We start from the raw sequence: 72,089 nt of genomic DNA on the forward strand, positions 1-72,089 counted from the left end.
CTGCTCCTCAAATGGAAATTTCTTAGGACTGTGTCCCTGAGGACCCCATTCAGTCCTTAGTACTTCCTCCTCTGGTATCCAAATAGAAGGTATCTTTGAGCCCGCCTTGGAGTATTCTGTGTGAAACAAACACTGTGCTTTAAGGTTCTTGCACGGTGCTAGGCAGATAGGGGATCTAGAGATGCCAACTTTTCTTTTATGCTCTTTTTGTCCCTAGAACTGTCTTTCATTTTAGATACTCACTGCTAAAGTATCCTCCTTCCAAGTCATGCCGGAGGTGAAAAAAAAAAAAATAGAAGAGACTATCATCAAGGCAATGGCACATGGTACATGTTAAATAAGTGTTGGGTACATTCCCTTCCTTCCCTTTAATTAGCCTTGTCTCATGATCATTTATGTGATTTGAACTTTCGTAAGGTACAGCAGAAGTTGTGTAGTTGTTCAGTTCTCATGGACATTATCAATCACCATAAAGACTAAGATCCAAATGGATTTGGAGTTATAACCATTTGGGGGGAATGTATTTGCAGAAAATAGCCAAATTTTATCTTTTTAAAAACCTTTCCTTTATCTCTGATTCTTTAAAACACATGACACTATCACCCAGTTTGGTACTTAAGTATCTAAAAAATTTTCTTTATTTTTTTAAAACAGTCTTAAGGGTAACTTTGTATTGTATCCCTTGACCATCCAATGCCTTCTCCCTAGTCCTTAGTTAACTGTCAGAAGCAAAGAAAGTGCTTAATTAATACTTGTTATCTTGATCAAGTAGATTAGTGGGCAAATTAAGACATCCATTGAAAATAATCCCTTAGAAAAGAAACCACATGAGGAATTCCTTCTAAAATTTTGTGCCAGAAATTTAGCAATAACTAGTAATATTTTAAATGCTCACGTCTTTTTGCCTAATGATTATGCTTCTATGACTGTATCCTTAAAAAGATGGAACCAATCCCTATGTCCATTAAAATAATTAAATCATCACATTCAAAAGCCATTAAGCAAGAATGAGATAAATGTATGTACTGATGACAAAAGTCCAAGGTGCAAGTAAAAGAAACAGTTACATATATATTTTTATGTATACATATATATGATATATATAGAAAATTTTTGTATTGAGCTGTGAGGTAGAGATTAAAAAATTAAACTTTGTTTTCTTTTAGCTGGGTCAGCAATCCAGCAGTCTATTTGTTAAATAGATGAAATTTTCCCAACTAAATTGAAAATACTAATTTTGCCATATATTGCCTTATATCTAAGTTAGCATAGATAACTGGATCTTTTTCTGGATGCTATTGGTTTGTCTTTTCAGTGATATCACCGTAACCTGGTCACAGTACCTTTTTAGATTATCTTAATAGTTATGTAGCAAGTGTCCCACCCTGTCTGGTTCAATTTTCTTCTTTATAAAAACTTATGGGTAATCTTCCTCACCTACTTTTGTATTAACTTACAACTTTTATCTGGTTTTTAAAAAGCTAAAATATTTTAGTGGGATTGAAATTGCATTAAGATGAATTTGGAAAGAATTGATAACTTTATAAAAATGTCTTTCCGTTCATTGTCCCTCAGTATAATCTAACAGGTTTCTTATTTGGGGAAGGGGGGAATAGGCTATTTCTCCTTTTATTTTCTGACTAGTTAATGCCACTATAAAGAAAAGGTATTGATTTTCATTTATTTTACATCAAGTCACTTAAACTTGTATTCTGATTTTTTTTTTAAGTATTGATTCTTCTTCAGCTTTTTGGAAAAATGTTTGTGGTTTCTTTTAACCCTGTCAGATACAGAAAGGATACAGTAAATGAAAAACCTTCCTACAATCAAGTTCAAATTAGTTTCACTCTTATTCTTTATTAATCACCATTCCTAAAGCACCTTTCCACCCTCTGAGGGAAGAAGAGAGGAAAGCAACATATAAGCACTGTGTGATCAGGTCCTCCTGCCCTCACTCTGTCTAGGACAGGGTGACCACCAAACTCCTGAACTGGAAACTCCCATGGTCAGTGGAGGAAAAATCCAGCAGCTGATACATGAGGACCCACAGTCTGCAAGTTCCCTGTGTATCCTATCAGGTGGATAGAAGCCAAGGAAGGTAGGTTCATTTCAATTTTATAGGACTGATTTGCCTGGTCAGATTTGGTACCCAGAGGCTAGCCTCAACCATCCCCATTCTCCTTTCTCCTGGGTTAAAAAATGAGGATTATAGTGGCCTGGTCCTGATGATGGTTCTACATTTTACAAAACAGCTTCACAAGATAATAGTTTCTAAATAGGTCTTGCAGAAAGAGAAATGTAAATTTATTCACTGTAGCTGGTTCAACAATTTTATGAACTAATTTTGAAAGAAGGGCCTTGACTTTCTTACATGTTTTATACAAGGTAGAAGGACAAGGGGGAAACTCAGTAAATGGTTTCTGGCTCGAGGAATGAATGAGCATGTGGAGATTTCTGTGATCCTTCATGACACTTCTCTCCCTCTAACCTCTGTGTTGAACTTCTTGGCCCTTTGTCCCATCAGCACATTGTAGTTCCCATCTATTGTTCTATTCATTCATCACACGGATTTCGGTGAGCTGTCAAGAATCACCCTCACGACACACCTCTACAACTGCTACTAGCACCACCAACAAATAGTGTTGAGGTGGAGTGATTTTATAAGTATTTAAAACTATATTGAAATAAACTCAGATGCTTCCATCAACGTTGGGGTTTTTTTTGTTTTGTTTTGTTTTAAGAAAAGAGAAATAGGTGATAAAATTTTTGAAGCACTTACACAAATGAGCCCTCTCTAGGCAAAGTTCCTAGTGATTCAGTCACACTGTTCACAGCCTGGGACTCTAGCATATATCTCTGCTGGATACACAAGTTTTAGTTATTTGTATGTTGTTTTCTAAAAGTAAATAAATAAATAAATTTTAAAAATTCTGGCTTTGACTCATAATGGCTCTATAGAAACACTTACTCTGTTATTAAACACTTGGAACAGATAGACTACTGGTATTTCTCTACTGTGCTGCCTCAGCATATGCAGGCAGATGAAATCACCCTTCCTTACTGAGAGACCTGTTGCTGTCCAGTAGACAGTGGGAATTCTGAATGTATAGGATTATGTTTTAGCAATTTGGATAAGATCTTTTTCTTAATTATTATAGACATGTGCTACTTTTTATTTTTTATTATAAAAGTAATAAGACATTTTTAAAAAATCAAGAAGATAAAAGTAGTGACAGTGCCCTTACGAAGCATCAGGATTCTCCACTGTACCATCTCTGCATCTGTCTTAAATATGATTAGTTACAAAAAATACTATTGAATAATATCAGCAAAACAGTGATATCTGTGCTGTTTTATTTTGTTGCTATTATGAATGATGAATATAAGTTGTATACATTTATTGATTAGTTATAATTAAATAATATAATTGTTTTCAATTTCCCTTTCATTTTTACTTAATTTTGCATTTATTTGTATCTCCCTCCCCCTTTTACTTCTGTGGAGTTTTTGGTCAAGTAATATTAGCTCCTGATACATTTACATTTATTTGTATCTCCCTCCTCCCTTTACTTCTGTGGAGTTTTTGGTCCAGTAATATAAGCTCCTGATACAGTAAGATATTAATGTTTTAATATTTTTCAGCAGACGTTCCCATAATTTGATCCTAATCTCGTGATTTTTCTGTTTCTGTATTGAAGTTTTATACTTTCATATAGTGTGATCTTTCATTTTTCCCCTTACGTCTTTAATCATTTCTAAACTTAGTAAATCCTTTTTTGCTTCCAGACATTTGATATTCATTTTACTTTTTTCCAACTAATTTCTGTTGTTTGATTTTTCATGTTTACTTAATTTATCTAAAATTTGTTGTGGTGTGTGAGATGAAATGAGGTTCTAAACAGATTTTTCCCCCCAAATTGCTAACTGATCACTCAGACAGCACTATTGACTAAAGCTTCACTTGCTCATTGGTTAATGGTGTCTCCTTTATCAAATACCATGGTGCTATATATAATAGGTTCTAGTTCGGAGCCATACATTCTGCTTACACTTAACCCAGTAATGCATATTTATTTCAGAGGCTATACTACATATTGTAATAAGTTATATCTGACAAGATTAGTCCAATCTTAGTTTTTGTACTAGTTTTATTATCTCATTTCTATTACTTTCCAGATTTATTTTAGTATAATTTAGTTGTGTGTGTGTGCATGTATTATCGGAATTTTGACAGAAATTATTTAGAATATGCAGATTTATTTTGGAAGGGCTAGTATCTTTATAATAGTCAAAGAAGAAAAGTTTTAATCTTTCAGACTCAACAAATAACCATAATCTATGTTAGTACTTATCAGAGTATAATGAAAGGTTTAGAAATGGAAAATGCAAGCAGGTTGATTACTATGGTAAGTAATTGGTTAGCACAACCACGTGGACACTTTGGTTGGGCTCCATAGCAAGATCTTATTTTGTCATTATTAGTATTATCATCACTATCATGATTTCATAATAAGCATAAAATGAACACATCATTTTCAGCCACAGCCACAAGGTCTACAGGTTACAATTAATTACTGGTTAGGTGCTAGATACTGAGGGAACCAAAAGGTAGAAGACCTCTTCAAGGTGGCAGAAGGCTTACTGTGATCTTAAATACCTCCAGGCTTTGTCCCTTCTGTTGCTCTTTCTGTTTCTCCCTTTCATAAAATCTTTCCAATCCATCAAGATCCAGGTCATTAGGTAACTCTATGTAGGTCTTCTAAGACCCTGGCAGTTAGTCACTTCCTTCTCTTTAACCTTAAGCTACTCGTTTATATTTCTCTGATCAGCTTGTCTCTTTGAGTTGTAGCTACTTGCATACTCTTCTGTCCTTCACTAAACCGAAGTCCATGAGTGCAGGAACCTTTGCTTTTCATCATTATAAACGGAGTGCTAACTCTTGAGGATGGACTTCAATGTGTGTTTATTGAGTGAGTATATAAATGAATAAAAGAAAAACATTTGTCGGAGAAATATTGAAATAAAGATTTCTCAGAAATTTTTGATAAGTTTCAAACATTCCAAGCCATTTAATAGAACTTGGTGAAACTCAAATATTAAAAACGGTTGTGTGTCTATGTATGTGTCTTGTAGGCAGAATTTCCTCCTGAGATTTCAATATGACATATGTGGGTTAGTTGGCTCATCACTTTTGTTTTCCAAATAATTCTTAGCTTTAGAAAACATCGCTATAAAGCACACAGCAGCCAATAGGTAAACTTTGTGAGCTGGACCGAAATGTCATCGCCAAGCTGGACTTCCCCAGGTGGAAGGCCCATGTGCTAAATAGAAACTGCAGTGTCTACCTGTGAAAAACATTTATGTGTCAGCAGAATTGACTTTATATGTGAATGGGGTTGGTAATTCTCTACAGGGTACTTATTTTCCTCCCAAAAAATCATCCCTGTCCACCCACCAAGGAGCCAGATACTCTTGTCATTGCATTGTCTTTTAAGAGTGTTAAATTAAATCATTATGTTGTAGAGCACTAAATTAGGCATGTATTGGATTATATACATTTTTTAACCACTTGGTACAAATGACCCTCCCACCCTCAAACCTATTCCAGATTCTTTGTAAAAGAAACTGTTGCATATTCCATATTCACAACCTTACCCATGAACACAATCCTGGTTCCAACTTCTCCTCGACATGAGCTTGTTACCCACTGGTGCTTCAGGTCTTGAACTTGATCTTTGGTTCCATTTACCTGGTCTTAGCCTTGGCTCTATTTTCTCAGTCTTTCTGGTTCTCTCCTTCCTGAAAGGTTTAAATTATCTCAGGCCATTGTAGATAAATATCATATCTAGTATCTTTAGGCCCTGGGAGCTTTTGTGCCTAGTAGTAGATGGAGCTTCTTTTAGATTATTCTGGCACAAGTAGGAATTAAATCCTACAAGGGGTCTCTGATCATCAGTCAGAGGAACAATGACTGTAGGTAGGTGGTTTAAGGGAGACCAGCTCTTTGGAATAATGTTAAATATTGTGTATTTCTGGCATCACAAGCCAAGACCAAGCACCTCACTTTAAAAAAATGCCAATTTATTCTAGGGTCCTATCAGTAAGCATGACGTTTTGTTTTGATTAACTCCATTGTACTTCAGTACACATCCAAGCAGCATTCCCCACATTTTTCTGAGAGCCCTCCCTGCCAAAGTGTATTTTATCAAAAGACTTATTTGTAAGAGGCCTGTGTAGAGTATCTTATCAGAAATGGCACACTAAGAAAATGACTCTTATTGCAATACTGATTATTAATATTGACTTGTTTATAATTTACAAAATACTTTGCTTTCCATATTATTATTTGGTCTCCCTGATTCTTACCTTATTTTATTAAAATATGTTCTCGACAAAATAGACTGTTAAAACACAGTCAATGATGGTGTATCACTCTTCTGCTCAAAACCCTGCGATGGCCTCTTCTCTCATTGGAATTGAAAATTCACCAGTGAGTTTTCTTTGTGGAAAGGATTTTCATTCAACTTCTTTAACAGATTGCAGTTTAAAAGTAGATTTAATTTCTTAATAGATACAGGAATATTCAAAATCTACCTCTTCCCTTCAGAACGAGCTATGGTAGCTCATGCTATTCAGCACCTTTTTGCATTTTATTAAAGTTGTTGAGTGTATTGGCATAAAGTTATTAATAATCTTTCTTTCTTTCAAGTGTGTGGATGTGTAAGCAGGAGAGGGAAGAGAGAGAGGAAGAGAGGCCATCTTAAGCGGGCTTCACGGCCAGTGAGGAGCCCGATGCTGGACTCCATCTCACGACCCTGAGATCATGACCTGAGCTGAAAGCAAGAGTCAGACACTTAACTGCCTGAGCCACCCAGGCACCCTTATTTTTCTCTTAATATTAGTAGAATTTGTATTGTCACTTCTCTTATTCCTGATGTTGGTAGTTTGTATCTGTACTCTTTTTATTATCTTTCTTATGAGGGGTTTATCAGTTTTATTGATTTTTCTCAAGAGCCATTTTTTTATTATTGATTTTTCTCTATTTTTCTGTTTTCTCTTTCATTACTTTTTGCTCCGATCTTTTTTTTTTTTTTTAAATTTTTATTTATTTATGATAGTCACAGAGAGATAGAGAGAGAGGCAGAGACACAGGCAGAGGGAGAAGCAGGCTCCATGCACCGGGAGCCCGATGTGGGATTCGATCCCGGATCTCCAGGATCGCGCCCTGGGCCAAAGGCAGGCGCCAAATCGCTGCGCCACCCAGGGATCCCTTTGCTCCGATCTTTATCATTTACTTTCTTCTCCTTGTCTTGGGTTTTATTTGCTCTTTGTTTTCCAGTTTCTTAAGATAGAAGCTGAAATTGTTAATTTCAAAACTTTGTTCTTCTCTGATATACATATTTTAGTTCTCTAAACTTAACTGCATCTTACAAATTTTGGTATTTTGTATTTTCAGTTTCATTCCATTTAAAATACTTTCTAAATTCCATTTTGATTTCTTCTTTGATTTATGGGTTGTTTAGAAGTATTAGTTTTCAAATACTTAGGGATTATCCACAGATACTTTCTGTTATTTATCTTTATTAAATTTATTTATTCCCATTATGGTCTAAGAGTATACTTTGTACAATTTGAATCCTTTTAAATTTACTGAGACTTATTTTTATGACCCAGAATATCAGAATATGGCCTTACACACTATAGACGTGCTTTTGCCTCAGGGCCTTTGTACTTGTAACCTCTCACGGAAATGTTCTTCCCCCAGATAGCCACATGGCTTGTTCCCTCAACCCCTCTGAGTCTCTGTTCACATGTCATCGTCTCCATGAGGCTTTGTCTGACTACGAAATACAAGATGTTCATATGAACCAGATACTCTTCACCATCTTTTGTTGATTTAGTTCTCTCAATTGTACTTAGTATGTGTTTCTGTATTTAGTTAAGCGTCTTTAATATAGCATGAGTTCCACGAAGGCTGGAATCATCACTAATGTGTTCCCAGCACATGGGTGCCAAGAACATAGTAATCACTTTATAAATATTAACTTAATTTGATTAAAAATATAAACCTGTAAGATAGGTAGGGCTGATTTTATTGCCACCATTTTATCAACATAGTAACCAACTAGTAAAATCAAGACTTTTTATGCACTCTGATTTATATAGTAATTCCTGCCACTTGATTGCTTTGTAGCCATTTTGTGTCTGGTACCTTGCTGGAGACCAAGGATTCCAAAATAAACAGGCACAACTCTGGCCTTTGAAATTTGTTAAGAGCAGTTGAGAGTAACTAGAAGTGCACCTGAAAGGGCCTTATACACCATGCAGGATACTTGGATTTTACCCAGAAAGCAATAAGAAGTCACTGGAGGGCTTAAGAAAGGAAGTGGCATGACAAAATTTTCAAAGTAGAAAGATTTAAATTGCATAGATTATTATTGCTGAACTAATATTTGCTGAGTGTTCATTTTATGTCTAAGACTCTTCTCAGTGCTGGTGGTATAGCAGAGAACAAGAATCCATCATGAAGCTAGTCTAAGAGAAAAGACTAATAATAAAAAAATAAATAAAAATACAATATAGTTTCAGACTGTTGTAAATGCTTTGAAGAGAAGTAAAAGAGGGTAAGGGAGTCATTAGGATGGAGGTGGGTGTATTTTAAATAAGAAGGTCAGGGAAGATTTTATGAAGGAAGTCATATTTGAGCAGAGACATACATAAAATAAAAAGAGGGAAGACAGTTCTACAGAGTTCCAAGCAGAAGGACTAGTACCACTGTGGATGTTGGTTGTGACACAGAATTGAGCTTTGCCTGGTTTAAGAAAATCAAGGAAGCCACAATGACTGGAGTTAAGTGAATGACAAGGGCATGGTGATCTGCAATAAGGACAGAGAGGTTAGCAGGGGGTGACGATGGTGGGTCATAGTTGGGTTTTGTTCTAAGTATAATGAGAAGCCATTTGGGTGTGTTGAAATCAGGGGGGTAATGATATATAACTTACTTTTAAACCTACTTCTGGTGGATATATGGAAGACAGACTGTAGCAGAGCAAGAAAGGAAGCAATAAAACCAGTTAGAAGACTGTTGCAGTAAAGCAGGCATAAAATGATGGTTGAACCTGACAGTTTGTAGTGGAAGTGGTGGGATGTGGAATTGGTAGAGTTGCCATAACTTGTTAATGAGCTGGATGTAGGGTATGAGGGGAGGAGATATCCTACATGATTCTTTAGGTTTTGGCCAAAGCAACTGGTCAATGGTGGTGCCACTTCCTGAAATGGAAAGCCCTGTGGAAGGATCAGTCATGGGCTGAGTTGTGTCTTTCCTCAACCCCACTTCCTGTGTTGAAACCCAAATCCCAATTTGACTGCGTTTGGAGACAGGGGCTTGAAGGAGGAAGTTAAGGTTAAATTAAGTCAAAAAAGTGGGGCTGGGATACCTGAGTGGCTCAGCGGTTAAGCGCCTGCCTTCGGCCCAGGGCGTGATCCTGAAGTCCCAGGTTGGAGTCCCACATCAGGCTTCTTGTGTGGAGCCTGCTTCTCTCCCTGTGTGTGTCTGTCATGAATAAATAAATAAAATCTTAAAAAAATAAAAATAAGGCTGTAATCCAACAGGCCTTGTGTCCTTATAAGGGGAGGAAGATGAAGGATGTGTGTACATAGAGAAAAAGGTGTGTAAGACAACAGCAAGAAGGTGGTCACTTAAAAGCCAAGAAGGATCTCAGGAGAAACCAACCATACTGGCACCTTGATCTTAGACTGCTAGTCTCCAGAACTGTGAGAAAACAAATTTCTGTTGTTTAAGCCTCCCAGCCTGTGGTATCTCACTGTGGCAGCAACGGTACTCTAGAAAACCTAGCAAACAGTACAGAAATGAGGAAGATAGTGGGGGGAAAAAATCAAATTCTCTACTAGATATGTTGAGTTTGAAATGTCTATTAGACTTCCAAGCAGAGAAGCTGAAGAGGCAGTTGGATATATAAGCTCAGGGGAGAGATGGAAGCTGGAGATATAACAGAAAGGTATTAGCACAAACATATTTATTATAGGAAGAACACATTCCCCAGTGTCTATGTTCCTATGAGGAGCCTCCATCAGTGTTACAGTCCTGACTTCTCACTGTTTTCGGAGTCCCTCTTCCCCAGGAGGAGGGTTGACATAACTGATTGGTGAGTTTGGGAGAAAGAACCAAGTTTCACTAATTTTATTGTATCTGTTTTGGATGTCTGCCTTCAGAGAATATACATTTTCTAATCTTCCATGCTGTGAGTTTTTCAAGATGTAGTTTGCACTGGGAGAGGCCTGTGGTTATCCAAATGTTCCTATGACTGAGTGAGATAGCAAAATATTAGCAAGTCTAGTTACCCTGTGACTCAGGGGAAAAATAGTTCTATGGAGTTCCAGGCAGAAGGACAAGGACTACCATATGCAATGGTTGTTAACACAGAATTGATCTTTCTTTTCCTTTATGTTTTGCAATATAAAATATTTCAAAAACTAATAACAGAGGTGAAATTTTGATCTTTCTTCGACTCTATCTCTACCCTGAAATTGATTGTGAACTTGAAGGTTCACTAGATAAGGTCACTTATCTGATAGATACCAATAGAGAAAATCATAGGGCCAAACACAGAAACTTGGGGGTCTTCCAGAGTAAGATAGTGGGAGAGGAATCATTAAAGGAGATTAAGAAGTTAAGCTAGAAGAAACTAGGAGAGTCCTCTCACACTCTCTCCTCTTGCTTTCACTGGAAACCAAGTGAAGAAAATATTTAAAGAAGGAAGGGACAGTCCTCTGTTTCAAAAGCTGTTGGTTTGTTGATCTAAATGAGGGTTTATGAAATTGGTGGTATGATCATCTCCTGTCTTTCTGGTTAATTTTGTGAAAAGAAGAGAAAAGCTGTGACTCTAGCTGCCTTCACTGGAAACGATGTAAGCAGAGCCTCCTCTATTCAATCACTTAGTTAAACAGCTCCCTCGAGAAGGGTGACCAGTTGTTCTGGTTTGCACACTAGGGAACCAGCAGTTTCCTGAGATGTTGGATTTCCAGTGCTAAAATAGGACAAGTCTGGGGCTAACTGGAATGAGTTGGTTACCCTGTCTTCAAGTAATACCTCCTGCAAACACACAGTTACACATATAATCATACCACTGTGGCTCATTATCTTGCACCTCTCAAGGTAGGCTACCCCTCTGAATGTATATTCTTAGTAGTGATGTAGACATGGATTGGTGGAAAAAAAAAAGGAAAAGGGAGAATGGCTCACCCATCCAATCACAGGTAAGGATGCGAACAACAAGACCATTTGCATTTGTGTAAGATCAAGGCCATGGTCTCTTGGTGGAAGGTGATGATGGTAAGGAGATGGATAAGAGAGCATGATTCCATACAGTGTGGTTTCTTCTCAAAAATGGGGGAGGTTTCTTTGGGCATGTAAGTAAATGGTAATCCCTTATCAAAGTAGGGAATATGAAGAATATGGGGTTTGTGAGAGAAGAGTGATTTTTGTTTTGAACATGTAAAGCTTGGAGTGCCTGGGGGCCACTAGAAAGTGTAGTGCAGCACAGTGTAGATCTTAAGAGCATTGAGTTGGGCCTTCCTACCTGGATTCAAATCTTAGCTCCTTACCTGTAATTAGCTCTGTGTGACTTTGAGGAGACTTAACCTACTGGCCCTCAGCTTTCTCATATATAAAATGAACAGGATAATGATGGCTGTGCCTGGTAATGTGATGGTGAAGAACAGTTTCTGATACATACTATATGATAGCTACTCTTCATAGACTGGAGGATCTGAATCTATGGGAATAGGGCTAATTAAAAAAAACTGAGCTGGCAATACAGAAACCCGGACACTGGGAAATGAAATGCCCAAAAGAGTATATTAACAGGGCAGGTGGGAGATTGAAGTGTGTGTGTGTGTGTGTGTGTGTGTGTGTGTTGTGTGTAGGGGGAGTAATAGTGGGAGGGTAGTTAGACAATATACAAAACTTTAATGGTGATTGTTTAAAAGATAAAAAGATAGTATGCTGTATCATGGTAATATAAGAGGTATTTGTTTCTTGTCTCAATTTTCATTTCGAGTTTTTATCAATTAACCATTCCTTCATAGCAAACGTTGCCAAAACTTATTTTTTCTGCCCATAAATTGCTGTGTTCTAGAAGTTTGGGCAGGGCTCAGTGGGGTGACAATTTTGCTGGTCTGCCTGGGGTCACTGATCTGGCTGCAGACATCTAGCAGCACAAGTGAGGCTGGAAGGCCTCCTTCCCATGCCTTGAGGTTGGGTTTACCTGCTGGCTGGGATTGGTGTCTTCTCATGGAGGCTGGCCCAGGATTCCTTACGTGGTGCTCTTAGGGCAGCAAGGGCCTGAGAGCAAAAGCTGAAAGGCCTTTTAAAGCCTGAAGTCATCTGATGCCCCTTCTGTTTAAGTGAAGTTGTGGGGCTGGCATATAGTCTAGGGGAGGGGAAATAGCCTCTGTGTCTTGATGGGAGTGGTGACAAGATTACATCACAAAGGGGCAGGTGCATAAGAATTGGAAGAATTGTTGTAGCCATCTTTGAAGACTGTCAATGATCTGGTGTGAGATTTTTCATGTCATTACCGAAGGCCTACTGGAGGACGTCAGATGCATAACATTCTTCCGACCCCCAGTCATGCCCAGAATAAGCCTTGCACATGATACATTATGTGATGGGTATGGGAAGGGTAAGAATGAGTTAAAGGTCCAGTTTGTTCCAGGTTTGTAGTCTGATGTGATATTACCTATTGTGAAACTCTCCTTTCATGACAATATGGGTAGCTGGCCAAGTGGACAGCAAGTGATCATAGGAATAGAACTAAAGAAGAGAATATTCTGAGAGTTGGAGAGAAGCCAATATAATATATCTTCAATATTGGAGAAATCAAAGTGGAAACCAACGAGTAGACCCCATAGAAACACAAAGTCTAAAAGAACCAGGACAGAATGGAGACAGTACCAATAGCACTCACAGCTCAGCCCTACTTTCCAGCGGGGTTTACTGTGTGGGCTAATAGGGCCCAAAGGCAGACGAGTACTTACTGCAGTGGTTGACAGGGGCACTTGGTACCAAAGAACAAAGCCAGACTGCTGCTGTTCTCTGCTTTGGAATCTTCTGGGGTCATTGAAGTCATTACTCCTCCCTCTTCTCACTGGCCAATCACAGTTATCAGCTAACTAGAAAGTAAGAGGTCACTGTTTCAGTAAGGAATGGATATGTTTTCTTTTGGGATGCTGCTTTTTTGCCCACTAACACTGTCTCTAATTGATTCACATTTATCTTTAGATCCCAGTAAGTGGCAGCACATGAGGATAGAGGCATCGCCGTGGAGGCAGAGCTCTGAGGAATCATGTTGCCTTTAGTTTTGATGTCAAAGATGACCCTGTATCAGGATGGGCCACAAAATCCTGCATAGAAAGATCATTTCCCACGTTTAAAAAAAGCCAGCCCTTACTTGATCCTCCCGTCTTATCTGTAGTTCCTAGCTAGGACCTCTGATTTTCATTTTTTTTCCTGTTTTCCTTTTTGAATTTGAATTAAAAAAAATATTGTAGGGTACGTTGGAGCACAGTTCTGGTGTCTGACTGCCTGAGATCATACATTTACTGGCTATGGGAGTGCGATAAAGATAATTAACCTTCTCATGCCTCAGGTTTTTCGGGTGTAAATTGGGGGCAGTGACAGTATCTACTTCAGGTACTTGTGATGATTAAGTGAGTTAATACATGAACAGCTCCAGCAACAATGCTGAGCACATGGTTAGCGTTCAACAGGTCTTAGCTATTGTTGCGAATATTGTTCTCTTGTTTGTTTTTACATTCCATGCAAGCCATGATGATAAAATTACTGAAAGCTACCCAAATACTCCCATATTAAAAATGTTTGCAGTTAAATTGATAAAATAAAGTATGCATACATAAAATATTTAAAGAAGGGTTAAAAGGCCATGTTTGAGAAAAAACATTTAGACTAATTACCCACACAAGTAGTGAGGATGATGAATTTGGGGAAAGACATTTAATAGGGAGCCTATCGCTTAAAAAGGGGAGGACCTTGAAGAAATAGTATTTAGTTTGGGATTTTGTGGGAGGACGACTGGCCAGTGTGGACAACCGCATTCGGTGGCCCAGCACCCATCCCCGCATGCCCTTTTCTGCTACTCTCACTCTCACTTGACTCTTCTGAAACATTCTTTCAGTCTACTTTTGTTGGGTGTGTGGGTCAAAAGTTCAGGAACCTGTCGCTCTGACATAGTACCAGGTTGCTCATGTCGAGTTGCAGTTTTCATCGTGATTTCAGAAGTCGAGTTTTCCACAGCACTCTATCAGCTTCTCTTCAAGGCATATGAAAGCTGATTTCAAAGAAAACATTGGCCCTACTTGGTGAAAAATAAAGCACTTCTTGAGCTTTGAACATTTTGTTTACTTCTTTGCTTACTTCACATACTCTGTCCAGGTTCCGTTCTCCTGTGGAAATATGTGCGTAATGGCATGACAATGGCATGTCTTCGCACATCTGCAATTTTATGTGGTAGTTTCTAACAACTACAATTTTTTGGTTTGATCTTCCTTAGTGGCTGTAATGGTGTATTTCTATTTTTAGTCCAGGGGCAAATAACTTTTGGCCCTTCTCTTTTAAAGATTTTACTGTATTGATGTATTTTGGTGTGTATCTTGATTATGTTGGTGAAAAAGAAAACCAAATGTTCCCCTATACTCTCTCCCTCAAAATCGGTCTCCCTGAATATCTAGGCTCTTCACTTTAATCCACACACAGAACAGCACACAAATTGTCTCGCACTAAAGCACAGGTCCCAGGATGTCCTTTCCTTTTAAATGTGACATTCAAGGCCTGCAAAGCTTCTTCCTAGACCGCTTCCCACGCCTCCTTCAGTTGTTCAGAGCCCGCTCCCCTTTAACTAACCCTGTGTGAAGGGAGTTCTCACGCCTCGGTGCCTTTGATCATGCAAATTCCTCTCTTGACATTGGCCTTTCCTCTTCTCTTTCTGGAAATGTTCTGATCATGCTTCAAGGACTTTTCTCAGTGCTCCCCTACCCCCCCCCCCCCCCCCGCCCCCAGCCAATTAATTGTTCTCCTCTGGGCTCATCAAACTTTTGACTTGTACCCCCTGCTGGTTGTTACCTGTTGGTGGGCTTCTGTCAGTAAAAGCCACAGTTCATTTACACATAGTGAGACAGCCCCTGGCTTCAGGGGCTCACTGCCTTTTGAACCAATTTGAGTTTGGGGAAACTCGAATTTTAAGGCCTCCAATCTGTCCATTCCAGCCATTACATTTGGTGTCCATAGGCTCTCTAGATGCTGAATTTTATTAGAATTTTATTAGAATTTTATTAGAATTTACCTAAAATTCTGATACATTATAAACCAGGTAGAAATGAAAGGCACTTGACCTAGTATGGGTGCCCCTTTGGTGTCTAGGGTTCTACTTACCTTGTCTTAGGCCTCACTGAGGTTGGCTCATAGGACCAACTTTTACAGACGAGGAAACTCAGATTCTGAGAGTCAGATGATGTGTGGCCTGAGGCACATGAGGGCAGGTGAAGACAGTGGATATAGGCCTAGGTATCTGGAGCCAGACTCCATGGGTTTAGAGCTACACTGCCTGGGTTTGAATCTTTGGCTCTGCTGTTAACCAGCTTGTACCTGTTAACTGAACCTTTCTGTGCCTCAGTTTCCTTCACTGGAAAATATGATAGTAGTGTCTTCCTCGTGGGTTTTATTTTTCTTAAGATTAAGTCACTGTATATAAAGCACAGAACACCGTGTGTGATGTGGTAAACACATTCAAGTGTCAGTATTAGTCTTAGTATTAACCACTCTACCGAGCACAAAACTAAAAAGTGAATGATTCAGGATTTGGACACAGGTCTGTTTGGCTCCCAGAACTGGCGGCTCATACATGTCAAACTGCCTCCTCCTTTGCCCATTTGCCTTGAGACTGCAAGGTAGAGTGAAACACTCTTTCATCTTTTCCCTTAGGAATTCAAACCCTCCATCAAATTATTGTGGTTTGAAAGGCATGACTAGTACCTCCCGCAGGCTTTCTGGAGATGGAAGGCTTTAGCAAACTTAGCATGAGAGAAACCAGATTCTGAAATTGTTTTGGTTTAAAATGCACAACCAGTATGTCACACCTACTCTCTGGGGCGTGAAGACTCCAGAAGCATTAATGTGAAAGAGCCCAAGCTGTTCTTCCCAACAAGAGCATGGCAAAAACTGCAGATCCTACTCTGAAGGTTGTTCCAGGGTTGTTCACTACTGTACTAATGTTGCTATCTGCCCACTGATGTGTGGATTGTCTACACCAGACCACCTGGGAAGAAAGGACTCAAAGGCCCCTGAGTGCACCTGTTCTGGCGCATACAGTAGCAGCTCGCTCTACCTTCTTTTCCTCATTAAGGGGTGAAGGAAAGTTTTGTCAAGTTGTAGGAGTGTGTCTTCCTCCTCACTCCCCTTCCCCTTTCTTCTGTTCCACAGAAAGGCATGGGCCCCACATAGCTCAGGAAGAACAAAGTGGAGGTGAGAGGTAGATAAGAAAGGTGTTATGTTTGGCATGACTGGTTTAAGCTCAAGATTGGGCCTAAATAGACACTTAGGGTGAATTTTTTTATATCCTTTGGGTGTAACTTGCTGTATCTGCATCCATATGATACCATACAATTAAATAAGAGACTTGGTTTGTGAGATGCATTTCCTAAGACTATCCTGCTTTTTTTTTTTATCCTGCTTTTAATTTAGCTAAAATCATTTAAATCCAGCTAACTCATTCTGGGCTTAAAGCCATGACATCAGACTAATTTCTATGGTTATTAATGTGTGTAAGCTAAGGCCAGCTACTTCCAGGAGTCCTAAGTCTTATTCAGAAGACAAAAAAGTATAACTCTAACATGTGTGTTAAGGTCTACGATCGTGCAAGCAGGAGAAATGGCCTAGATGATCAGCTGGGGTCAGGGGTGATAGGAGGAGGAGTCAAGGGAAACTATCCATTAGGGAGGGATATAGGAAATCATCACATGGAAAAAGAGGTGAATCCATCAAGCAAAGGGCAGGGCAATACATACCTGATTTATTCAACCAATTTAAAAATGGTCGCTCCAAAGTGTTGCAAATGTTTTATAGGATAAGCACTTTTATGACACCTTTGAGGCAGGTTCTATTATTATTTTCATTTTATATGTGAAGAAACCAGCTTTCCCAGCAATATAGCTGGGGAGTGACAAGACTCGAACAAGACAAACCACCTCCAAAGAAAGATATGATTGTGAACCATTACACCTGACTGCCATTCTCTATAGGGCTTCTCTGGGTTGCCTCCTCTCAACAAGGGCTAGCCGTCAGAACCACATGGGAGATTTCTACAAAAGTACAGATCCTGGTGCTTCCCCCAGGGGGTGATTTCATGCCTCTTCTCGGTAAATCATTGGCTCTAAGATTCTGACAGTTGCTCAACCTTGAGCTTCAGAAGAGTGCATGGCGCCTCTTCCTTTTTTATTTTCCACATTCAATCCAGCATCAGATTTTCTGAATTTCCACTGAAAATCTATCTTAAATTCTCCCATTTGTGTGTCTATCTCCACTCTCAGCACCCAAATCCACGCTGTCCAAACCAACTGTTCTTTCATCTTCTCTTCTGTCCCCTATCTAACCCATCCACATAATAGCCTCAGTGATTATATCCTCCTCTGGCTCAAAGTCTTTCAATGGCCTCCAGTTGCCCTGGGGATTCAGCTCACGCCTTCATGATGGTTTACAGGGTGAGCCCATCCCTGTTCGCCTGGTTTACCTCATATTGCCCTTCTTGTCCAGCCACATGGATGTTCTTTTACTTCCTCAGGGTCTTCCCACATGCTGCTGTTCCTTCTGTGAGAATATTTATTTATTTATTTAAATTTTTTTTTTTTTTTTTTTTTAGAAAGAGCATTCAGGAGGGAGGGGCAGAAGGAATGAGAGAAAGAGAATTTTAAGCAGGGTCCCCACCCAGCATGAAGCCAAACATGGGACTCCATTTAGGACCCTAAGATCATGACCTAAGCCTAAATCAAGAGTCAGATACTTAATAGACTGAGCCATCCAGAGCCCTGAGCACTATTATTTTCATACTAGGCTCCTTCTCAGGTTTCAGACCTTCCCTGACCCTCTTTGACAAAATATCCCTTCTGTCATTTTCTTTTAGGACAAGCTGTACTTTTATAGCACCATAGGATTACTTATTGAAGTCAGTGTTTCCAGCACAGGCTTGAAGGGTCTATGAGGGTAGATATGGCACCTGTTATATTCATCGTCGTATACTTTCTACTTGACCCAGTGTCTGGCCCAGAACAGATGTATAGTACAATTTTAATAAATAAATAATGGACAAAATGAATTCAAAGATGCATGAGATTGGAAAAGAGGTCACTGCATTTAGCAAGGGAAGCCACTGGTAATATTTACTTGGCTCATTTCAGTTAAGAGATGGGGAAGAAATCAAAACTAATGAATCCTGAAGTTGAATGAGGAAGCAGAAAATAAATCAAGTTAATGTTATGTGGAGGAAAAATAATTACCATGTTCTAAACCTTAAACTTGACAGGAAGCATTTGTTCATCATCATCATCATTTAACCCCTCCCTCCCACTTTTTAAAAGATTTTGCTTATTTGAGAGAGAGAGAGAGACCGATCAAGAATACAAGCAGGGGTGTGTGTGGTTGGGGCAGAGGGAGAAGGTGAAACAGACTCCCCGCTGAGCAGGGAGCCTGTCACAGAGCTTGATCCCAGGACCCTGGGATCATGACCTGAGCCAAAGACACCCGCTTAACCGACTGAGCCACCCAGGCCCCCCTGATTGCAGTAACTTTATGAACTTCTACTATCTCCATGTTTTGAACGAGGTAAAAAAAAAAAAAATCTCAGAAAGGTTAAGCAATATGCCCAAGGTCACATATCTAGAACAGAGCAAAACCAGGACCAGGCCTAATTTCAGAGTCTGTGCTCCTGACCAACAAACCAATTGCTCTTGAGTGTGCAGGACAATCATGGCAGTGGGTGGCTTATTAAAAACCACTGTCATCAAGAAATTCTGCTACTATCAAGAGAGTGAAATTAAGCAGGTCTCAGGGATGACTCTAGGAACAAACATTTTGAGTGATTCTAAAGCAGGTTGATGTGGGGATCCTACTCTGTAGAGCATCACTCTGTGCTATGCTTCATAAGAGTAGATTTTAGGTCACTTGCAGCTTCTGATCTAAGTTCTAGGATCTCTAAGACTTCATCTTTATACTGGTAAAAATGTTTTTGGGGGCACCTGGGTGGCACAGTCAGTTGAGTGACCAACTCTTGATTTTGGCTCATGTCCTGATCTCAAGGTTGTGAGATCGAGCCCTATATTGGGTTCCATGCTCAGCAGGGAGTCTGCTTGAGATTCTCTCTCCTTCTCCCTCTGCCCCTCCCACATGTGCTCACTGTCAATCAATCACTCCCTCTCTAAAATAAATAAATCTTAAAATGTTTTCTCACAAGCTTTAGTGGTTAAATGAGCTGCCTTGTAGAATACTAGCATATAGTAGGTGCATAATAAATGTTGGCCCTCTCCTCTCTCTCAGACTTTTCTTTCAGGAACTTTTACTAGTTTAGGAATGAAAGAAATAGGCATAATTTGAAGTTGTACTAATTTTTGGGAAAGTTTTATCCTCCTCCCCCCTACTCACTGGTATCTCCATTTTATAGATAGAGATAGAGAAATGGATGACTCCCTGACTATATTTATGAAGAGTTATGGAGAGTTAACAAACCGTGCCCAAAGTCACAGCAGGTAAATGGCAGCCTTCTTAATGTCTGTCCAATTCTGGTGAAGAAATTAGATTTGGAGAGAATCTGCAGTAATTGTTTATTGAATTGAATTTCAAATTTAGTTATTCTTTCTATCGCTTTTCTCTTAGAACATAATCTTCCCTTTTTCCTTTATTTGTTGACTATTGTCTTCCACTCTTTTTTTTTTTTTTAAGTTTGTGTCTTTGTGTTTTTGATATAAACATCAAATTCTTTTTAGGAGACCACATAGTACTGAAATAAAATAAGTCAGTCAGTGTGTCAGGTAATAGGTGGACCATAAGCACAGTTAAGGAGGATTGTGGTGTGGTTACTTAGAAATCGTTAATGAAGCTACAGTAACTCTAGAGCCTTCAAAGTCACATGGGCAAGAATAAGGTGAAACCTTTGCTCAAAAGTGTGGAATGACTTGCTCCTGGCTCTTTGCCTCGTGCTGGGTAAGGTCAGTAAGGACCCTGGGACCTTGTCTTGTGCCTTTTCCACTCAAATCTTACATCAGTTCTATGCCTCGGCTTTTCTTCAGTTTTTCTCTGGCTGTGCTTTTATCATGCAGAAGCTTGTGACCCCACATCTCTCCTTCTGTGGCTTTGCTTTTAGCATGAACACATAAGCCAGACTGAGTTGGTGCCTCTGCCTGCAAGTCAGCTAAAAGCTTTAGGTCTGTCTGGCTTACCTTAGATAAGACCTCAGTAAGAGACCAGGATTTTTTTTTCATTTGATGTTTTGATCTCTTAGTTCTTTTATTGGTGTTTTTGCTTTTAAGATTCATTTTGTTTGTTCTGACATTTTTTGTATTTGGCCTCAGTGCCTGGGTTTTTAGCCACCCTTTATCTCAAAAATCTGTGTGGTGCATCAGAAATATGTTCGTTCCTCTTGCTCTCTCTCTCTCTCTCTCTTTTTAGCATGAATGGCAATTAATCTACTACCTGGAAATAGACTCCACTCTATTTTCCAAATTTACCATAATTTAGCGTGTGAGTCAGGGTTCTCCAGAAAAACAGAGCCAATGGGATATATAGATACAGAAATTAGATACAGATTCATTTTAAGAAATTGGATCATGTGCTTGTGGAGGCTTTGGGAGTTGAAAATCTGAGGGGGAAGGTTGACAAACTGAAGACTTGGAGGGGAAAGGTTGCAGCCAGGGTGCAAAGGAGCCTGCTGGCAAGCCAGGAAGAACCAGTACTGAAGACAGAATCTAAAAGGCATTCTCCTGGCAGTTTGTTCTTGCCTTTTGTCCTATCAACTGATTGGATGAGGCCCACCTACATTATGGAGGCCAATCTGTTTTACTAGAAGTCTACTGATTTAAATGTAAATCTCTTCCACACATCCTCACAAAAACATCCAGAATTATGTTTTTGACTAAATACTTGGGTACTGTGTGGCCAGCCAAGTCCATACATCAAATCAATCAACTTGCTTATTGTTTTTCAAATTGGAGTCAACAAACCCTATCACAGATACTAATAGATTGGCATGAAAATTAAAGGCGTTCAGTGGTTAAATAGACTTGTGACATGTCGCCCACTGACCTTCCTCTTGGAGGACGTGTCGCCTACTGTGACCTCCATCTTGGAGGACGTGTCGCCTACTGTGACCTCTGTCTTGGAGGAAATGTCACATACTGTAACTTCCCTCTTGGAGGCCATGTCTCCTACTGTAACCTCCCTCTTGGAGTGTCCTATTGCACTTTCAACTGTTAAAGACTTTGGGGATTCCTGAGGTCAAGAACATGACTTACTTTCTGTAACTACTGCCCAAGGAAAGCTGGACAGCCCTAACTCTGTGGTACTTTACTTGGCAGCTGCCACCTTCGCCAACACATTTGAAGGACGTTGTCTCCCTAAAAGTCCAGACTTTGAACCCTGGTGCTCAGAACTAAATTGCACAGAAATATTTGTCTAGGTGTTAAAAATATCTGCTACTAACTAGTCCAGTAAAAGAGGACAACCATTTTATGTTCTGCTGTCCATGGGCTTTCCAGTAAATCCCAGGCAAATGCTTACTATGTCTGTGCTGTGGTGAGGCTGAGCTGTCAGGAGCAGCACCTGTTTGTTCCAGTTCTACAGTCGTTTTCTCCTTTGATAGCACCTTTCCGTTTTGTTTGCACTCTTCTGTCCCATGCCATTTCACCTCCCTCTTTTGCCACTGCATGTTTCTGCTTTACACCTGAGGGAGCTCTAACCCAGATGAGCTCAAAAAAAGCAGAACTTCCATCGTTTTTATTTATGTGTGCTGTTTTCCTTCTGTACTTGGTGGCAAAGTCTTTTATATCCTGTACTGCATGCCAGTAATTGTCTTTCCCTAATTAAATCACCCACATGCTGGAATTGTATTGTGCACATGAAATGATAATAATAGGTATTGTTAGTGATGTATAAACATATCATGCTTGAGTTTGATGGGGTTTGTAGAAGTTACACCAACTTAGGGAATCTAGACTTTCTACCTCCTCAAACCATGGGCCTAGGTTAGGTCCATGGCTTTGAGATGACTCACCTTGAAATACTTTCTGGAGGAAGCTAGTTGCACATGTTCTTCTCGTTCCTTCCCTTTCCTTTATTTTAGGGAGAAGTGGAAGCAGCATTTCCTTGGTTTAGCATAGCCTCTTCTACCCCAAATAATCTTTTCTGTTGAGATGGATACATCTACATATACACCTTTCCTCTACCTGTCCAATGGCTGTCATGTACTGAACTCAAGGTGGACCCCTCTGAATGTAGAGCTCCTTGATGTCTGTCTTGTGAATAACCCTCTATCCCAGCTCTGTCCATTGGCCTGGATGCTTCATTATGCATTGAGGATAAGTCACTCAGCCCTGTGGTTCCTGCTGGCTCCCATCTGTACACCATAGCAGCCCGCTCCTGTGATCAGACCCTTTGCAAACTACTTGGAACTCTTCTATCTCAGAAATTTAAAATCCCTCTCACTTATTATAGATTGTTTTTCTTGTATTTATTTTTCTCTTAAGAAGGTAGATACTCCTAAGTGGTTTAAAACCTCAAGCTGTTCCCAGAGGATCATTACTAGTCTTTCATTCTCCCTAATTCCAACCTTCTCCAGAGTAGGTGAAGAACCATTGAAGACTTACAGTGGAGACATTGGAATGAAAATCCTCTATGTGGTGAAAACCATCACTGACAGCAGGCTAAGAAGACCAGACTCATGCCTTCTCTTGCTCTGCCTCATTTCTGTCCCCAGGCTAGAAAGGGGATGGTATAGTTGCAGCTGTTTAGATGATGAGAAGTTAAATAATACATAATAGAAGGGGAAAGTCTCCTGAGGGGTGAAGAGATCCTTTGGGGAACTGGGTTGGGCCAGATCTAGGGCTGGTGCTGGCTGGTGCCAGGGCTAAGACAGAGCAGGACACCCCAATACCAGAGCTTGAGAATATGGCACTAAAGGAGGAAGTAGAGGGCTTGTGGCTTGTTAGGTTTTTGGATCAGGACTTTCAGGGAGAGCTAGAGGCAAAGTATGTTTCCTTCTGGGTCATTCCATATAGCTCACTAGTTGAACAAAAGGCAAGGATTCAAGACTTGATGTCCAACCCTAGAATTGAGAGTATGTTAACTTTGGGAGATTCTGGGGGGCAATATAGCATGTATTATGGTGTGGAGTCTGGAGCCAGACAGTCCTGTGTGACTCTGGGTAAAGCTCTTTGCCTCTCCTGGCCTCAGTTCCCTCCTTTGTAATATTGGAAGACTGAAGATGTGTCAAGTGCCTTGGCCATTGTCACTCTGCATTCTTTTTATTCTCTTATGGTGATGATGAATCCAAAGCAAATAGGTGATATATGCTAAATGAGTCAAGCAAAGTTATTTGATTGAGAAGACTGAAACAGACACAGAAAAGTGTGTGTGTGTTTGAGTGTGTTTGTGTGTGTGTTTAAACAAACATTGGCATACGACATCTAACATTTCCAAAAATACCAACTTCTCTCACCCCTTTAGTGGTCATGCAAACTGCTTTGGGTCCCAGGTAGAGGTAATTGCCAGAAGACATGGCCAGAGTTGAAGCTCAAAGCCTCGTATGCCAGCTGTTCCCAGGATAGTCACTGTAGCTAGGGTCAGAAAAGAGAAGTCTGGGAAGTCTGAGGAGGTGTCAAGCTTTCTCTGAGAGGTAAATAGGTGGCAGTGGATTTAACCCTCTGTGATTAGGGGATGAAAGCCATGGAGGTATGGGACAGCGTTGTCAAACCCACCATTCCAGGAGTATCAGCAAGAGAGCCTCACCCAGGCCCTCTATAAATCCATCTGTCCATCCTGGCAGGAGGCTGATACCAGCTTTCCTTGTTACTTCAAAAACATCACATCTTTAGTTAATGTGACTTAAGACACTTGGCATGAAGAGTAAAACCAATTAGAAAGAAATAAAAAGCAAAACAGCCTGGAAACCACAATCTAGCGACTGGGGCTCAGGAGGCAGAAAAGAAATGTCAGAGTAGGATGTGCTACATTTCCACACTTCACTGCTGAAAGCAGGAGGCTGGCTTTTTTTTTTTCTTTTCTGATAAGTGAACACTCCCACATAAAGGAGCATCGGACCTTTCCAAACTCAAAACAGATCACTTGTTCTAACATTCCAGAATAGCTAAAGGAGGCCTGTGACCCAAACAGGAAACAGGAAAGCAACGGCTCACCCTTGCATTGGAATCTGGTGTGTAATCCGTGTCTATGGTTCAGAACACCTCTTGCCTTGTAGACTGAGCAAGGGGTGTGGCCAGCAGGGCCGGGGTGAATCTTGGCTACCACAAGGTTGGGCCAAGTCCGATCCTCTCACTTCAGCCTCTGATAGTGGGCTGTGGTGGAAGGAACCACAGCCACCGGGTGTCAGCTTGCTGTGGTCGGCCTGTCCCTTTGACACCAGCACTCCTAGTCGAGTTCGCCTTCCTCTCCACTTCAGTCTGTCTACTCCTTCAGTGGGAAGTAAACAATAGAGATTATTATTGAGGAAACTCAAGGCTCTAAAGCTACGGCCAGGATACTAAGGACACTAAATGTAAAGGGCTAATATTTGGGACTTGTCAGTGGAATGTCATCTCAGTATCTGTCCCATGATGCCTCTTTAAATCCATATCTTGACACATGGGGTCCGTGGGGAGGCAGCTCCCTCTGCATTTAGTGTCTGCAGTTACTGGGGAGGAATTACAGGGTATATGTGGCAGTGAGAAATGGCAACCTTAGATTCTGAGAGAGACCGCAAGAGAAAGACTGCATTTATAGTGGTGGTTAGACACTTTAAATTCTTAGTAACCAATTGTCAAATAATCGAACCACAACCCACATTTTGATTAAACTAGGTCAAATTTAAGTTTGTGTTGCTTGACTTTTGGTAAAGTGGGCTGATGTGGCAAAGCATCACCACAGAAGTGCTGCTCAAGTGAGCACACAGTGTGACTATGGTATTTATTGTAAATGTGCCTCTAGTCATAACAGTTTCTGTTGTTACTGTACTTCAGGAAGCAAGTAAAGGAACTGGGTTGATGTCATCTGGAAACCTGAAGGCTCCAAGGACTATTCCGAAATTGATTGAGCTGCTTTACTTTCCTTTGTCTCAATTTCTTTGTCTAAAAATGTGGGCATGATATTAAGAACATACCTCCCAGGGATGGTATAAGGATTAAATGAGATAAAACATTTAACACTTGACAGAGAACCAGGCGCATGGTAAGAACCCAAATCAACGGTGGCTGTTGTCTGAGCCTGGGAAAGTGTTACCATCCCTACTTTGCAGAGGTGGGAGCGGAAGCTGAAATGCTCCAGGAATTTCCTGAGGGCACCAGGGTAAGAAATGATGCTGTGAGGCTTGGTGCATGGACGGTACCCCAGGTGTCCTTCCTCCCTCTTCCCTAATGTATATGTGGTCCAGCCAAGGTCAGCACTCAGAAGCAGAGAAACCTACTGAAGTGAGAACATTGCCTGACATATTGTGAGTGAAGCACATGGGATGGGGGGCGCAGGTTTGGATAGGGTTTTCAGGTCAGCAGGAAGTTCATCAAACTAGAACAAGGCCTAAGGGGTAGAACCAAGCAGGCAGACAAAGGGGATGTGTTCTGAGATGCTTCTTAGAGAGGACGGCACAAAAAAAGTGTGTGATTGTGCAAAAGGGGGACAGGGAGTGGGATTTGAAGTCAGGGAAGTTGGAATATGATGGAGAAACCAAGAAGATGAGGCATGCAGGGCTATATTTTGCTTTTAGTTGTTTTGATTAAGGATGTATTCCCCAAACTGGAATCTGAAGACTAGAAGACTTGGTTTCTGGTTATATTCTTGGGGCCTAGTGAAAATTAGTTTTCTGTAAACAATGTCTGTGCATAACTCAACCTTGAGAAATGCTGTACAAGGGTTGTTCCCTCCTCTCTGTGTTGAGGCAGCATCCTCCCCGTAATCCAGACTTCAGGACCACTCTATAAATTAATCCTTTCAATTATACAGAATTCAGCTTATCAGTGATAGGGTCACTTGCTTCAGATGATAAGCAGTGCATAGCCCAGGTCCAGTTCCAGACTGGTGTTCATGGAGTTCCTTAGGTTTAAATGTGGCAAAAGTTAAATCTAAAAATATCTCAAACAACCTGAATCATAATACGTGATAACCAGATTATTGTGAATCTCAGCCCTAGAGCTACACTACCAACATTTTTCAGTTCCTTAATATTTTAAGATTGCTTTCATTTCATTTTTATTTTTTTAAAAGATTTTATTTATTTATTTATTCATGAGAGACACAGAGGGAGAGGCAGAGACACAGGCAGAGGAAGAAGCAGGCTCCCTGCAGGGGGCCCAATGAGGGACTCTATCCCAGGACCCTGGGATCATGACCTGAGGCAAAGGCAGATGCTTAACTACTGAGCCACCCAGGCATCCCTCATTTTATTTTTATTTTTTTTCCTCATTTTATTTTTAAATTAGAAGAGTTTTCTCTCTGTGAGCTTCAAATATTCTAATACTGAAACCCCTAATTCTTAGCTCAAACTACATCCCATATTGCTTCTGCATTGCATCTCTATACATTGGATAAAATTATGATAAAGCCCTTGGGACTGGGGAAGCCTCCAGATGGACGAAGATTCAGATCTCTGAATGACTGCATGGGAGGTGCTTCCTAACGTGAACACCTGCACAGGAACTTTTATAAGAGCAAGAAATGAATTTCTATTCTGTGAAGATTCTCACTTTTAAAACTTTCTCAGTCCAGTAATTCAGCTGGAATAATATATTCTGATGTAGTGCATTTGATTTCTTAGCTCAAATAGTAGAGCCTCTTGCTTCTTTGTTTTCCCAAACCAACAGTACAGTTAGAATGAAATATTTGTACCTATTGAATAAATGTCAATCATTATTCAAATGAGTTTAGGCATTTTATCTCATTTCAATATCATAAGAATCTTAAACTGTAGGATTTTCAAATCCTCATTTAAAAGATGAAGAACTGATAAGATTAAGGCACAGAGAAGGGAAATATTTCGCTAAGATCAGACAACTGTCAAGTGGCTAAGTTTAGAAACTAGATTTTTTCTTTTTTCTTTTCTTTTTTTTTTTTTAAGAGAGAGAGCGGAGTGGTGCCTGGCTCAGTCAGTTAAGTGCCTGCCTTTGGCTCAGGTCATGATCTCAGGGTCCTGGAATTGAGCCCAGGTAGGACTCTCTGCTCAGTGGGGAGTCTCCTTCTCCTCTCTCTCCCCCTCCTCTCTCCTTATGCGTGCATGCTCTCTCTCTCTCTCTCAAATAAATAAAATATTTTTAAAAAATTCATGTGAGGGTGGGGAGATGGGGGCAGAGGGAGAGAGGGAATCTTAAGCAGGCCCCCTGCTGAGCATGGAGCCTGACAAGGGGCTCAATCGCAGGACCCTGAGATCATGACCTGAACTGAAATCAAGAGTCTGATGCTTTAAGGACTAACCCACCCAGGCTCCTGGAAACTAGATTATCTTGACTCAGAAGTTATGTTTTCTCCTGTAGATTTTCAACCATGTGCCAGTTACACATCCGGACCGCATGTTGTTTATGGCAGAGACTGCTTCCTGTTCACTGAAATCCACTTTGTCCAACTGGCACAAGAGCCACACTGTGTTTCCCTTTCTCCTTTGCAGTTACGTATAGCCATGTGACTGAGTGGTCCTTAATAAAATGAGAGCAAAGGGAAAATTCATTCTACTTTTCAGTCTGGTCCATTACAACTTCCCACATGTGCTCTTCTATGTTATTTCTCCTCTGTCAGGTGGAAGCAAATAGCAATGAAACCATAGGATATAGAGTCGCCTACAAGATGGAAAGAGTCTTGGTTACTGAGTGATTGCATGGAAAGGAATTTCCCTGTGACCTCACTTTAAACCATCTGTGAGCAAGAAATTAATTTCTATTGTGTTAATCTGCTGACACTTTTGATGTTTTCTTTAAAATAAATCAATTTAACCCAGGGAATTCAAGATATATCTTCTCATGATCATGATTTCAAGTAATCTATTTCTTCCCTCCCTCCCTCCCTCCCCCTCCCTCTCTCCCTCCCTTCCATCTACCTACCTACCTTTCATTCTACCTAGCGTAGCTAAATAGCTTTCCCCAAAGTATTTTTGTTCAATTATATTGTATAGATGTGGAATATTTGCATTGTATAATTCCTTGGAAATAACATACAGCAATTATAACACAAGAATTTAGCAGCTGTTCATGTGTTTTAGTGATTACTTTGGAACTGTGACTGATTTCCAAATCTTAGGAGAGCATAAAGAGCTCCAGATATAGTAAGCCACCCCACACACCTATTTTTGTAGTTTAAAATTGAGATCATGTTTTCTTCTGTTATCCTTTATTTAACTTTTTTCTGACTGAAATTGACTATGGAAACTCAACACAGTGATAAGTTTGATCTTTTTATCAGGATGCCTTGAATATTTTTAATAGGGTGATACTCTTATTTATTAAGGGGGGTATATGAAGAAAGCCTTTGATATATCTTGATCCATTGATAATTAGTAGAGAAGCATCATGTAAAGATAGATAACTTTTTATAGTGTGCTTACTGTGTGCCAGGTGCCCTTGTAGGGACTTTGCATAAATTAAATCCTTTAATCCTCAAAATGGTTGTATGAGGTTAAGCCTTATCTTTATCCTTCTTTCATAATGAGGACATCAAGGCATGGAGGCATGGAGATACCCAAATTACATAGCAAGTACGTGGTAGTATTGGAATGTGAACCCATGTAGCCTTTAATCATAACCACGCTGCCTATTTTAATAGGTAAGTATTGATTCTGTATGATTTCCCTTACCATTCTAAAGGCATATTAGTTTTCTATTGTTTTATAAAAAATTTCCAGAAATTTTGGAACTTAAAACACTATATACTTATATCTCACAGTTTCCATGGGTCAGGCTTCCAGACTTAGCTTAGGTGGGTCTTTGTTTAGGATATCACAGATCTCATCTGAGTTTCAAATTCCTTTTCCCAGCTCACATAATTATTGGTGGAATTTATTTCCGTGTAGCTGTAGAACTTATTACAGCAGCTTGCTTCTTCAAAGCCAGGAAGAGAATCTCTTTGTGACCTCCTTAAAGTCTAAAATCTTTTTAAAGGGCTTCCAACTGATTAAGTCAGGTTTAGTCAGGATAACCTCCTTTTTGATGAATTTGTCAACTAATTTGGGATCTTAATTATACCTGCAAAATACTTCGATTCTTGACATGTAAGGTAACCTAATCAAATATGTAACTGAATCATGCATGTAAATCAGGGGCATTGATCATGGGGCCATTTTAGGATTCTCTTTACCACAGTGGTGCAATGTCTGATCCCTTCTTCTGTGGGTGAAGGAGATGGATAAGCACTATCATACAATGAGATTATATGTTCATTAGAACTGACTTATCAGGGATCCCTGGGTGGCTCAGTGGTTTAGCGCCTGCCTTCAGCCCAGGGCGTGATCCTGGAGTCCCGGGATCGAGTCCCACATCGGGCTCCCTGCACGAAGCCTGCTTCTCCCTCCTCCTGTGTCTCTGCCTCTCTCTCTCTCTCTCTGTATCTCTCATGAATAAATAATTAAAATCTTTAAGAAAAAAAAAAGAACTGACTTACCAACTTCAGTTTATAAGAACATCAGAAGTTTGTTAAAAGTTCTTTACATAAAATTTTCCTTCTTTAATCCCCTTCTAGAAGAACTCTATTCACACTGAAGGAAGGTTGATGGTATACATAAATAAGTTTTTTGAGTTTATTATTAATTTCTTTTGACTAATTTTCCAGGGAATTTCTTAAAACCACCTAGTTACTTTTGTACTAGGATCACCCACTGGATAAAAATGAAACTACATAGTGTGGCAAAGTAAGATCTTTCTTACTAACCAAACATACCACATTGCCATCAACTCTTCTCACTGCCATCTCCTCCCATCATTCCACTCCCAAGTCCTTTTTGTGCCTCTGGATCTCCACACATGATGCACCTGCATAAATGCTCAGTTTTATCTGGGGTACTTTTTATATCTTATTCCCACTCCATCCTCTACTACCTGTCAGCTGGTAGATTCTCTGATTCTTCAAGACCTGGCTCAGATGTTATTTCTTCTATAAAGCTTTTCCCAATTTCCAAGCTGAAAGATAAGAGTAAAAGCTGCAGAAAAAGGATTTGAGTTCTAGGTTCAGCTGGAGGGTAGAAATGAGGGATAATACTGATATGAGCCCCTTTTGAAGGGTCCTGTCTCAATCTGGATTTAATTATGTTGTAGAGAAGAAAAATATTTAGGAGAAAATAAAATGGATTTAGGAAATCAAAGCTAAACTAAAAATAAACATGTGGATTCTTAGTATGTTCTCTCACTAAAGAGGTTGAGAAATAAAATGTCAAATGTGCTCTCTAGTGTCTGGAACTTCATTCTTTTCTAACTCTCCACTAAAATGAACCTGAGCTCCTTAAAGATTAGGGGGATCTTTTTCCTCTTGTCTGAATGCAGAGCTGCTTTAAAAATACCTGGAGTAATGCTGACAATGGTCAGCTTTGAGGGATTTCCACTATCCATCTCAAAACCACTTCAGCATAAAAAAATAATTATTCATAAACAAATTGAGTTCTTGATTCGACAAATCTGTGATGATAACTAAATGGGAAAAGATGAAATTCAAAAAAGAACTTTGTGATGCGAAGAAGGTTAAACATAATAGGAATGCTTAATTTGTATTAATTTTAAGAGAAAGGTGGTGTTGACATATGTGAGTGTTCTGTTTCTTTTATTGGTTATATGGCCCTTTATTAAACATAGATACATATTTTTCCTGTATGTAGGTAAGGTGAAGAGAATTATGAGTAATTCCAGGAGTTCTGAAAAAGTAAGAAGCATACCAAGACTAAGAAAGATTGTGACCAGCTGTGTCGGAATACATGTGTAGAAATTGAGGGTTGAAAGAAGATAGATTCACCACATTACCCAGAGTAAGCTCAATCTCTCATCTTCTCAGAAACAAAACCTCTCAGATGATTGGTCTAATTATCAAGAGGTGTTGATGAGGCATCATAAGTTGATCATAATGCTAACAAATCATGCCAAAATTGTTTATAATACTGAAAGGACAACAGTATGTCTTGCCAGTCATACTTTAAGAACGTATCATTTCAGGAAAACATGACAGGTTGCCAGAAATGAAAACTGATCTTGAAAATACCCACTGACATGATAAGTGCCCTGTGACTCTAGAAAGAGGAAGAAGGCAGGCAGGGAGGGCAAACATGGCCACTGGATTAAGTCTGAATCACTCTGGAAATGTCACTCAGGGCTCAGGTCCTGACTAAGGATCATAACATGCAAACTGCAACGTTTGCTGGTCAGAGGCAATATTTCTTCCCCTGTTGGTTAAAGGTTTCTTTAACACTGGAAGATATAAACTAATTGAGAGATATGAATAAGTGAGTCAGTTTTTAATATGCTAAATGAGGGTACAACAATAGCTACTTTAATCATTGTAATAATTTGTGTTCTTTTTCTATTAATCTACTTGTCTGCTCCTAACGTACAATATTATTTATTTATATATATGTGCACTTTAAGTATATTGCTTATTATCTGCCTCCCTTTTTCTCACCTTTTTCTGTTCTTGTCAAATATGAGGGCAAAGGTCATAGTCCTCTTTTTAAACTTCTATATTGATAGATGTTTGACATACAAAAAACCGTAGGTGTTTAGTATATACAACTTGATGTACTTGGAGATAAGTACACACCAATGAAACCATGGCCACAATTGATGCCATAAACTCCTATATCATCTCCAAAAGTTTCCCCCTGCCTCCTATGTTTTGTTGTGAGTTTTGGGGTCTTTTTTGACCACTGATACATCCAAGAACCCGACACAATGCTTGTCACATAGTAGATGCTCAGAAAATACTTATTGAATGAATAAGTAATTGTCTCTTAAAGGCTTCTGTGTTTGTAAATTGTGTTTTTAAGGTTTTTGAATCATTTAAGAAAAGACAACACATTAGACTTGTAACTATATTGGAGTTTTAACAGCCTCTTGCTGTTTGAGCCTAACACAGATTGAAGGACATTTCCAAAGAGAGGGAGGATACGAGTGGAGAATGATTCCATGTGCACATGTGTGTGCATCGCATGCTATTTTATGGCTAATCTGGCAGGATTATATGCTAGCCTAGACTTTCTGAGAGGGCAAACCTTCTATTAAATAGACGTCTATACAATTCCACTTTCTAGAGATTTTATCCAGAAAGATTTCAAGAGAGCTCCTCATCCTGGGAGTTGGGTCCAGGTATTATTTTCTCCATTTTTTGGCTGAGGAAACTGAAATTTATACACAAGTTCGGTGTGTCAGAAAATGTTTTTGGGATCTTTCCAGCTACATTTTTCTTCATGAATGAATTATCTTGTCTCTCTGCAGCCTGTCTACTGCTATGACTTTAGAAAAAGAGACAAATACCATCTCAGAAAGGACATAAAAAGAGAGGGTATGCAAAGAAATTATAAAAAGAAGTTCCTTACAGGTAATGGGATGTTTTCCCTTCCATGCTGTGGAGTGCTGAGGAAGAAAGGAAGGAGAATCAGGGATGTAGTTTTTTCAGTATATGCAACTTTCTTAGAAAGTTCAAAGAAGAGTCCAATTTCTCCCTCATCACTGCTTGAAACTGGAGGAAAGAGCCTTGCAGACATGTGAAGTGATGGAGTAATTGTGGCATTGGCAAATGACTAGATGGATGAGACATAACTGACTGCTGGGGATTCTGGAAGGTCCCTTAGGCCTCAATGAGTAGATGTGTTGGTGCTTAGAAGACCAGAGAATTGGCAGAGAGAGGCCTGAGAATGCACGATCTGCTGCAGTGTGAGAAGACACACCAGAGGCAAATAGGGCCAGAGTATGTGCCAGCAAAACGTTCCAAACGCCAGTGTGGACCCTGTGACACATCAGCTGGGAGGGGACCAGACCATTCACTGGGAATCAGGAGAGCCCTATCATGCCTTGACCTTGCTGCCATGTGAGTATATCAGCCCCATCCTCCCCATCGTTGGAAGGAGCAAAGGAAGAAAGAGAAATGTGGAAAGATTTGACATGTATCCAAAAGAAAATGCATCATAGAAAAATCCATTTAAAAGAGAAGAGACAATAATACCTAATTTTGGTAAGTTTGAAAGAGTGTTTTCCATCCCCTGGTACCCAGTGAAGTGAATGTTTATGAGGAAGAGTAAATCTATGATATCTAATAAATAAGCCATATATTCTTCATATATCTAGGTAGTGTTTGGAGTTTCCATCCCTGCTACCTGAGGAACATATTGAAGCCTACCCAGGTGTGCGGAGTATAATCTCAGTTTCAACCTGGATCCTTAGGACAAGGTTCTCTCCAGTATACTCTAACATCCCATTCTCAGATGTCAGCAAAATCTGGCTGCCCTATAAACAGTCACTATATATAAACTAACTTAGCCTTGGGTATTCCCTAAATCAGTATAATTCTATGAGCATTGGAGCAAAGGAGGCATTCAAGTTTGATAAACGAGAACTCCATCTGACCTAAGTCCAGGAAGGGAAGAATCCCCGAGGGGCCCATGGGCCCACGAAGGAGGGGCTGGGGATGGGAAAGTGAACTCTGTTGAGCTCATGGTATCGTCTCTTTCTCTGTACCCTTTCCAATATGGACTCACAGAGGTTGGTCAGATGCTCAAAGCAAAAGAATAGGATCAATTTCCACGGGCTTCACACTGAGCAGGTCCTGGGTGGGCCAAACTGTGATGAAGGCAAGTTTGCTTCTGAAACCCACTCAACTTCATTAAAAAAAGAATTTGGTTCCCAAAGGTATCAAACCAGAACTGTCAGAATTGGCAGATTCAAAAGATGGTTTTCATATATTAATTAGAGCTAGGGCTCAGCAACACTCCCATCTAAAGAGGAACACTAAATCTTATAATAAAAGACCGATTAAAAAGCCAAAGACGGTAAAGTAGAAATGAATAATGAGCTACATTAGCAAAAAACAGACTTCAATAAATTTTAGGCAGTGCAGAACATTTATGTAATTATATCTGGGACCATTCTGAGAACATAAAAAAGGAAACATTGCAATTAACTCAAACATGATAGAATAATATAAAGCATTCCAAATTATGCCCAACCATCCTTCTAGACCCTTAGCCTTTATATCGCAAATACTTAACATAGTTTTTGGCTAAACTGTCAAAATTAGCTCTTTAGTTTGCTTTTACCTGTTTAGAGAGATTTGGAAGCATCATGGGGGGAAAATGTGGTGGACTGGTATTTCCAGCTGTACAGATGCAGTACTAGTCATGACCGTCCTCAAACCAACATGGACTGTTTTTGATTATAGAAATATCCGACTGATTCCAACTAACATGTACAGTTTTCCTCAGAAATGCTTGTCTGTGAAATGAGCACAAGAGATTTTTATGCAACGTGGAGGAAATGACCCCAGAATAATGAGTGGGTGAGGCGCCATCTCATGCAGAGACCAGTTGGATTCAAGTTCAAGCCTAAGATCAATCACCTGCCCATTCAAACTGTTTCAGTACAACTATTGGCAGAATTGAAGTAAGTTTTAAAACCATTAAAAACAGTAATTCATCACCTTTCCCGTGTTTATACCAATCAAAGAAAAAAATGGGGGAGTTAGGGCTTAGGTGGGAAAGGAAATAGAAATAAAAGAAGCAGGGAGATAGAGCCATGATGGTGGAGGGACAGGGAAATTTAAATTATTTTACTCCAAGTAATTTCTAACTTCAAGTTCAAAATACCATACACGTGTAAGGAGACCTCATCAACCCAACATCAGCAGGATGAGCGCTCATTTTGATTCAGTTCTCCAGTGTGCGGCTGGCCTGGTGCTTGTACGTACGCTCTCTCTCTGCATCCTCTCTGCGACCCACGATGTGCACCTGCTGGTCGCAGTGAGGAGGTGGACCTGATTTACAGAGACGTTCACTGATCCATACACAAATTGAACTCAGAGACCTTGGCCTCATTGATTCTGGACAAGCTCATCCCTCATTTTCTAGATTCGATTGCATCAGCCAGCCAATATTTTTTTTTAAACATCACCAGGAGAGGAAATTTATTACTGCCAACCTTTCTCAGTGTTGAATGGAGTGTTTAACCTAAATCAATAACATAATTAACACATGAATGTAGGTGAGCACTTTTGAGAACAAGGTTGAGGATTACATTCTTGCAAAAAAGTGAGTTTTTCCCTCCGAAGCTCTTCCTGTCCTGCTCTGCACATGCCTCATTTGTCTTCCGAATGAGTTCATTTCTGGAAGTGGCTGACTGCAGATTTCAAACCATAAGAATCAGAGAACCTCACAAGCAAGTGGGCTTTGTTCGCCGTATTTCTTAATGTCTTATGCCCTCTGGTGGTAGAAATTGGGGGACTGGCTGTGTTTTCGTTTGAGTTCTCCAAAGCAAAACATTTCATTAAAATGAAATTGAAAAAGCAGTCATCTTAATTAGCTGCATGTTGTAAATAAATATATTTTAAGAAACTAGAGCGCTTCAACATAACTTAAGGCTAAGAATGTGAAGTAAGCACAGAGTAGTAAAGAGTCTTGTAGTTGGCAAAATTGCTCTCACCTTTCTGGAGCAGGGATTCCAGGCCTTTATCCTGTTCTCCATTTCTCCACCTTTCTTTTTGAAATAGAGAAGAAAACTCCATAATCGCACATGAGTACTTGTTACACGTGAGCCAACTCTTTCTTTACTGCTAAATTACATCTGATAGTTTGGGTAGAAAAGGAACTCCCTGAGATCTGTTGGCTAGAACAATATATACATAAAATTCGACTGTAAGACAAAATGACCATTGAGGTACAATCACTAGGAGTTTATTCATACAAAAATTACATCATTCCTTGGATCATATCCTCTGAAAATATGAGGAGTAGTTGGAAAAGTATAAACTAATGAGTCAGAGGGAACATATTAATCTGGGGGAGAATTTACATATAAAAAATCTTTCCATGTATATTTTTTAGCTTTTCATAAAGCAAAATGTTATTAAAATTTTTATTTTGAGAAGAAAATAAAAACGAGAGGGTGTCAAATTTTCCCTTTAAAAACAAAATTGTATGTAATCAGAGATGGTAGGATTTTAAAATGCTTTTTTTTCTTTTCAGCATATATTTTTAAAATTTTTATTTTCAAATAATTTCAGGTTAATAAAAACTTGTAACAATGGTACAAAATATAGTATAAAATTTCTATATGCCTTTTATTCAATCTCCATAAATATTGATAATTTAAATACAATATAATTTTCAAAATCAGGAAATGAACATTGATATTATAGTATTAACTAATCTACAGACGGTATTCCACTTTTACCAATTATTCCATAAATGCCCATTTTATGGTTCCAGATCTAAATGAAGATTAAATTCATAACGATTAAATTCATATTATACATACATAGTAAGAATACCACAGAAATGACATCATAGTTTTCCTAATTCATTGTATTTGGAGTCTGTGATGTTGATGTAGCTTATTCCTGGTGATGTTAGGTTTGATCACTTGGTTAAGGTAATGTCTGATGGATTTCTCTACTATAAAGTAGCTGTTTTTCCCTTTTTACTTAGTATCTTATAAAGAAATGCTTTAAAACTATCTAAATACCCTGTACCTTATCTTCTCTTAAGCCACTAATTGCCAACTGAATTTTTTATTTCCATAATTTTTTGACATTTATTAATTAAAATTCTGTAAAGAAGAGAAGGTTTTCCTTTTTTTTCTTTTATTGGTTAACTCAATTATGTATATATATTGGCATGGAGTCATAGGTATTTATTTTATTCTATATGTTCTAATCCATTACTATCATCATTTATTTTATTCTCCACATTGGCCTGTATTTGACCATTGGGAGCCTCTTCAAGTTGATTTCTGTGTCCTTTCAACATTGCCTGTTATTTTTTTGAGCACTTCTTTTTCCTGCACCACAAGATGTTCCAGGCTAATTTTATGCTTTCCCTGCTCCAAACCTGGGGTCATTTTTCCAAGGATAACTCTAAAAATTAAAATAGTTACTTATGGTTTTTCTTATTTGCAACTCCTTTCTCTGACAGTAAGAATCTGCTTCTTATATAAGTTTATTTACTTATTTGTACAGTCCTATAAGATACATGAGCTAGTTTCAGAATTACTAACTCATGCCCCTTTCGGAGGTTGGAGGAAGTTACTAACTCATATACAATGGTTGTGTACATTTCCTTTTGTCTTTAGTCTTAAGAGACATAGTCAATATACTGTTTTCAAACTTATTTAGGTTTATTCTTGTCTTTCGCACTCCCTTCAGAGAGGTATAGTTTGTAATTGAGTTAGGCTCATTTGTTATTATTTGTATGAATTTTGGGTTCTCCTCTCATCCTGTTTGATTTGAATCACTTATTTGTATTTTTGGTCTATGACATATTATCATGGTTTCAAAGAGTCAGAACTGTACAAACAATTATACTCAGGGAGCTGTTTCTTCTCCTGTCTCATCATCCTTCCCACCTCCTGCCCCCTCCCTCTTACTTCTCTTTAAGTAAGTAATCTTTAGTTTCAGGTTATACTTTTTTGGGGTGGGGGCAGAAATGGGTAGAAACATGTATATTTTATTTCTCTTTCTTTTATAAAAGATAAAAGATAGCATATCTTTCATGCAAGGTACTCCCTTGCACTTTGTCTTGTTTTTACTTGATGTATCCCGGAAAACAGTCCATATTAGTTCATAGAAATACTCTTTAGTTTTTTCCTCTTACAGCTGTGTAGATGTACATTTGCAATGCCGTGATTAATAACCCACGCAAATGTATTTTTTGTATTACTGGAAGGGTATTTTCTGGATAAATTCTTAAAAGTGGACTTGCTATGGATAAAAAAGTAAGAGTCATCTATATGCTGGCTATAAGAGAATAATTTCAGACCTAAAGACACATGCATGTTGAAAGTGAAGGGATGAAAAAGCATTTATTATACAAATAAAAGTGAAAAGAAAGCCAGGGTAGCAATACTTATGTTGGACAAAATAGACTCTAAAACAAAAACTGTAATGAGACTAAGAAGGACATTATATATTCATAAAGGGAACAATCCAACAAAAAGACATAACAATTGTGAATATGTATAAACTCATGATGGGGGCACCCAATGCATAAAGCAGCTAATAACAAATAAAGTAATTGATACTAAAACAATAGCAGAAGGGCACTTTAATACCCCACTTACATCAATGGAGAGATCATCCCAACAGAAAATCAATAAACAGTGGCTTTCAGGGTATCTTCAGTTCAGGTCATGACCCCAGGGTCCTGGGATTGAGCTCCCCATTGGGCTCCCTGCTCAGCGGGGAGTCCGCTTCTCCCTCTGCCCCTTCCCTTGCTTATGTGTATGTGTGTTCCCTCCCTCTCTCTTTCTCTCAAGTATATAAATAAAATCTTAAAAAAAGAAACAGTGGCTTTCAATGGCACATTGGGCCAGATGGCTCTAACGGATATATTCAGAACATTCCATCTTAACACAGCAGTATACACAGGTGCACATGGAACATTCTCCAGAATAGATCACATATTAGTCCACAACACAATTCTCACCAAAATCAGAAAGATTGAAGTCATCCCGTGTATCTTTTTCAACCACAATAGTTTGAAACTAGAAATCAACCACAAGAAAAAAAATCTGGGAAAACATAAATACATGGAGGTTAAATAAATAACATGCTACTAAACAATGAAAGGGTCAAACAAGAAATAAACGTGGAAATTTAAAAATACATAAAGACAAATGAAAAAGAAAGAACAATGACCTAAAATCTTAGGGATGCAGCAAAAGGTGTTCTAAGAGGGAAGCTTATAGCAATATAGGCCTACCTCAGGAAGCAAGAAGAATCTCAAATAACTTAAACTTACATCTAAAGAAGGTAGGAAAAGAAGAACAAACAAAACCCCAAATGAGCAGAAGGAAGGAAATAAAAAATTTTAGAGCAGACATAAATGGTATAGGAAAAAAATAAAATAAAATAAAATAAAAATAGAACAGATGAAACCAGGAGCTGGTTCTTTGAAAAGATCAACAAAATTGATAAACAATTAGCCAGACTCATGAGAGACAGATAGAGAGAGAGAGAACTCAAAATCAGAAATCAAAGAGGAGCCAAACTGTGGAAGGAGCCTCGGTGTCCATCGAAAGATGAATGGATAAAGAAGATGTGGTTTATGTATACAATGGAATATTACTCAGCAATTAGAAATGACAAATACCCACCATTTGCTTCAACGTGGATGGAACTGGAGGGTATTATGCTGAGTGAAGTAAGTCAATCGGAGAAGGACAAACAGTGTATGTTCTCATTCATTTGGGGAATATAAATAATAGTGAAAGGGAATATAAAGGAAGGGAGAAGAAACGTTGGGAAATATCAGGAAGGGAGACAGAACATAAAGACTCCTAACTCGGGGAAACGAACTAGGGGTGGTGGAAGGGGGGAGGAGGGCGGGTGTTGGAGGTGAATGGGTGATGGGCACTGAGGTGGACACTTGATGGGATGAGCACTGGGTGTTTTTCTGTATGTTGGTAAATTGAACACCAATAAAAATTAATTTAAAAAAATAATAATAACTGGCATCACAGAAATACAAAGGATTAAAAGAGAATACTCTGAAAAATTATATGCCAACAAATTGGATAACCTAGAAGAAATGAATAATTTCTTAGAAACCTATAGCCTCCCAAAACTGAATCAGGAAGAAATAGAAAATTTGAACAGACTAATTACCAGCAATGAAACTGAAATAGGAATCAAAAAACTTCCAACAAATAAAAGTCTAGGACCAGATGTTTTCACGGGTAAATTCTACCAAACTATAAAGAGTTAATACCTATTCTTTTCAAACTATCCCAAAGAATAGAAAGGGGAAGAAACTTCTACATTCATTCCGTAAGGACAGCATTATCCTGATACCAAAGCCAGATAAAGACACTACAAAAAAAAAAAAAAAAAAAGAGAGAGAGAGAACTCTAGGCCAAATCCCTGATTAACATAGATGCAAATACCCTCAAGAAAATAGTAGCAAACTGAATCCAACAATACATTAAAAAAAATCATTCGCCATGATCAAGTGGGATTTATTCCTAGGATGCAAGAGAGTGGTTCAATATTCGCAAATCAATCGATGTGATACATCAACAAGAGAAAGGTTAAAAACCTTATGATCATCTCAGTAGATGCAGAAAATGCATTTGACAAAGTGCAACATCCATTCATGATAAAAACCCTCAACACAATGGTTTTAGAGGGAACATACTTCAATATAACAAAGGCCACTTATGAAAAATACACAGCAAATATCATAATGGTGAAAAACTAAGAGGTTTCCCCCTAAGGTCTAGAATAAGACAAGGATATCCACTCATCACCTTTATTCTACATAGTACTGGAAGTCCTAGACACAGCAATCAGACACAAAAAGAGATAAAAGACATCCAAATTGGTAAGGAAAAAGTAAAACTTTGACTATTTCCAAATGACATGATGCTATATATAGAAAACGCTGAAGAAGAAAAAAAAAAAAAGAAAACGCTGAAGACTCCACCAAAAAACTTCTAGAACTGATAAATGAATTCAGTAAAGTCACAGAATATAAAATCAATATGTAGAAATCTGCATTTCTATATATTAATAATGAAGCCAATAATATGGCCAATCTTCAACAAAGGAGGCAAGAATATGCAATGGAAGGAAGACAGTCTATCTTCAACACATAGTGTCGGGGAAATTGGACAGCCACATGCACAGAATTAAACTGGACCACTTTCTTACACCACATGAAAAAATAAACACGAGGGGACTCCTGGGTGGCTCAGTGGTTTAGCACCGGCCTTCGACCCAGGACGTGATTCTGAAGACCCGGAATCGAGTCCCGCGTTGGACTCCCTGCGTGGAGCCTGCTTCTCCCTCTGCCTGTGTCTCTGCCTCTTTCTCTCTCTGTGTTTCTCATGAATAAATAAATAAAATCTTAAAAAAAAAATAAACTCAAAATGGGCTAAGGACCTGTATGTGAGACCTAAAACCATAAAAATCCTAGAAGAGTGGACAAGCAGTAATTTTTCTGACTTCAGCCATATGAACAGTTTTCTAGATATGTCTCCTGAGGCAAGGGAAACAAATACAAAAACTACTGGAACTACCTCAAAAAGCTTCTGCAGAGCAAAGGAAACAATCAACAAAACTAAAAGACAACCTATAAATGGGAGAAGTTATTTGTAAGTGACAATTCCAGTTAAGGGTTAGATTTCAAAATATATAAAGAACTTATAAAGCCAACATTGGAAACACAAAGAAGCTAATGAAAAAAAAAATGAGAAGACATGAACAGACATTTCTCCAAAGAAGACAATACAGATCACCAACAGACATATGAGAAGGTGCTCAACAGGGAATCATCAGGGAAATACAAATCTAACCACAATATGATATCACCTCATGCCTATCAGAATGGCTAAGATAAAATAAAAAAAAAAAAACATAAGAAACAACAAGGGTTTGCAAAAATGTGGAGAAAAAAGAACCCTTGTGCACACTGGTGCAGCCGCTATGGAAAACAGTATGGAGTTTCCTCAAAAAAATTAAGAACTACACTATGATTCAGTAATTCCCCTGAGTATTTACCAGAAGAATACAAAAACACTAATTGAAAAAGTCATCCTTATGTTTATTATAGCATTCTAATATGCTGTGTTTATTAAAGCCAAATTATGGAAGCAGCCCAAGTGTCCACCAATAGATGAATGGATAAAGAAGATGTGGTGTATATGCAAACAGCGGAACATAACTCAGCCATAAAAAAAAAAAAAGAATGAAATCTTCCATTTGCAACAACGCATATGGATCTAAAGCATATTATGCTAAGTGAAGTGAGAGAAAGATGAATACCATATGAATTCATTCGTATGTGGAATTTAAGAAACAAAAGAAATAGAGACCAACCCAAACCAGATTCTTAACTCTAGAGAAGAAACTGATGTTTATCAGAGGAGAGGAGGCCGGGGAGATGGGGAAAATAGGTGAAGGAGATTATTTTTTATTTTTTAAAGATTTTGTTTATTTATTCATGAGAGACACAGAGAAAGAGAGGGAGGCAGAGACATAGAGGAAGAAGCAGGCTCCATGCAGGAAGCCCGACGTGGGATTTGATCCCAGGTCTCCAGAATCATGCCTGGGGGGAAGGCAGGCACTCAACAACTGAGCCACCCAGGGATCCCGGTGAAGGAGATTATTAACAGAACACTTACCATGATGAGCACTGAGTAATGTACAGAATTGTTGAATCACTATATTGCACACCGGCTAATATAACATTGTAAGTTAACTATATGGGAATTAAATTAAAAAGTGGCCTTGCTGAGTCAGAGGGTAAGTGCAGATGTAGTTTCTTAGGTTATTGCCAAATTTCCTTCTAAAAAACTTGTACCACTTTGCATTCCTACTAGTAATGTATGAGCCTGCCTATTTCTCTGCAGGACATGTTGTCATATATTTTTTGTTGTTGTTGTTGTTGTTGTTGTTGTTGTTGTCATATTTTTAAATTGTTGCCAATCTGATCATTATATACCGGGATAGTTTTAATTAATATTTCTCTAATTATGAGTGAGGTTAAATACCGTTTCGTATATTCAAAGGTAATTTTTACAAGTTGTTAATTGCCTTCTCTTGCCTTTTCTCCATTTTAATGAGTTTATATAAATTCTTTCCCCCTCAATTTTTAACAGTTCTTGATATATTAGCAGTATTAGTATTCTATCTGTAGTTAGAGCTACGCTGTAAACACTTTTTCAAAGTCTTTGATGTCTTTGACTTCATGATTTCTTTTGTCATACGGAAAATTTTTTATTTTTATATAGCCAGTTTCCAATTTAAAAAAAATTGCCCCTGGGTTTGAGTCCTAGTTAGGAAATCTTACCAAGGTTAAGCAGGAATTCACCTGTTCATCTGTGTTTTCTTCTAGTACATTATAGTTTTTTTTAATATTTAGATCCCTGTTACAATTGGAATTTTTGCTCATGTATGGTGTGAAGAGTGGATCTAATTTTATTTTATTCCAAATGGCCATCCTGCTGTCTCAGAAGAATCTATTAAAATTATAGCATTTTTCTTAGTAATTTGTGATGCCACCTATATCATATACTCAATTTCCATATGTACTTGGGTCCATGTCTGGACTTTCTTAACCTATTATCTTTGTCTGTTGGTCTACTCATGCACCAGAATCTCACCATTTTATTTTTTTTTTTAATTTTTATTTATTTATGATAGTCACAGAGAGACAGAGAGAGGCAGAGGGAGAAGCAGGCTCCATGCACCAGAAGCCCGACGTGGGATTCGATCCCAGGTCTCCAGGATCGCGCCCTGGGCCAAAGGCAGGCGCCAAACCACTGCGCCACCCAGGGATCCCGAATCTCACCATTTTAATTATGAAGATCATATAGCATATTTTATGTTGATTAGAGCTATTCTTTCTTCCCAGCCTTTCCTTTTCAGTGTATTCTTGGATTTTCTTGTATGTTTGTCTTTCCACATGGTTTTTTAATATCAACTTATCTACCTCCATAAGAAAGCTTATTTGTGTCTTTTTTGGGATGGTGTTACATTTTACATTAACTTGGAGAGAACTGACAATTTATGATTCAGAATCATGCTATCCAAACACTGGGGGTGTCAGGGTGCCTGGGTGGCTGAGTTGGTTAAGCGTCCAACTTCTGATTTTGGCTCAGATTATGATCACAGGGTCATGAGACTGGGCGCCCTGTATTGGGCTCTGCACTGGGCGTGGAGCCTCCTTAAGATTCTTTTTTCCCCTCTTCCTCTGCCCCTCCTCCCCCAGCTTGCACACTCTCTCTCTTAAAAAAACAAAAACAGACTGTCTTTCCATTTGTCCAGCTTTCCTTCTATAGCTTTCAGGGGTGTTTTCCTTGCAGCTTTCCTTTTATATTTATTCCAAAGTACTTAATCTTTGTTAATGTAAATGAAGTTTTTCAATGACGATATCTTTTAATTGGTTATTCTATGTATATATGAAAAGTAATTTCTATATCCATCGCTTTTATCCTGCTACCTTTAACTTATTTTATCATCTAAGTTCATGCCTTTTTCTTGACTGCAGCCAGAAATAAAATTCTATTGTGATAAGCCTTTGAGATTTGATTTATTTCTTCTAGTAGTTAGCCAGTTTTTAATACAAGGCAGGAATGATTTTAGTCCTATTTTGTAATGGAGAAGCTGGGACCAGAGATATTGACAAATTTGCCCAAGTTCACAGAAAGAGCAAGGGGCAGAACTGGCCTTTTAATCAAGATCCTGTACTATTAACCACTGCGTGATACTCTCTCCTCAAGTTATGGCTCCCCGAGTGTCTGCTGATTTCCATTTGAAAAAGAGAAAAAGCAAGTTCATACCTCATCCTCCTCTTCTTCACCTACTGTGGCAACTGTATTATTAATTATTGGGAACTGAGTGGGAGTGTGAGGAGGATTGATGAATGGGTAATAGCTCTGGCCTGCATCAGCAAGCCACACAGATTTAAGAGAAAGTGAGTTTCATTGCACTTTACAGACTTCATGTAGATAGAAAACTATACAGGATTTTTGGTTATAAAATTCATGAAAGCTCAGTCTTGGTCCTCTTTCCAATTTGTTTCCACTGTGCAACCAGTGTGATCTTACAAAAATGAAAATAGTTGAATATCATTTCCATTCCTTAAGTCTTTCAATGGATTCACTTTGGTCTCAGAATGAAGGCAGAACTTCACATGACTCCTACTTCCGTCTCCAGGCTCAGCTATGTGCCTTACTTTACCACCCTGGTACTCTGGCCATAGTGAAGTCCTTACAGTACTTCATTCTTCTGCATGCATCCAGACAGCATCTTCTCCAGGGGGCCTTTCCTGATCCCTGCCTTCTGTCTCCCTTGCATGCCTTCTGTAGGGACTTGTTCTAAGCTTTGTCACATTGCATTGTACCACTTAATTGTCTATCACAAACTCTTGAGGGTACAGGCTATTTTAATTTTAGATTCTAGATCCTAGTACCGTGTATTATGTAGTAGGCACTTAATATGCTTGTTGACTGAAGAAAATAACTTTTCATTACCAAGAATCTCTTTCCTTCATGAATGAATAAATATTATTTTCTTACCTTTTTGATTTCATGGCACACTCTTATCTCTTCTTTAGAATATTTTCTTCTTCCTGCATGGGAAATGCTTTTCGTATATCCTCAGGATTGTCCCCATCATGAGCTGTGGTCTGTCATAAACTTTTCAAACTTTAAAGAGAAACCTCAAATCAGTGATCTAAGATTTTTTTTTTTTAAGGAAAATAATCAACTGACATATTTTTTCCACTTTCTTTTCTGTCTGGGAATGATTTGTAGCTGTCATTGGGATGAATAATCCCTGGCCTTTTATAAAATGCAAACCTAAAAATGTTCTTTGAAATCTGATCATGCCATTTCTAAGAGGCATCACTTTCTGTGAAAAGCTTGGTCCAACTCTGGCAACTGATATTTTACAAGTATCAGGTGCATTCTCTGAACTATTTTTCTTTACCTATGGCAGTGATAAGAGCCAGTTTTTATTGAGCTCCATCTATGTGTTAGACACTCTTCTAAACATATGGCCTAAGATTATTTTGTGCAGCAGATTTAATTCTTTACCAGTTTATAGATGAAGAACTAAGGCATGCAGAGATTAAGAAACTTGCCCAATAATAATTAAAAGCAACTGAGATTAGATTTTCAGGGGAACCAAATCCAGAGTTCATACTCTAAAATTGCAGTAGACCACTTCATCTATACTTCACCCTACTATGCCCCCCTGGAATATTTAATGTTGTTTGTGTGCTACAGGTGTGTCTCTTGTTATCTCCCCAATAAGATCCTAAGATCTTTCTTTAGAAAGAGTGTCTTATCTCTCTAGCTTCTACAAAATGTTGTATAGTGGTAGATACATTGTGTGACCATTACACTAACACATGCTCAGTTGCTTTGAAAAATTTATTTAAATTCACCCCCAGTCTTAGGAAATTGTATACAGGGATTTTAACAAGCTAGGATAAGATAGAGTATTTTTAAATCTCTCAATTTGTTGATTTAAGAGATGAGTTTATGATTATTATTATAATAGATGCAATAGCAATTGAAGAAGGAGAGAAGACCCTCATGAAATCACCCATTGACTGTCTCTCGTCCCTATCTGGCTTCTACATGAGTGTAATGATACTTTGATGCATATTAATGAAACTGAGTGCCTTGTGACTGATTTACTTTGTACCGACACTGATTAATAAAGCATTAATTTAACTCATTCTCTTTCAGTTTCCTCTTTTGAGGGTCACAACTGCTCTCTGAAGGAATAGGAAGCTTGTTGTTACCGTAGGCAGGTCTAACTAAATTCTTCTTTGCTCCAAGGACACCCTTAACTAAGCTTGTGTACTCCAGCTCTCCAGTAATGATGAGTGACTTCCTCAACTGGAATGCCACCCAATGCTTGGGAGATTAAAATATCCCCCCATGCTATAGTGGATTGGGTTTCGGGAGGACATAGTGATATCAACCATCAAGAAAATAACTTTTCATTACCAAGACCCTCTTTCCTTCATGCAAATAGATCCCAACAGGCTACCAAACTTGCCTGTACATATCTGAATTTACTAAATGTATGTTTACAGAATAGATCTAGTAAGTTATAATTCCATTATTCTCTTACACCAATGTCAAACTCAAGGAAGCAAAAGGGAAAATAAATGTATATATTATGGCCTCAAAGCTTTTACATTACAAGCCTAAGTCTTCCCAGAACTTTTGCTACATTATCCTTTTTATTAATAAGTACTTCTTATTCTAATTATTTTGGGTTACATGGAATACATGGTTTGGGTAGAACTATTGAAAATCAGAAGTGCATCTTTAAGTGTTTACTAATTCATGATCTCTTCACTTAACCATACCCACTGCTAATATTTGGTATATATCTCTATAAATTATTACATATTATGTATAAGTTTCCACTAACTCAATCTTATATCATGGACACTTTTTGGATCACTTAAGATTCTTCAATGACCCTTTAAAAAGGCTTTCTAATGTCTATTGATAACTCTATAGTGTTCTGTTTAATGATCTGACATTGCTGGCTATTTTGATGCTTTCGCTGAGTTGAACACCAGCTTGTGCTTCCAAATCCTGCCTGAGTAAGAGTGGAAAGTCCATTATGAGCTGCATAAACAGAGAGGGAGATTTTTTAAAGGAAACAGCTTTCATCTGCCCAATAAAATCCTGAAATTAAGACATAAAGAAAAATAAGTTGTTTTTTGTTTGTTTTTGTTTTTGTTTTTGTAAAGGGCCCCAGAACCCAGATGCTTATCTGAGGGTTTTTCAAAGTGAGTTAAGTCCAGAGGAGCTCTGTTCATGTCTGAAATCCCTCACCGCTGTGCAAGGATAGAAAAGTGACAAGACTCTGGGAAACGAATAAGGGGTGGTGGAAAGAGAGGTGGGCGGGGGGTGGGGGTGACTGGGTGACGGGCACTGAGGGGGGCACTTGATGGGATGAGCACTGGGTGTTATGTTATATGTTGGCAAATTGAACTCCAATTTTAAAAATATGTAAAAAATATATATATATATAAAAGAAAAGTGACAAGAGCACATCTTTATCAGATTTACTGCAACTTCATTTTCGTAAGCCAAGCTGCAAATAACAGAAATGCAATCTTACATGCAGTGCTTTGGCTGCTCCTGTGGTTACCAACCTGTGGGAGGACTTAAGGGAACAAAAATCAAGAGACATTTTCTGAACCTTAGAACTGACCCAGCCGTATTACCTCTACTTCTGCGAATAATTTACCTTTTCTGTTACTGAAGTAAACACCTGCTTTGAGATATATTTACCCAGAAAAAAGCTGGTGACTGATTTGTCAGATAAAAGATCACAAACTAAAAGGAATTAGATTAGTCCTAAAAGAAATTGGATTGTGGCAGGTAGCAAGAAAATTAAAAGAAAAACTTCTCTTCAATATTCTGTACAATGAAGCACACAAGGCTTTTAGAACATGGGAGTACAAATTAAAATATATGCTATTTTATGGCTGTTAAACTGAAAAGGATTAAAATAATGAGTGTGAGCAAGGATGTGAAGCAATGGAAACTCTCACACAGTGCTGGGAAATCACAGAGCAGTTACGTACCATCTTGTGAAGCTAAAAGTATATATGCCCTTCAGTGGAACTTAGGGAAAGCCAGAGAAAAATTAGGGTGTTTTTTGGTCTCGTCTTTTAACATAATGAGGTATAAATGAAGATGAAACTTCAAAGTCAGGTGTCTTGCATCCTTGTTAAGGCTCAGAGGAAAGATTCTGGAGCACTGGTAATATGAGGACAGAGCAGCAGGGGCATCTTTCTCGGGTACAGGTAATGAGGCGTGCATGGTCTATAGAGAACGTGAAAACAGAAATATAACCAACTAAAAGCCCGCTTTCCTAGTGTCACCCTATGCCAACCTCCTAAACAATATTCCTCCCTGAATAGAAGTCTCAGTTTTTTTACAATTATTGTGCCTATTGTATATTTTTTTAATTCATCCTTTCGTTATCATTGTTTTCTACATGGAAGTTAATTCAGAGACTTTTCGGTGATGCAGGCAATCCCTATTCCCCATGGGCTCAACTACATCATACCTCAGGGGATAATGGGATTGAAGGGAGGTTTTTCTAGAACAGGGTTTGTTCTATCAAACTGGTAGATAAAGGGAAGGGGTCAGTGGAAAGGGTGGGATGAAAGAGAAGGGGTAGCGTATAATTAATGCATCGGAGTCTGAAGGCTTTTTGTAGTAGTGTCTCCCTTTGGTGGCTCTAGGCCTGACCTTGACTTTGTCTAATGAGATGATAATGCATGTGATGCAAACAGACTTGTAAAGTGCTTGCTTGCACACAGAGAGTTGCTCTCTTTTGGCCTTTGTGGGAGGGTGTGTGTGGGGGGATCCAGCAATCACTGACTAATATGTGAACAGGCTTTGGATGTTTTGGATGATGAGTGACACGTGGCCTAGCCACTTTTGTCTCCCCAGCTGACATCAGGTCGATTTCCAGACATGTGAGTAAGGCTATTCTAGACCGTCCAGTCCCAGGCAGGCCTCCAGCTGGTCATGGGAGTAAGTACAGCTACATTTAGCCAAACCCACCCGTGTGAGCAGAAACATCCAGCTTACCTTTACACTTGTGGGCAGTGCTGTGCAATTGTTTTAGGCCGCCAGATTTGGAGGTGATTTGTTATACAGCAGATACAAAGTCTTTGAGTAAGGATGGGATAGAGGGCAGAAGAGACAAAGTAGTCTTGGATATGACATAACATATATATACCTATGTTCAAATCCTGCCCCCCCAACCCAAACACATACACCCGTTTCTCTCCACTTCCCCTCAGGGTGAGGGAAAAGAATGCAGGCTCTGAGCTGAAACTGCCTGAATTTAAATCCTGTCTTTGTTTTTTACTGGCTGAGTGATCTTGGGTGCACATCTTATTCCTCTGTAAAATAGAGTTGATCTCACAATGTTGTCGAAAAGATGAGGTGATACTAAATAGTTAAGGGCCTGGATCATCATAAATGATTCTTTCTTTCTTTCTTTCTTTCTTTCTTTCTTTCTTTCTTTCTTTCTTTCTTTCTTTCTTTCTTCTTTTTCTTTCTTTCTTTCCTTTCTTTCTTTCTTCTTTCTTTCTTTCTTTTTTCAAAGATTTTATTTACTTATTTGATGTTAGCTAAGTAGGTCCCTGGGTGAAGATATGGCATAAACTGGAGATACAATGACAGGGAGAGTTGAAGAAGTATCAGGCAACGTCAACATTCTCAAGACAGGCTGTGAGATACCCTCAGGAAGTAAAAGCACAGTAAGGATCTGAGGATAAAGAAAATGAATGGCGGTGAAAATGTTAAGATGGTGATTATGGAGGGATTTGTAAAAATGGTTGAATATAGTGTTTACTAGAACACGTACATGGAAGCCGCACGCAGCACGGTTCAGATTTTCTACAACAGTGCTCAGGCGCTTAGGAGTAGAATTGGGGAGAGCAAGTAAGGGGATTGTTGGATGGCAGACGAACAAAGAAAGGGGATCAGGAGAACCAATACCTGTTGGCCATACAGCCTGAGTTGTCCTGGAAGCAAGGAAGATCATAGAGAAACTGATTGAGAGAACAGAATGGGGTCAGAGGGCAAAGAGCAGGAGTCACGTGGTCCCATTTGAATGTAGGAAGCTGCCACTTTCTTAGTTGGCAGATAGTGTCATTTTCACCCTGAGTGACCTGCTCCCTTCCCTAGAGCCAGTGGTCCTGTTAGCCTATGATTTTGTATAGTTTCTGTTCGGGAAGACATATTTTCTGAGCTTCTTTAAGGAACTCTAAACTATTTAAAAGAGAGCTCTGGTGTTAGAACCCAGCCAGTCTTGAGGAATGTTGCTATGGCTGACGTCAGAGTCCTTAGTGCCTGAGCTCTCTTCTAGGATTTTTTTTTTAATGGTTTCAGGTCTCACATGTAGGTCTTTAACCCATTTTGAGTTTATGTCTGTGCGGGGTGTAAGGAAGTGGTCCAGTTTCCTTCTTTTGCATGTAGCTGACCTGTTTTGGATGGAGCTAGAAAGTACAATGCTGAGCGAAATAAGTCAGTCTGAAAAAGACAGATACCGTATGATTTCACTCACATGTGGAATTGAAGAAATAGAACAGATAAGCAAAGGAAAAAGAGAGTCAGAGAAACCAAGAAAGAGACTCTTAACTCTAGAGAACAAACTGGTGGTGACCAGAGGGGAGGCGGGTGGGGGGATGGGGGAAATAGGCGATGGGGAATAGGAAGTGCATGTGTTGTGATGAACCCTGGGAGATGTATAGAACTGATGAATTGGTGTGTTGCACACCTGCAAGTGAAATAACACCATATGTTAACGATATTGGAATTAAAATAAAATTTAAGAAAATCCAGCCGATCTTGATGGCTGTCCTCTGAGGATGCCTATTTGATCATCTGTCTCAGCTACTAAACCTTTTCTACAAGAGACCTTTTTTATCCTTGCACATGAAGGCAGCAAGAAGCAGGACTTTCTATAGTACTCAGGTGTGCGCCTGGCCATATTTGAACATGCCCTAAATCTAGCCATATTCGAGCCTCCCCTCCTCTGCAGAGTGAGCCTGGGGCCTCCTGTCTCTCCTCTCTGCCTTTTTAGGTTTATGCCCTTTTCCAGACACAGCTCATGCTCTTAGTCTGCAGAGTCCATTTCAGGTTTCCTAGCCCTATGTAATGTCTTCCTTCTCAGAACCAACACAGCACCCCATCTGATACTTAGCATGTGCCATCTTTTATTCCAGGTTTTCTTAAAAACTTAAGAATCAGCACATTTTAAAGGTAGGAAAGATTTCAGAGAATACCCAATCCAATGTTCTCATTTTGCCGATGAGAAAATTGAAACCTAGAGACATTTAGTAAATGACAGAACCGAGTCACTAGAATCCTGCCTACCTTTGTCATCATTTGTTATTTTCCACCATGTTGTATGTATGTCCAGAGAGGAAGTCTGGTTCCTCAGCACAAGGACTTCTTCAGATCAATGGCATTTACAGGTTGGGATCCTCAGTAGAGATTTTCCCACAGTGATGTGTTGCTTTACCAAACTACATGAGATGGCTGAAAGAGTAATACATTCTTGTGTAGAACAGATTTTACAGTAAAAAAAAAAAAAAAAACAAAACACTCTTTTTCAAACGCTTAGATGTATAGAGTTTTCCAAATAAAATGTATTTAAGGGTTTTTGTTATATAAGATGTTCAGGTGTTCCCACCTTTGTTATTACAAGGAAAAGGAAGTTAATCCACCTTAGCTTTGTTCCTCTAATTTACTGCTAAGGGTGGTACCTTTAGGTCGGACATGGACCAGTTCTAACCAGTGTAGGTTACAGATAAGTATCTGAATCCCAGCAGAGGAAAATTCCCCCATCTGGCCCTTTTGCCAGTTACCTGGAAGAAGCTTACCTTTGTGGTTACTGATTTTATTTTCATTGTGGGGGGAAAAAAGGCATCAAAGAGTCCATAAACAAAAACATTTATGCAGTTTAACTTAATCTGATAACATGGATTGGACAAAAATGAAAAAAAAATAAATTGGCAGCTAAACAAATATTGTTACTAGAATTTGCTAATTTCTCCAGTTTTGAATTTTAATTACAAAAAAATCAATCTATTCCCCAAGATTATTCATTACCTATAATATGTGACTTGTCATCCATTGCCTTGAACAACTTCTTCTCTGAACCCATTTGAAAACTGAGTTGGAACCTGCCACTTTCACTCCAAGTCTACCTGTGACCACGTTAAGAAGACATTACCCCGCAAAGTTTAATCACAGCTTACTGTGAACACTATCACAGTTTAATTAATGCTCTACATGCTCATTTCAAGATGATGGCTCTGAAATCTCAGGACAACCTTGTGAGTGTCCCAAAATCGAAAAATCCTTCCAGTAATTCTTCCCCTGAGCTTAGCTGGGGGCATTCCAGCCACACAGGTCTCTTTCCTGCTCTGTTCTTCACCTTCCTTCTTCCACTCCTTCCCTCACAACAGAGAAATGACAACCACCACCCACTTGCAGTCACTTCGAATTCCACCCGCAGGAGCCCAAAACATAAAACACATGTATTTGTTTAAATATGTAAATTGCGAACAGCATTTTCACAGGAAAAAATATTCTCACCCTCTTGGTGCTAGTCCTCTGTGTATTTTTCTTCCAGACTTGTTCTTGGGCTACAAATGACTACAGTTTTTGCTGGCATTTCTCTGAAAGTAGATTCAAGAGCTCGTTAAGAGTCAGAAAAGCTACCTGAATTTGCAGGCAGCTTCCTGTTGGGCTCACGTTTTGCAGAATGCAAGCGTGGTGTACAGAAGGTGGGCAAGGTGTTTGAAAAAACAGGAAGCACCTGTGAACGTGTGACTTTATTCCTGGAAGCAGAAGGCTCCCCTTGAGATGGTTATAGATGCTTCCTGCCTTTTCACCCACTAGCACTTTTGCAAAGCCCTTAAAGTATATTAAAGACCAAGAGTGGGCCTCCAATTGGCAAGATTATTTGGAAAGTCTGGCGCATCCACAGGCATGGTAGAAATATAAAGGTTTTCTATTTTTTCTTTTCCTATGCAGATTTCTCTTTTTTGCTGGGGATATCGATATGCCTGGAAATTAAAGTAAGCCTTAAAAGATGATTGTTATTGTGGTAGAAACATAATATGACATCTGCCCTCTTAAATTTTTAAGTGGAGTGTATAGTATTGTTAACTGGATGGCGAAGAGCAGATCTCTAGAACTGTTTCGGTTTGTATCACTGAAACTTTATGCCCATTTAAGAGCTGCTCCCAGTTTCCACTCCCCAGCCACAGGCAACCACTGTTCTCCTTTCTGCTTCAATGAGTTTGACTCCTTTAGATAACACATATAAATGGAATCGTGCAATATTTGTCCTTCTGTGGTTGGCTTTTTTCACTTAGCATAATGTCTTCAATGTTCATCCATATAGTAGCAGATAACAGGATTTCTTTCTTTTCTTATGGCTAATATTCCATCATGCCTATATACATTTTCTTTATCCATTTCTCTGTCAATGAACAAATGAATGTTCTTTGGGTTGTTTCCACTTCTTGGTTATTGTGAATAATGCTGCAGTACACGGGAGTGCAGGTACCCCTTCAAGATACTGATTTCAGTTCTTTTGGATATGTACTCAGAAGTGGGAGGGCTGATTCATATGGTAGTTCTATTTTCAATTTTTTGAGGAATTTCCATGTTGTTTTCCATTTTGCATTCTCACCAACAGTTGCACAAAGGTTCCAGTTTCTCCATATCCTCACCAACGCTTGTTATTTTCTGTTGTTTGTTTTGATAATGACTATCTTTGACTTATTTCATTCAACATAATACCATCCAGTTCCATCCACATCAACGTAAACGGTAGATAATCATCCTTTCTGATGGGTGAGTAATATTCCATTGTGTATATAGACCACACCTTCTTTATCCGAAGGACATCTGTTCAAGTCTGTTGCTCAATTTTTAAACATATTATTTTTTTTAATTTTTTTAAAATTTATTTATGATAGTCACAAAGAGAGAGAGAGAGAGAGACAGACAGACAGACAGACAGACAGAGGCAGAGGGAGAAGCAGGCTCCATGCACCGGGAGCCTGATGTGGGATTCGATCCCGGGTCTCCAGGATCGCGCCCTGGGCCAAAGGCAGGCGCCAAACCGCTGCGCCACCCAGGGATCCCTTAACCATATTATTAGGAGGTTTTTTTTGTTTTGTTTTGCTATTCAGTTGTAGGAGTTAATTATATATATATATAGGAGGATATATATATATATATATAATCTTTTCACTTATTGATTATTGATTTTGCTGTGCAACAGATTTTTAGTTTGATGTAAATCCACTCATCTGCTTTTGCCTTTGTTTTTCATTTCATTTCCAAGAAATCATTGCCAAAACCAATGTCATAGAGCTTTTTCCCAGGTTTTCTTCTAAGAGTTTTACAGTTTCGGGTCTAACGTTCAGACTTTAAGCCATTTTGAGTTGACTTTTGTGTATGGTATAAGATAGTGGTCCAGTTTCATTCTTTTGCATGTGATTGTCCAATTATCTCAACACCATTTGTTGAGACTATCTTTCTCTATTGTGTACTCTTGGCACCCAGTTGACCACATGCATAGGTTTATTTTGGGGCTCTCTCTTCTGTTCATTTGTTCTATAAGTCTGTCTTTATGCCAGGACCATACTGTTTTAATTGCCATGGCTTTATAATATGTTTTGAAATCAGAAAGCATGATGCCATCTTCATTCCTTTTCAAGATTATTTTGACTATTTAGGTTCCTTTTTGGTTCCATATCAATTTTAGGAGTGTTTTTTTCTATATATGTAAAAGATGCCACTGGGATTTTAATAAAGACTGCATTTAATCTGTAGATTGCTTAGAGTAGCATGGCCATTTTGCCAATAAGTCTTCCAGTTCATGAACACAGGATGTTTTGCCATTAATTTGTGTCTCTTAAATTTTTATCCAGCAGCATTTTATAGTTTTCAGTGTATAAGCCTTTCACTTCCTTGGTTAAATTTTTCCCTAAGTATTGAATTTATGTATTTTTTGATGCTATTGTAAATGGAATTATTTTCTTAATTTCCTTTTTGGATTGTTCATTACTAATGTATAAAAATGCAACCGATTTTAATATGTTAAATTTTTTATCCAGCTTTGCTGAATTTGTTTATTAGTTCTAACAGATTTTTGTGTGTATGTAATCTTTACAATTTTCTACATATAAGATCATGTCATATGCAGAGGTAACTTTCCTTCTTTCTTTCCAATTTAAACGTATCTCATTTCTTTTTTCTAGCCTAATTGCTTTGCCTAGGCCTTTTAGGACTATGTTGAATAGAAATGGCAGAAGGGAGCAACCTTGCCTTGAACTTTATCTTAGAAAAAAAAACTTTCAGTTTTTCACTTATGGGTATGATGATAACTAAGGGCTGTTTATATATGGTGCTTTTATGTTGGCTTTCATGTAATTTCAGTTTTTATCGTGTTTTTATTATAAAAAGGTATTGAATTAGTCAAATGATTCTTGTCTACTGAGATACTTTGTGTTTTTAAAATTTTGTTTTGTTAACGTGGTTTTACATTGATTAGTTTTTGTACATTGAACTAGCATCCCAGGGTAAAACCCACTTGGTCATGCTATATGATAGTTTGTGAGTGCCGTTGAATTGGATTTACTAATATTTTGTTTAGGATTTTTGCATCTATATTCATCAGGGACATTGGTCTTTACTGGTTTCCTTATATTGTCTTCTGGCTTTAATATCAGAGTAATGCTGGCCTTAGAAAATTAAGGTTGGAAACATTCCACCCTCTTCAGTTTTTCGGAAAACTTTGAGAAGGACTGATGTTAATTCTGTAAATGTTTAGTAGAATCCACCAGTGAATCCACCTGGTCCTAGGGTTTTTCCTTGTTGGATTGTTTTCGATTACTGATTCAATTTCTTTACTAGTTGTAGATCTGTTCAGATAGTTTATTTACTTGTGATTAAATCTTGGTAGATTATATACCTAGATATTTATCCATTTGCCCATTTCTTCTCTATTACCCAATTCTTTGGTATATAATTATTCATAGTAGTCCCTTATAATCCATTTTTTTAGGTAGCATCGTTGTAGTGTCTCCTTTTATGTCCAGTTTATTTGTCTTCTCTCTTTGTAGTTAGTTCAGCTCAAGGTTTGTCAATTTTGTTGATGTTTTCAGTAAGCCAACTTTTAACTTTATTGTTCTTTTTTATTTTCTATTTCATTTGTTTCTCCTCTAATCTTGATTATTCCTTCTGCTAACTTTGGGCTTATTTTGTTCTTTTTCTAGTACCTTGAGGTGTAGAGTTATTTATTGTTGTTTATTTGAAATCTTCTTTGTCAATGTAAGTATCAAGGTAAAATTTCCTCTTAGTACTCCTTTTGATGCACCTCATAAGTTTTGATATATTGTGCTTTCTTTTTCATTTGTCTTAAGGTATTTTCTAATTTCCTTTTTTATTTCTTCTTTGACCCAGTGATTGTTTGAGAGAATGTTGTCTAATTTTTGCATATTTAGGACTTCTCCAGTGTTCTTTCTGTTATTGATTTGTTTCATTCCATCGTGGTTGGAAAAGATTCTTGGTATAATTTCAATCTTTTTAAGTTTGTTTAGACTTGTTTGGTGACCTAACATGTGATCTATCCTGGAAAATGTTCTATTTGTGCTTGTAATGTGTATTTTGCTTCTGTTGAGTGAAGTGTACTCTATTTGTCTGCTAAATCCATTTGGTCTGTAGTGTTGTTCATGTACTCTGCTTCCTCCCTGACCTTCCGTATGGATTTCTATCCATTATTGAAAGTAGGGTGTTGAAAATTTCTCTTATGGCATTGCTATTTCTCCTTTCACTTTTGTCAAAATTAGCTTTATAGATTTAGGTGCTCTTATGTTGGGTGCATATATATTTATAATTGTTACATCTTCCCTGTGATTTGATTCTTTTATCATTATATATTTGTCTCTTGTGACAGTTTTTGACTTAAAGTATATTTTGTCAACCACCCCTTCTCTTTTTTGGTTAGTATTTGAATGGAATATCTTTTTCCATTCTTTACTTTCAGCCTTTGTGTGTCTTTAAATCTAAGATGAGTTTCTTATGGATAACAGATAGTTTTGCTTTAAAACAAAAATCCAGCCAGCCACTCTGTCTTTTGATTGGAGAGTTCAATCCATTTACATTTCAAGTAATTGTGGACAGGAATAACTGATTATAGATATTTAAAAAAATATATTCTAGTTTCTTCTAGTTTCTTCTAGTTTCTGATTAAGGGATGTGATAAGCTCACTTCTGTACCTAACCTTCAGATCACCAGTCTAGTTCTGGGACCCACATCTTAGGAGAAGCAATTTTGTCAGTGAGGGAAAAAAAAGCTCAATATGATTGAAGAAAGATTTATATAAATCATGATATTATAAGGAAAGGTTGAAACCTATGAATATTTTGCCTGGACAAAAAAGTATTTGTAGACCATTATAGTTGTAGACCAGTCTCCAAATATATGAAATTTGGGATAGAATTTTAATTTTTCTATGTACAGATCTTCCCTGACTTATGATGAAGTTACATCCCAATAAATCCACTGTAAACTCAATGTATTGTAAGTCAAAAATGCGTTTAATGCATCTAAGCTATCAAACACCACAGCTTAGCCTAGCTTACCTCAAACATACTCAGCATGCTTATATTAGTCTACAATTGGGCAAAATAATCTAGCACAAAGCTTATTTTATAATGAAGTGTTGAATATCTCATGTAATATTGAATACTGTGCTGAAAATGAAAAACAGAATGATTGGGTACAGATGGTTGTAAGTATGATGGCTGTATACCCTCATGATCACGTGGCTAACTGGGAGCCACCTTGGCACCACTGCCTAGCATCATGAGAGAATATTGTACCCTACATATATTGCTAGCCTGGGAAAAGTTCAAAATTCAAAGTACAGTTTCTATTGAATGTATATTGTTTTTCATCATCATAAAGTTGAAAAATTGTAAGTCGAGGACAATCTATAGTTGCAAGTGTGAGTATTCCTGCAAATTGTCTGAATAAATAGAGGAATAGATTTTGGTTTAATATAGGGGAGAACCTTCATTATCTTTCTCTGAAAATGACAGGAACTACTTCTTGAGAGAATATGCGTCTTATCCTTGAATGCTCCAAATATCGAGAGCCACTTATAAGAGATTTTGTAAGAAGGAATCATATATTAGGAAAAGATTTAATTAAATGGCTTCTAGAATTCCTTAGTCTCAGAGATTATGCTTCTAAGAATCATCACCTCAGATTTCTCAATTTTCTCAATTATGCCTTTCCACACTTTAATTTGTTTAAATCAAGACACACTTGGGATACAGAGCAATATATATGCACTTGCTCCAACTGCAAGTTTTGCAAATCCTCAGCAGATTCAATCTGGATTCAGGTTGACCCCGTGCTCCTCTTCTGCAATCAAATTTATACACAGACCGTGGGGAGCTAACAATGGAGCAGCACACGGAATTTCAGCTCCTCTTGGGGAATAGAGGACATGCCACCTAACAGGTGGCTTCAATTAATAGAGCTGCTACTGCCAGGGGAAAATAGAGGCTGAATAATCAAACCACCAAGGAAACGACTACAGGTTGATGGGGTCAGTCTTGGAGTCCTCTGGAACATGGCCAGAGAGCACAGTCCCACCAGGCAAGCACAGCAAAAATTAATTGAAAAGAAGAGCAGTAAAGCACTGTGTATTCTGTAGGTATATCTGCGACAAAACTGACTTCCTTTTAAGCTTTAAAAGACAGTTAAAAAAAAAAAAGGAACACAGAGAAAAAGGCTGCTACGTAATGAGATGACAGCAAAGACGTTCTGGAGATAGTGACTTCCAAATGTGAGCTGTAAAATTCTGAGCTTCTGAGCACAGTCCATCCGACGACAGTCTGTTGCCAGTGAGCTTTGGAGCCTTCCTGTCCCCATGCCTGCTGGAGCCCACATCTGATTCATCTGCTGAAGTTAGCCTCCAACACCACCTCCCTCTCTTCTTAAATACAGCGACAGTGGGAATGTTCTCTTAGCACAGGCCAGGAACAGGCTGTTTTGAAAGCATCATGTGTTGATTTTAAAAGAATGGGAAGGGATGGTCAAGGAGGAGGACACATCAGAACATCTTTGGTTGGCCATTGCTTTAATTCCATTCATATTAATATAATCCTCTTCAGAATCTCTGATCACAGTAGCATTTCCAAAAGTCATTTCTCAGGGCAGATCCTATACAACCAAAGCACACAAAGGCATCGTCTTACTCTGATTGGGCTGTTCTAACAAAGTACCATGGATTGATGAACAACAGAAATTCATTTCTCACTGTGCTGGAGGCCAGAAGTCCAAAATCAAGGTGCCAGCATGGTCGGCTTCTGGTGTCAGCCCTCTTCCTAGTTCCTGGCTGGTGCCTTCTCATCGTGTGGAAAAAGGCTATGGCTCTCTCATGTCGCAGAAAAAGGGTGATCTCTCTGGAGCCTCTTTCATAAGGTGCCAGACTTATTCAGTATCTCTCAAAGGCCCCACTTCCTAATACTATCATGTTGGGGGCTAAGATTTCAACATATGAATTAGCGGAGAACAGAAACATCTAGCTCACAGTAGGAGTGGTGACATAAGGGCCATGTCAGGTTGTTCTTTCTATATCCCTTGAAAAATGAGAATTAAACCATTAACAAGCCATGACCCCAAAGCCTGTGACACCAAGTTAAGTACCTTCTCTATTATTAGTGATTAGATTACAAAAAATCTGTGAACCCATGGGTAAGATGCTTAGTTATCTTCCAAGTCAGATGGCTCCTCATGCAGTCTTCGTTGTCAGTAAAGCTTGTGCTGCTGCAGAGGAAGCAGAAGGAGGCCTGGACACCATTTGGTTAGTGTGTCCATGAAGCCATGACGGGGACTCTCAAGTTCTCAGAGTGGGGAGTGGGGGGGCTAAGATGCCATGTTTCATTCCTATCTAATGTTCTTTTCATGGGACTCAGGTGGTTGGCATCATCCCTTTGTAAAATGAATTAGCAAGCACCACAACTTCAGTTCTGGGATATAGAAATTTCCACTCACCTCAGGATACTTAGGAAAAGTAGAAAATAAAGATCGAGAATAGAAAGTCCAGAGAAGCAAGAAAGTTTTTGGGAATCAGAAATTTGTGCAGGAGATTTGGGAAGACAAAAAACAAACAAACAAACAAACTAGGCCTGAGTTGCCTATAGCCTGGTATAGCCTCACTTCTGTGAGGACAGAGGGAGCATGAAATTTAACCCACAAGATAGCCCCCAAATCAGAGATGACCCCCTTCTGTGAGGTAGAAATGATTTTCCGTATTGTAATCACAATGAAAGGGGAGTTTTATGACACCATGAAACAGCAACTAAAGGATTTGTTTGCTTTTCTGGCTTATTTCCTTGACCATTTATTTATTATAAAAGCAATGCTAAGCTAAATCCAGATGTTATGCCTCCTGCTTCCATCCCCGTTCAAAGGTGACATCTAACTACTCCCCCTCACCCCCTTTTCCTAACAGAATCACGGGAAGCAAACAAATATAGAGTCCAAAAGGGATCTGCACTAGACACTCTGTCTGAATTTGTTATTTTCTCCTCCCTCGTTATGGTCCGTATTCTCAGAAGAGGCACTCAGATCTTGGGTAATTTCCTTAAAGGTGACAGATGATAGTCAGACCCTGCTAATTTTATGAGCTTCTCAGGAGGAAAAAGAGAAACACTACATGCAGAATATGAGGAGGTCTTTAAGATCATAACATAATTTCCTGTTTTAATTTCCAATGATAAAAACCTATTACATGCCCATAGTGTAATATTTTGAAAATGGAGAAAAGCATAGAAGAGGTAAATTAAAATTACCCATAACTCCATCTATATAAGAGGAGTCAACTGGAGAGTTAAATCCTGCTCAGGGTCTGTTTTTGTATCCCCTTGAATTAAGAATGGTTTTTACATATTTAAAGAGTTGCAAATCACTACCAGCACCATAACACACACACACACACACACACACACACACACACACACACACAGGAACATGCAGCAGAGGTCTTATGTGGCCCACAAATCCTAAAATATTTACCATTTAGCTCTTTACAGAAAAACTTCTGCTGACCCTTGATCCAGAAGCAATCATTATTTTTTTAGGTATCTTTTTTCCTAATCTCTATTGAGTATCTGAACAAATTTTTAAGAAAAAAAATCCATGGTATTATTTTGTATGGTTTTGTATTTTGTTTTTTACCCCACTTTAAGATCACATGGTGAACATTTTCCCATATCATTAATTTTTTAGAAAACCAATTCCATTTTAATTCTACAAGCCAAACGTAAAATGTCTACCTTTATGGACCAGGACTCTTTCCCCTAGAGTTCCAAAATTTCAAATAATGAACATCTTTTAATCTTTTAAAAATTATTTTTGGGTTAAAATACATAATAAATTGACCAACTTAACCATTTTTAAGTGTGTATAGCTCAGTGGCACTAGGTACATTCATAATGTTATGCAACCATCCCCACTCTCTGTCTCCAGAATACTTCCTCTTGCAAAACTCAAATGCCGTGTCAACTAAACAATAACTTTTCATTCTCTTCTCTCCTCTGAAAACATTTTTATTTTATTTTATTTTATTTTATTTTATTATTTTATTTTACTTATTCATAAGAGAGATGGGGGGGCGGGGGAGGCAGAGAGACACAGGCAGAGGGAGAAGCAGGCTCCATGCAGGGAGCCCAACGTGGGACTCAATCCCAGGACTCCATGATCACACCCTGGGCCAAGGGCAGACGCCAAACCGCTGAGCCACCCAGGGATCCCCTGAAAACACTTTTAATAGCTACATAATATTTATTTTGGTTTCATACCTTCTTGCTCTTTTCACTTGATGTCTCTCTATCAATGTTGGAAATAAAAGTTATTCTTCTGAGCCTTGCTTTTTGTGGTGACGAAAAAAAAGTAACACAAGTATTATAGAGCTGTCAACAGTGCTTATGACAGCAAACTTAAAAAATCTGATTTAGGGATCCCTGGGTGGCGCAGCGGTTTGGCGCCTGCCTTTGGCCCAGGGCGCGATCCTGGAGACCCGGGATCGAATCCCACATCAGGCTCCCGGTGCATGGAGCCTGCTTCTCCCTCCGCCTGTGTCTCTGCCTCTCTCTCTCTCTCTCTGTGACTATCATAAATAAATAAAAAATTAAAAAAAAATCTGATTTATGCTAAACTATCATTCATAATTCAACTAAAGGGTAGTTTAGGATTTCACGGAAAATTTTAGGGATGTTAAAATTCTGGCCTTGTAATATATTGGCTGGAGGTTTAGGAATAGTTAACCACTCTGAGTCTCAATGTTCTTATCTGAAAACCAAGGGCAATAAAATTGATAGGGTTGATGTGATGTTTAAATGAGATAAAGTATGTAAAAGTCATTTTAAATAATATCATGTGGTGTAAATATTTGTTATGCTCTAAGAACTATTGATATATCAAACAAGGTAATCACTTATCAGAGAAGGAAATATTTTAAATAGATATCTTTTAAGTAACAAGGTCATTACATTCAAATAATAAAGAACAAAGGACAATTTCAGAAATGACTTCTTAGCAGCTCAATTTTTCCCTGGAAATTTACTATTATCCTGGGAATATCACATGGTTCAAAAGCTGAACACTTATGCATGACATTTAATTAAAATGCAGTCTGAACATGCTACGTGAAGAATTTTAAATAGTCTTGCTCAATTCAAAATATGCCCAATGTCAGCATATAATGTCTTTTTTTACTAATAGTTTCCTCATTGGGATGTATTTGACAGTTAGTCTGTGAAAGAGATAGATTTGAATTTTGTAATTTTGAAATGCCTCTTAATATACTATCTTTGTTTTGTGATAAATGTATTGTTACTACTCATCCCATTTGCAATGGTTTAGGAGATAAATACCTCTTTAAAATATTGTCAAACTCTATAAACTTGAGTTCTCAGGTTTTCATGGACCTAAAAAAGAATAAAATAATCTAAAAGGTTTTTTTTTTTTTTTCCATAGGTGCTCTTCTTTGAAAACTTCCTCTGGATAGACAAAGTAAAGTGAATATATATAAAGAATTTTTGTTAAATATTAAACATTTGCTAGGCTGTTAATTATCCACATCAATTCCCACTGTTAATAAAGTGTACCAGATAATTTTACAACTTAACTGCTTTCTATGGCTTCTTGTTTCTACACAGCAATGTGGAAATTAGAATTGAGGAATCAGATGGTGACAAAGGCCACTCAGAGTTGCTAGGATTCCCCAGTAAAAGAGATGAAGCCAAATTTGTGGGTCATCAATTTATATTATTTCTTTTGGAAAAAAAGTAAAGAAAAAGTATTATGAATATAAGCATATGTAAGTCAATGTTTATTTATGAAAGTCTCCAAAAATAAGGACACATTGAAGCTTCAGCCTCCTGGTAAATCCATCCCTGCCCAGGTAACCTGAAAGGAGAGCCTTTCTTTTCTTTCCACTTGTCTTCTGCTTGTCTCTTGCACTAGTGCAAAAACTCCAGATGGGCAGGGTGTCTGGGTGGCTCAGTCAGTTAAGCATTGACTCTTGATTTTGATTCAGGTCTTGATCTCAGGGTTGTGAGATGGAGCCCTGCAGTGCTGAGTGGGGAGCCTGCTCTCTCTCCCTCTCTCCTTATGCCCTTTTCCCACTGGCATGTGCACACTCTTTCTTAAAAAAAAAAAATCCAGATGAGTGATTCTGTAGAGACAAATGAATGTCATGTTTATGATCATAAAGCTCAATAGTGCGTGCATTGAAGAGCTAGCTGTCCTGATGAAACAAATGTTTCTAAGATTCAGTCTATGGTTGAGGAACAGAAGGCCAACTAAAAATTCACACCAAGTGCACAAATAGAACTTGGATCCAAGAGATGTGTCCATGGTTTCTTTCAAAGCAGAGAGGAGAATCTGTCAGCCCACAGATTTACCACCATTCTTGAGTGAATTTCTTAATATCATGTGCAAATGTGACAGTGCTGGGAAAATATTAAGGCAACTGTTGGTAGCTTGCTGCGTACCTGCTTATGGTCTCTGTTAGGAGCATATCAAGCTGACCTTTTTAGGAAAATGATGTCTGGCTTGTTGGGTGGATTAACTTCCACTCTCACACTGAAGCAAAGGAGTTTCAGAGAGCTATTTGGGTGACAAATTGTACAGATAAGATGGCATTTCTTTTCTGTCTGGGTGACAATGTGCTGAGTGGCAGTCTCATTGCGTGATGATGGCTGGGCGGCTCTAAATAGCAGGCTATTCTCTTTCAGGCACAGATAGCTGGTTTAGACAGAAAGTGACCAGAGTTTTGGAAGAAAAAAGAGGAGTTATATAAGCAAATGAAAGAACTTGTTAGTAACTTATAAAACTAATAAATATGTATAATTTTTGCTGAAAACTTAATTTTTTTAAAAAGTCATTTATCTGCTATTAAGTTTTGGTAGTACATACCCAGAATATGGATGTAAACCCATTCAGTATAAAAGTAAGATTGCATTTGGGGGAAGAATTTATTTTTAGTTTGATTCAACTTCATAGTTCTTTCCAAGTAAATTCTGGCCTTCATAAATACTGTTGTCTAAAAGTGTCATGTCATCATTCCATCAAAATCACCTTTCCAAACAGGACTTGGAGCTATGCTGGGCATTGTGGAAAGGAGGTGTCCGGGGGAAAAAAAACCCAGTAAATTAAGCAGTTTGTCTTCCCACATCCTCCATTAGCCTCATTATTTCTTTCTTTCTCCTGGTGTTCATATTCCTCTGGTCCCTTCCCTGTCATCACTTTTCCCACTCCACCATGTTTTGCTATAGTGTCAGCAGATAAGGTGTTCTGTCATTAAAGAGTAAGCCTAATTCTCCAATGTGATATTTAGTAAAATTGGCTAAGACTTTGCAATGTGAAAAATTAAAATATACTGGAATGACAGGTAGTAGGATTTGAACTTGAGGCAAAGATTCCTTTAGTTTTCTCTTAATAGAACCATGGGATTAGCTTCCTGCTTCACTCTCTAGTGAATTCAACTCTATAGAGATCCTTTTAGGAGGGAAAAATCTAAGATACAAAATAAAATAGACTCTGTATTGACAGAGACAGCCAGGCTCCAAGTCAACAGAAGAATTAGGCTTTCAGAATTTGACCTTAGGGTCAAAACCTGAATTTTCCTCATCATAAAATTGAACCTGAGGGAAGGTAAGTGAATTGCATATGATCACTCAACTCACATATTGGTAAATCTGGTACTGGAATTCAGGTCTCATAAAATTTCTAGTCCAATGTTATTTTTATTAGCCATATATATCATGCCACCTCCAAAAAATATGTAAATCCAATGAAGCATAAGTGAAGTAGAGTATATCAGAATGTTTTTATTTTTAGTATGTAATGATGATGAGACAGGAGATTCAAGTTTTATGAATGTACTGGGGAGAGGTGGAGGGACAGAGACAAAAGAGAAATGCATAAGCTTTAAAAACAGAATAGAGTGGTCCTTTCTGAAACCAGGGTGGGAAGTGTATGCAGGGAACATGAGAGTGGATACAGATGGAGGATGAAATTGTCTCTTCGCCTGTCACTCAAATCTCCATCCTCTTTCCTACCTTTATCAACGTAAGTCAAGCTCATAACCAAAGGTCATGTTGAATACCTGCCTTTTCCATTCTATCATCAGCCTAAGTGAAGGAAGACAATAATCAATGTCTTTTAGTTGAGGCACATTTATGAGCTTTTATCGGAGAAGGAAAAGTTTGACTAGACTAGACTTGGTGTTGGTAAGGAGACAATTTGTCAGGTGCTTCTAAAATGTTCCTTATAGAGACCAATGCAGTGACTGTAACCCATTAACTCAATACTTATTTGCCTAAAACAGCAGATCGAAACTTAGAGCAGATGCCGTTGGTGCCCCATCCATCCATATCTCCTAGACCTTCAGTGCATGCTAGCTGGACTTCCAACCGCCACCTCCTGCAGGTCTATTCCTGAGGGCTTTTTCTGACTGCTAAAGCTTCATTTGCCTCCATATGGCAGACACATATACCAGGGAATTACTGCTCCCCGGGAACTGCCATCAACGAATGAACAATAAGAGTTGATGTATAAATACCCTAGCCTCATTATCTTTGAGGCATATGTTTTCTTTTGTTTTGTAAAGTTTCCCCACTATGGTAACTGGCTTGATAATGCACCCTTTATGGGCTGTCTTCCATTCTTGTTCTCTGTCTCACTTCCCTAACCTTACTGATGTTTCTTTCAGCTCTGAAATGAACTACTTGCACCCTAACCCTTGTCCTAGAGTCTACTTTTGAGAAAGCCCAAAGGGAAACATCAGAATGCTCACTAAATTAGCAACAGAGGGGATCCCTGGGTGGCGCAGCGGTTGAGCGCCTGCCTTTGGCCTAGGGCGCGATCCTGGAGACCCGGGATCGAATCCCACATCAGGCTCCGGTGCATGGAGCCTGCTTCTCCCTCTGCCTGTGTCTCTGCCTCTCTCTCTCTCTCTCTCTGTGACTATCATAAATAAATAAAAATTAAAAAAAATAAATAAATTAGCAACAGAGTCTCACAACAACCTTCCGGAGAATCCACCTACATCAGACATACAGTTGCTTTAAGAAACAGCAAGCCAAAAAAAAATAAATAAATAAATAAAAATAAAAAAAAAAATAAAAAAAAAAAAAAAGAAACAGCAAGCCTAGTTTCAGGAACTTTAAAAACTTGGGGTTTACCTTATTGAGGGTATTTTAAAATCATGAACGGATGTTGTACTTTGTCAAATGCTTTTTCTGCATCTATTTAAAGGATCATGTGGTTATCATTTAAATAAATTAATATCATGTATCATGTTGATTGATTTACGAATATGGAATCACCCTTGTAGCCCAGGAATAAATCCCACTTGATTGTGGGGAATGATCCTTTTACTGTATTGTTGGATTCAATATATTCAATATGCTAGTATTTTATTGACAATTTTTGCTTCCATCTTCATTAGAGATATTGCCCTGTAGTTCTCTTTTTTTAGTCGAGTCTGGTTTTGGTATCAGTGTAATGCTTTTCTATACATCAATAGTGAAGTAGCAGAAAGAGAAATGAAGGAATGAATCCCATTTACAATTGCACCAAAAACCATAATATACCTAGAAATAGACCTAACCAGAGAGGTAAAAGATCTGTACTCTGAAAACTATAAAATACTAATGAAAAAATTGGAGATGACAAAGACATGGAAAAACACTCCATGCTCATGGATTGGAAGAACAAATATTGTTAAAATGTCTATATTACCCAAAAAAATCTACATATTGGATGTAGTTTCTATCAAATAATACTAGCATTTTTCACAGAGCTAGAACAAATGATCTTAAAATTTATGTGGAACCAGAAAAGACCCTGAATAGCCAAAGCCATCTTGAAAAAGAAGAGGAAAGCTAGAAGCATCACAATTCTGAACTTAAAGTTATATTACAAAGCTGTAGTGATTAAGGCAGTATGGTCCTGGCACAAAAATAGCCACATAGATCAATAGAGCAAATAGAAAATCCAGAAATGAACCCACAACTATATGGTCAACTAATCTTCAACAAAGCAGGAAAGAACATCCAATGGAAAAAAGACAGTTTCTTCAACAAATGGTTTTGGGAGAACTGGACAGCCACATGGGGAAGAATGAAACTGCATCACTTTCTTATACTACACACAAAAATAAATTCAAAAGTGGATTAAAGACTTAAATGTGAGATAGGAAACCATTAAAATCCTAGAGAACATTGGCAGAAACCTCTTTCACATCAACTGTAGCAACTTCCTATGAGACATGTCTCCTGAGGCAAGGGAAACAGAAGCAAAAATAAACTATTAAGATTTTATCAAAATCTAAAGGTACTGCAAGCAAAGGAAACAACAAAACTAAAATGTAATCTCAAAATGGGAGAAGATATTTGCAAATGACATATCTGATATAGAGTCAGTATCCAAAATATATAAAGAACTTCTAAAACTCAACACCCCCCAAAACAAACAATCCAGTTAAAAGGTGGGCAGAAGGGGAATCCCTGGGTGGCGCAGTGGTTTGGCGCCTGCCTTTGGCCCAGGACGCGATCCTGGAGACCCGGTATCGAATCCCACGTCGGGCTCCCGGTGCATGGAGCCTGCTTCTCCCTCTGCCTGTGTCTCTGCCCCCCCCCCTCTCTGTGACTATCATAAATAAAAATTAAAAAATTAAAAAAATAATTTAAAAAAAAGGTGGGCAGAAGACACAAATAGACATTCTTCCAAAGAAGACATACAGATGGCATATAAAACGATGCTCAACATCACTCATCAAGGAAATACAAATCAAAACTATAATGAAATATCACCCCATACCAGTCAGAATGGCTAAGATTAATAACGCAGGAAACAACAGCTGTTGGTGAGGATACAGACAATGGGGAGCCCTCTTACTTGTTGGCGGGAATGTGAACTAGTGCAGCCACTCTGGAAGACAGTATGGAGGTTCCTCAAAAAGTTAAAAGTAGAACTACCCTATAGTCCAGCAGTTGCATTATTAGATATTTATCCAAAGGACAAAAAAAAATACTAATTCAGAGGAATATGTGCAACCCGGTGTTTATAGCAGCATTACCAGCGGTAGCCAAACTATGGAAATATCCATCAGCTGATGAATGAATAAATAAGATGTGGTGTGTATACACACACACACACACACACACACAATTTGATACACATATACACACAGTGGAATATTAGTCAACCAAAAAAAGGATTGAAACCGTGTCATTTGTAAGTGGCATGGATGGAACTAGAATGTATTAGGCTAAGAGAAATAAGTCAGTCAGAGAAAGACAAATACCATATTATTTCACTCAGGTGGAATTTAAGAAACAAACAAATGGGGGGGGGGGAGGAAGAGGCAAACAAGAAACAGACTCTTATCTATAGAGAACAAACTGATGGCTACCAGAGTGGGCTACATAGAGAGTGATAGGCATTAAGGAGGGCACTTGTTATGATGAGTACCAGGTGTTGTATATAAGTGCCAAATCACTAGTTTCTATACCTGAAACTAATATTAACTGGAATTTAATAAAAACTTGGAAGAAAAATAGGGGTTTATTATTATTTTCTATTACAAGAATCACCGTAGCAGGCAGTACATAGTGTAGGTTTAGCTGTTAAATGATCCCACCAAGGAACCATATCCCTTCTATCTTTTTGTTTTATCATCTTTAACTATCATCTTTAAGCTTTTTGTTCCTGTGACAAAATAGCCCTGGTACTGCAAGAACCAGAGCCATATTCCAGACAAACAGGAGAGAAAGTCAAAGCTTTCCTTTTCACAGAGCTTTATCTTTTTATTCAGGTAAAGAATTTCTCTCTAGGTTGCTTCACATCTCATTAGCTGAACAACATCACATGCCCATCGCAACCAATCACATCCCAAAGAAATAAGATTAAAATGCTTGGTTTAGATCAATCATGGTTCATCCCTGGGAAGGTCTCTATCTGCATAAACAGAGGGATCTGTTACCTGGGAAGATGAGAGCTGATACCTGGCTTAGGAAGGCAATGGGCAACATCTCCCACATCACCCCCAGAATCACTGTCAGCACCATGGTAAATATTTCAGGTTCCCATTTCCATATCATCTGTTTCCAGCCCAAAGGCAATTCGACAGACACACCCAATGTGCCTTTCTTAAAGTCTGTTTCCTATTCTTCTTTATTGATTCTTAGATAACTTTAGGAACCATATTTCTAAGTCAGCCTAGGCAAATTCTTTCCTTATCCTGAAAACTACAAGCTATAGTAATTAACAATTGCTTGTAAAAGGGACTCTGCTCAGATCAGAGAATTTTTTTTTTCAGATATGAGAAGGGGACAGAATTCTAAACAATAAAGCTACTTAGAAGAAACTTGTTAAATGAAATTGAAGACGGAAAACATTCAAAAGAACAAAATTTGGGTCTCTGTTTAGTTACCATGAAAGTGTCCTTGCAAAGATGTCTGTAAGAAGGCCCATTGGGTAAAGGAGAGTCTCATCAACCAAGTGTTGGGAAAACTGGATAACCTCATGTAAAAGAATGAAATTGAACCCTTATCTTACACTATACACTAAAACTAACTCAAAATGAATTAAAGACTTCAATGTTAGATCTGAAACTACAAAACTCCTAGAAGAAAACGGGAAGATTTATGGCATTGATCTTGGGAATATTTTCATGAGTATGACACTAAAAGCACAAACCACAAAAACAGAAGTAGACAAGTGGGACATCAAACTAAAAGGCTGCTTCACAGCAAAGGAAACAATCAATAGAATGAAAAGAAATAGAATGAAAATAAAAGAATAGAATGCAATCTACAGAATGGAAGAAAATATTTCCAAACCATTTATCTCCTAAGGAGTTAATTTCCAAAATATGTAAGGAACCCTTACAACTCAACAGCAACAGCAACAAACAAACAAAACAACCCCTCCCCTCTCCACTCATGGAATTAAAAATTTGGCTAAAAACTTGAATAGACACTTCCTCACAAAAGACATAAAAATAGCCAACAGGTGTATGAAAAGATGCCCAACATCACTAATAATCTGGTGGAAAATGCAAGTCAGAACCACAATGAGGTATCACACTGCACATATTAAGATGACTATCTTTAAAAAGATATTTATGTATGTATGTATGTATGTATGTATGTATGTATGTATGTATGTATTTAGCTTGTGTGGAGGGAGGGGCAGAAGGAGAGAGAGATTCCCAAGCAGACTCCATGCTGAGCGTGGAGCCCAATGCAGAGCTTGATCCCAGAGCCCTGAAATGATGACTTGAGCCAAAATTAAGAGTCAGTTGCTTAACCAACTGATCCACCCAGGTGTCCCCATATTTAGGTAGCTATTATGAAAAAAATCAAAAGACAAGTGTTGTCAAGGATGTGGAGAAATGAAAACTGCACACACTATTGGTGGGAACGCAAAATGATTCAGCTGCTATGGAAAAATGTATAGAGGTTCTTTAAAACATTAGAACTGCCCCATGGTTCAGTCATCCTTCTCAGGGTATTTGTCCAAAAGAATTGAAATCGGTTGTTGAGATCAGCATTCTGGTGCATATTGCAGCATTATTCAGAAGAACTAAGATGTGAAACAACCTATAAATGTCCATTGACAGATGAATGGATAAAGAAAATGTGGTATATACTTAGGATGAAATATTATTTAGCCTTAAGAAAGAAGGACATGGTATGTGTTATGTGACAACATGGATGGACCTTGGGGACATTTTGCTAACTGAAATAAGCCAAACTCTGAAAGAGAAATACTACATGATTTCACTTATTTAAAGTATCTAAAATAGATTCATAATCAAAGACTAGCATGGTGATTACCAGAGACTGGGAAGCAAGGAAAATGGGAGTTATTACTCAACAAGCATAAGGTTGTAGTTAAGTAAGACAGATAAATTGCAGATCTGCTCTACAACATTGTAGCTTTAGACAACAATGATGTATCT

At 38.4% G+C, this 72,089-nt stretch overlaps 2 long non-coding RNA genes across 3 annotated transcripts; both read right to left on the reverse strand.

Annotated features, from left to right (window-relative positions):
* Positions 1-13,073: 13,073 nt before the first annotated feature.
* Positions 13,074-36,049, reverse strand: LOC121490584. The gene is made up of 3 exons (XR_005987727.1): positions 35,926-36,049; positions 34,548-34,722; positions 13,074-13,194 (listed from the first exon to the last, which is right to left on the reverse strand). It is a non-coding gene; the product is annotated as an uncharacterized LOC121490584 (long non-coding RNA).
* A 9,534-nt stretch (positions 36,050-45,583) lies between these two features.
* Positions 45,584-53,193, reverse strand: LOC121490583. 2 transcript variants are annotated; one of them, XR_005987725.1, is made up of 3 exons: positions 53,110-53,193; positions 51,883-52,047; positions 45,584-45,648 (listed from the first exon to the last, which is right to left on the reverse strand). It is a non-coding gene; the product is annotated as an uncharacterized LOC121490583 (long non-coding RNA). The 2 variants fall into 2 exon arrangements; XR_005987726.1 differs by lacking the exon at positions 45,584-45,648 and adding an exon at positions 49,616-49,665.
* Between the last annotated feature and the right edge of the window lie 18,896 nt (positions 53,194-72,089).

Source organism: Vulpes lagopus, chromosome 5, assembly GCF_018345385.1.
Source record: "Vulpes lagopus strain Blue_001 chromosome 5, ASM1834538v1, whole genome shotgun sequence".
Taxonomy (NCBI): Eukaryota; Metazoa; Chordata; class Mammalia; order Carnivora; family Canidae; genus Vulpes; species Vulpes lagopus.